The following is a 72,089-nucleotide window of genomic DNA, read 5'->3' as shown; positions in this document are numbered from 1 at the left end:
ACATAAGGCTCATTTGAACCCTGACATAGTTCTGAATCTATAAAATACCTATTACTTCATTAAAGGCTCAAATGTAATGTCTAGAGAAACAAATTGCCTTATAGTTTAAAACAACAGACCAGTGAAATTGCCTAGTTTCCTGGACCCTAATGATGCAGATGCTGAGTGTAGCTTTAGGCATTTTTCAACACCAAGCCTTCAGAATGAAAAAGTACATAGCTCATTGCCAAATAACGTTTGCCAAGTCCCAATTTGCAAGCACTATTCAGCTCATTTGCACTTCTATCTTGATCCTGAGTGTTGGTTATTAAGAAATAATAAAATCATGACATCGTTCCTTGGGTAGAGAGATCCCTGACCTTGGTAAATCTCATCCCCAGGAACAAAAATGTACAGAAATGTCTTTAAACTCTCATTTTCTATTAAATTGAAAACACTTTCCTATGGGGACCTCTTAGGTTCATCCCAAAAGGCAGGATTTCCTCATTGAGGTAAGTCGTGAATGCCAGAGTCTCCTTCTTTCTCAATTGTTTGGTCAAAAAAAAATTATAGCTATTAATAGTTAAAAGAAAACAGTTCTGAAAATAGAAGAAAATAGTTCAGCCCTAATTTCACCTTTCATTCTGAATAGGGGAGGATTTGCTAGTGCTCACTTCCCTGAGTGCTTGAATTAATCATCCCAAGTGTCTCTTATCAATGAAAACTAGAATAGACTTCTACAGGCCGAGAGTTAGGGTCTAAAATTAAGGATAAGTTATATGTTCAAGAAAATCTGGTATTAGTATAAAAGAATTATGAAACTCAAGAAAGGAGTTAACAGGAGCCATCATCAACAGATTGCTAAAGGAAGAGATGACAGTGAACTTCTGTTGTTTTTGTCTGCGTAGAATCCATTCCTTTCTTCTTGTGATATGATCCTGAGTCCCTTTGCAGAACCATCCCTCTTCCACTCTCAGTTCATGAGGTTCAGGTTGCACTATTCTGACCACCTGGCTCTAGGAGTGGGCACATGACTCAGATTGGGCCATTAGAGAATTCCATGCCTCAAGTTAAAGTAATAGATTCATAGATGAGATGGCCACTTGACCCACACCAAGCTAATGAGAATCCAGGAAGTTTCTGGCACTGCTGGAGAAAAAGTGCTATATCTTGTGTTGGTAGGACTTAATTCTGAAGCTCTGAATAGTCCTGTTTACAGAGACTGCCTACCAGAAAATAAAGCCAACATTGAGAAGAGCTAGGCCAAGGGAAGGCAACAGTATCCTGATGGCATTTTGTGAGACCTGAAGTTAGCATCATGCCTTGAACTTCTCAGTTACATGGATCTTTTTAATTTCCTTTGTAATTTGAATGAGTTTTTGGCCACTGACAACCAAAAGAATTTTGACTCATACACCAGTAATGCAGTGTATTTAGGTGTTAAGCAAGCCTTTCCAGAGGTTGCCCTTCTACTCTGCTTATCTAAGTCCTGTTTTTTTTGAAAGACCAATTAAAATATTGTGTTATCCTTGCAGCCTTTTAGAATCCCATCAGACCTTTGTGAATCCTTCCTCCTTTTAATTTCCCAAAGCATTTGTTTCCAATTGTCAATTATTATCCCTCCTTGTTTGTTTTAAATATATTCACACATCCTCTCTTTCATATTGATTATAGTAAAATCCCAAGGTTAGGAACCATATGTAGTAATGCATTCCTTTATCTTGGTGCTTTGAGTAGATTAGGGCTTCAGTAAATGTTTGCCGATATATTTTAAGGACTGTAGTATCTGTGATCCAGTTTTGTGTTCCATCTCAACTAACCCCAACACATGCCAACAGATACACTTACCGTCAACCAAACACATACACAGACCCCTAAACATACACATATTCTGAAGTCACTGATGCAGGGTGAGCTTTTCTTTATGTATTGCCATAAAGACCTATTTGGTGGAGCAAAGGGAGAGTGGGGAGAGGGAGAGCATTAGGAAGAAGAGCTAATGCATGCTGGGCTTAATACCTAGGTGATGGGATGATCTTTGCAGCTAACCACCATGGCACACGTTTACCTATGTAACAAACCTGCACATCCTGCACATGTACCCGAGAACTTAAAATAAAAGTTGAAGAAAAAATAAAAGATCCTATTTGGGAGAGGACAATTCTAGTAACTAAGTTCCTTAGGATTCAGAAATGGCTGAATGACAAGGATAGAAGTGTTTGGCTTCCTCACCCCCACCTCAACTGAAATGAAAAGGAATGATGTGGGGAAAAGCCATGTTGAGGAGTAAGGTGAGTCTGAGTGAGTAATCTCTAACCCAGGGGAAGGCCTGTGCCCTGTAGCCAGCTCTAGAGTAAAACCAGTAAAATGATTTTTTTGCTGCATCATAAGTACCTGTTAGAGCAAACACCCAGGCACAGGCCTTGAAATAAATTATACAGGACTTGTAAGGAGCAGGATCTGGGTGGATGAGAATTTTAATAGTAATGAAAATATGACTCAGGTCTTGGCTCTCCCCTAAGGCATTTCCAACTCTCTGACCTTGGTTTCATCATTGCTCTGCTGCGTGGAAAGAAGACAGTGAGCAGAGACCCATGGAGCGAAGTGTTTTTCCTTTCCCTTTCTTCCAGCTTCTCTGGGTGAGTGGGGTGAAAAGTTATATAAGGTGATGTCTACCAGAGTGGTGAAAGAGAAAATCTTCACCAAAAGAAAAAAATGAGGCCGGCTGTGCTCGCTTATACCTGTAATCCCAACACTTTGGGAGGCCGAGGCAGATGGATCACCTGAGGTCGGGCGTTTGAGACCACCCTGGCCAAAATGGTGAAACCCCCTCTTCACTAAAACAAAACAAAACAAAACAAAAATTAGCCCGGTGTGGTGGCAGATGCCTGTGGTCCCAGCTACTCAGGAGGCTGAGGCAGGAGAATCGCTTGAACCTGGGAGGTAGAGGCTGCAGTGAGCCGAGATTGTGCCACTGCACTCCAGCCTGGGTAACGAAGTGAGACTGTCTCAAAAAAAAAAAAAGAAAAAAAAAAGAAAGAAAGAAAGAAAGAAAGAAAGAAAGAAAGAAAGAAAGAAAGAAAGAAAGAAAGAAAGAAAGAAAGGAAAAGAAAAGAAAAGAAAAGAAAAGAAAAGAAAAGAAAAGAAAATTAGTTTTAAAAAAATTTAAAGAATAAACAGTCAAGAAGTGAGAATACTCAGGGTCTAGAAGTCACTGAGGGGAGGTGTTTCAGTAGCTGCTACTATTGCAATGAGTATCAAAGAGACTCTTCTTGCTAGAATTACATAAACAGTAATAGAATAGCTCACCTTTACTATAGATGTATGATGTGCTAGGCACTACATTAGCACTTTACATTTGTCTCCTCACCCAACCTCTCTTTACCTGTGTGTTAGGTAGTATCAACATTCTGACTTTTACAGATGGGGAAACTGAGGCTTATAGAGAGTAAGAAGCTCTTCTAATACTGCACAGCAAGTGAGCAACGGAAACTGTCTTAGAGTTCAAGATCCTCTTGTTCCATTCTTTTAACCTCTCCAAAATATGAAATAAGATGGTACTCAGAGAAATACCTTTGCTCTTTTCCTGGTAAAAAATCTTAGGGAAGGTACACCACAAAGAAACAAAAACAGAAGTTCCTCCTGGTGCCTAAAACCCCGAAGTGCTCAAAGTCTAAATAAAGTGTAAACAGTTTCTCCTTATCCACAGTTTTGCTTTCCGAGGTTTCAGTTACCTACAGTCAACTGTGGTCTGAAAATATTCCAGTATTTTGAGAGAAAGAGAGACATGACATTCACATAACCTTTTTCATTTTTGTTTTTTGAGACAGAGTTTTGCTCTTGTTGCCCAGGCTGGAGTGCAATGGTGCGATCTTGGCTCACCACAACCTCCGCCTTCCAGGTTCCAGCAATTCTCTTGCCTCAGCCTCTGGAGTAGCTGGGATTACAGGCATTCACCACCATGCCTGGCTAATTTTGTATTTTTAGTAGAGACAGGTGTCTCCATGTTAGTCAGGCTGGTCTAGAACTCCCGACCTCAGGTGATCCGCCCGCCTTGGCCTCCCAAAGTGTTGGGATTACAGGCATGAGCCACTGCGCCTGGCTTTTTTGCATGACTCACTGACACAACCTTGCCTCCAGGTTCAACAATTGTCATGTCTCAGCCAACCAAATACTGGATTACAGGCATGTCCACCAATTAGTGGAGATGGAGTTTTGCCATGTTGGCCAGGCTGGTCTCAAACTTCTGGCCTCAATTGATCAGTCTGCCTCAGCCTCCTAAAGTGCTGGGATTACAGGCATGAGCCACTGCACCTGGCCCACATAACTTGTATTTTACTATATTGTTACAATTGTTCTATTTTATTAGTTATTTTTGTTAATCTCTTACTGTGCCTAATTTATAAATTAAACTTTATCATGGGTATGTACGTATAGGTAAAAACACAGTATACATAGGGTTCAGTATTAGCTGCAGTCTCATCCACTGGGGATCTTGGCACACATTCCTTGCCGGTAAGGAGGAACTACTGTAAGTGGCTTCAAGTGACTTTTACAGATGAGTTGAAACCCTCAGCTCCTAGTATATATCCACCCTGGCTTCTTCCCTCTTTGCTTTGCTTGGAGCTTGCTCTGAGGAACTTGTTTTCAGTCATAACTTTTGTATTAGAACAGATGAGGGTGGCCAGGCCAGATGGCTCATGCCTGTATGCCTGCAATCCCAGCACTTTGTGAGGCCAAGGCGGGAGGATCACTTGAGCCCAGGAGTTTGAGACCAGCCTGAGCAACATGGTGAGACCACATCTCCACAAAAAATAAACAAAATCAGCCAGATGTGGTGGTGTGCGCCTGTGGTGCCAGCTACTCAGGGGGCTAACAAGAAGCGCTCTCTTGAGCCTAGGTGGTTGAATCTGCAGTGAGCAGTGCTCGTGCCACTGCTCTCCAGCCTGGGCAACAGAGCAAGACTCTGTCTCAAAAAACAAATGAACACACCCACAAAAAAACCACCACCACCACGACCAAAATAAACAGATGAGGGTGTGGGACACCCTTTAATTTTGTTTTTGCTAAACTATCTGTGCTTCGAGTTCTGGGAAATTGAATGATGTTTTCCAACTGCACTTAGGGATCTCGTGATCTAGTTCAGTCATAAGCCACGTACAAGCTTATGTGAGACAGAAACTCCAGCATGTTCATGAAGGCAGCTCATATAACCAAGATCACCTCCTTCCCTTTTCCTTTTCCCACATGCTGACTCCAAGTAAGTTTTTTCTTGTTGTTTTGTTTTCATTTTTTAGAGACAGGGTCTCACTCTCTCGGCTCACTACAGCCTGGACCTCCTGGGCTCAAGCAGTCCTCCTGCCTCAGCCTCCTGAGTAGGTGGGACCACAGACACATGCCACCACACCTGGCTAATTAAAAAAAATCATGTGGAGAAGGGGTCTCACTATGTTGCCCAGGCTGGTCTCCAACTCCTGGCCTCAGCAATCCTCCCGCCTCAGCCTCCCAAAGCGATGAAATTACAAACATGAGCCACTGTGCCAGGCTGCCAAGTGGTTTTTACTAGGAATCAGGACTTTTAAGACTAACAGTGACACAGAAATTGACACTTGCTTTACCCTGTTGGAACTCATCAGGGACAATGGCAGCCTGCCAAGCCTTTTGTTGCCATCTCCTAAATCCTGCAAGTCCTCCTCCTTAAACTAAAGGGCTGGGGATTTCAGAAAGGGTGAAGGAAACAGTGTTTTTGAATCAGAAACAAGAACAAGGCATACAGGAACTTTTTCCTGACCTTCAATTTAATCACGTGCCTACCAAGGAGGTAAAAGCATTCACATTTTAATTTTCAAGGAAATGTTTGGTCTCAGTTTTCAGGTTCTTCCTGCTTGACTGGGTGTCCTCATTTCGCTCAGAAAAAAAAACAGACAGTGATGACACAGATCTGCCCTCTAGTGGGCAACGAAAAGAATTTAAAGTATGACGAAAGACGAGCCTCCAGGGAATTAAGATGACTTTTTAACTTTGCTGCATTTCCCCTAACTGACCAGCAGATTGAGTTTTTGCCAACACTGCTCAAACCGAACCTGCAGACCATGTCTACAAGAGGTTGATCTTTTTCTTGATAAAAACAATGACTGGTGGGAGAAAAAAGAGGTGACATCAGAAAACGGGGAAATCACTGGGTTTGGAGTGAGCTGTGTATGGCACTGAAGAGTTATGTGACTTTAGATCTCACCAATAATCAGCTATCTCATATGTCAAATTGGGATAATAGTACCTATTATCATAGTAGTGCGGTGAGAATCGAGGAAATCTGGAACACATTATTTGTGCTAATTGTGCTTCATCAAGCCATGTGACTTTGGCTGGAGTGCAGTGGCGCTATCTCGGTTCACTGCAACCTCCACCTCCTGGGTTCAAGCAATTCTCCTGCCTCAGCCTCCAGAATAGCTGGGACTACAGATGTCCACCATCACCCATGGCTAATTTTTGTATTTTTAGTAGAGACAGGATTTCATCATATTGGCCAGGCTGGTCTCAAACTCCCGACCTCAAGTGATCCACCCGCCTTAGCCTCCCAAAGTGCTGAGATTGCAGGCGTGAGCCACCATGCCCGATCAAGCCTCGTGACTTTAAAGAGAAGATACCATTATAAAATGAAGGCAGAGGAAGGGTGAAAACAAATGCACCATCCTGACTAACATGGTGAAACCCCGTCTCTACTAAAAACACAAAAATTAGCCGGGGATGGTGGCAGGCGCCTGTAGTCCCAGCTACTGGGGAGGCTGAGGCAGGAGAATGGCAAGAACCTGGGAGGCAGAGCTTGCAGTGAGCTGAGATCGCACCACTGCACTCCAGCCTGGGCAACAGAGCTAGACTCTGTCTCAAAAAGAAAAAAAAAAAAAAAAGAAAGAAAGAAAAAAGAAAACAAAGGCACTGAGAAAGAAGCTCAAGTCCTCCCACAGAGAATCCTTAAGGACACAAATTCATATTTCTTGCTTAAAACTTAATTTAATCTGATTCCACAAATAGGTTTACTCTGATACAATTATCTGCAGCACAACAATTGAAATCTAAAGAAAGAAAAAGTGACTTACCTTCGGGTGTCTGCAATGTAAATGAAAATTAAAGCCTGGATATACGATTGTCTTTTCTGACTTAGTTTGCAATGAAATCAGCCCACCAAAATATAAACTTTTACCTAGCACTCTTTTAAAAAAATCTTTAACACATACATTTTTAAAAATTCTGTCACCTCCTACTTAACCTGAAATCTTGCTTAGAAAAAAAGCTAAACTTAGAGTGATAATGGCTTTTCTTTAGCTACAATTCCCAAGGTTAAAAGAAAAATCAAACAGAATTAAAAACGACTGATGTATGTTGTTTAAAAAAATAAAAAGCAGCCATCCTCCCGTCTGTCTGCAAACCCCATTGTAAAAAAAAAAATCAAATACTTTTCTAAACTCTGAAAGAAGATCTAAACTCCGACACTCCGGCCTCAGGACCCAATGTTAAAAAATAAATCTTAGAATTCAGTCTTCTGTGACTTTTTTTTTTTCTCAAGATTATCTAAATTTGGCTTATTATGAAGACAAGGACAACCATTCAATACTTATTTATTCCCCAATTAATTCACTTAGACATGCCAAATCTCTGTACACACGAAAACGTCTGACATTTCTTGCTTTCTGTGGTATAATAGGAAAATTGACATTTCAACAAAAAAGATAAAATGAGGACATACATCATAAGACTATTAAATTCTTCAGGAAGGCGATATTATTTTAAGATTATGCTTCAAACAATTATAAGCAAAATGAAGAGGCACCATTTCAAAAGCACTGATAGTGAATTAAACTTAAAGGAATAATTTTCAGAGCACTTATGACAATGTAACTCAAAAACAAATCTGTTCTCACAGAAATCTCCAGGATGTCTAAGATAATTTTAAGAGGTGCAGTGAGCAGTATTCTAATGATAGTAGATGCTGTTAATTGTACTAATTTTAACAGAGTAAGCAATTGATTTTGACTCACTCTCAGTTTTTCAAATACATGTAAATTTCTTGTTGCTTAAGCTATCAATATTTTACAACAGAAAAAATCTAAGTTGTAATAAATATAGCAAAAGCTAAAATTGTAACAAAACTATCATGCAAGATAAGTTCAGATATATAATAAAGGCAACTTGTATTCAATTGGTGAAAATTATTGCCTGAAATGTTAAGACCAGAACATCTGTCTGTAAACCTCATTATAAAAAATGAGATGAAGAGAACATGGGTGTTCGTGTTCATACACCTTCTTTTGGCTTTCCATAGATTTCAGAATTTTTTTTTTTTTTTTTTTTTGAGACAGAGTCTCGCTGTGTAGCCCAGGCTGGAGTGTGGTGGTGAGATCTCGGCTTACTGCAACCTCCACCTGAGGCAAGAGAATCAAGGTTCAAGCGATTCTCCTGCCTCATCCTCCCGAGTAGCTGGGATTACAGGCGGTGCCACCATGCCCGGCTAATTTTTGTATTTTTAGTAGAGACAGGGTTTCACCATGTTGGCCATGCTGGTCTTGAACTCCTGACCTCAGGCGATCTGCCCGCCTTGGCCTCCCAAAGTGTTGGGATTACAGGCGTGAGTCACTGTGCCCGGCCCTAGAATTATTTCAAATTATAATTGGGGGTGGTTGTTAAAGCCAGGAATATGAAAAGTATGTCTGCCTTCACCATTCTTTTCAGCATTATTCTGGAGGTCCTTAGTCAGTATAAGAAAATGTGAAAAGGGATTAGAAAGAAACAAACTGTTATTCACCAGTGATATTACTGGTTACATAAAAAACTAAAAACAATTTACAGAGAAATGTTAAGAAAAAGATAATATAGCAATATGGCTGGATATAAGATAGACTGCATTTTTGTACACCAATAACAGTTTAAAAGTGCAATTTAAATACATATAAGATTTAAAACAGCAAGAACAAATAAGATAATTATGAATAAATTTAATAAGAGATGCATAGGATATTTGTGAAGAACATTTACAAACTTATGGAAAGAAGCTTTAAAAGATCTATAATTTTAAAAATGCTGACTGGGCACAGTGCCTCATGCCTGTAATCCCAGCACTTTGGGAGGCTTAGGTGAGCTGATTGCTTGAGCCCAGGAATGTGAGACAAGCTTGGGCAACATGGCAAAACATTGTCTCTACTAAAAATACAAAATTAGCCAGGCATGGAAGTGCATACCTGGAGTCCCAAGTACTCGGGAGGCTGAGGTGCAAGGATTGCTTGAGCCCAGGAGGTTGAGGCTGCAGTGAGCTGAGATCATTCCACTGCACACCAGTCTGGGTGACAGAGGGAGACTCTGTCTCAAAAACAACAACAACAACAAAAACCAACTAAGCAAACAAAAAAACACATTAAGGGCTTCAAAGATCTAACATCATAAAAAAGTCAATTCTTCCCAATTTATCTGTAGATTCAATGCAATCTCAATAAAAAAAAATATTCAGAGCTTTTTAAGGAAATCAGCAAGATGACTCCAAAATTTATATGAAGAGAAAAGGGCCAAGAATAGCTAAGATGCTATCAAAGCAGAAAAGAGTGGGAGACAGGATGACTAGTCCTACTTGATATGAAAACGTATTAAAAAGTTATAGTAATTGGACTAGGCATGGTGGCTCATGCCTGTAATCCCAGCACTTTAGGAGGCCAAGGCAGGCAGGTCACTTGAGGCCAGGAGTTCAAGACCAGCATGGCCAACATGGTGAAACACTGTCTCTACTAAAAATACAAAAACTAACTGGGTGTAGTGGTTCATGCCTGTAATCCCAGCTACTTGGGAGGCTGAGGCAGGAGAATTGCTTGAGCCAGGGAAGTGGAGGTTGTAGTGAGCCGAGATTGCACCATTGCACTCCAGCCTGGGTGAGAGAGAGACTCTGTCTAAAAAAAAAAAAAAAAAAAAAAAAAGTTATAGTAATTAAGACAACCCAAGGATAGAGAGAAAAAGAAAACAGAATATAAAGTCAGAGGTAATATTCGAAGGTCGGAGGGAAGAATTTTATCCCCGTATTCTCCAAGAAAGGCTGCAATAACATTTCCCATCCTACATGCTCTTCCAAAATCTTGACCGTCTTTTGAACCTGCATGGGTCCTTGAGAATGTCACAACCAACAGAGGCAGTGACACTGTGGAACTTCCAAGGGAAAATGATAAAAATCAATATAGCTTCTGTCTAGAACACACACTCTATCTCTTGGGGTGCTCACCAGTGAAATCTAATTACCATGAGAAGCCGCTTGCAGAGAAAGTGAAGCCCCCAGCCCTTGGCCCTGGCTAAGCTCTCAGCTGACAGCCAGCACTAACACATTAGCCATATTAGTGAGGTGTCTTGGAAGCAAATCCTCTAACCTTCAGTTGATCTTACTCAGGTAAAGCCACGTGGAGCAGAGGTGAGATTTCCCCCACACAACCATGCTCAAAGTTCTGTATTATGAGCAAAATAAGTGATAAGGATAAAACACATGGCTGGGCGCAGTGGCTCACGCCTGTAATCCCAGCACTTTGGGAGGCCGAGGCGGGTGGATCACGAGGTCAGGAGATAGAAACCATCCTGGCTAACATGGTGAAACCCTGTCTCTACTAAAAATACAAAAAATTAGCCAGGTGTGGTGGTGGGTGCCTGTAGTCCCAGCTACTCTGGAGGCTGAGGCAGGAGAATGGCATGAACCCGGGAGGTGGAGCTTGCAGCAAGCCGAGATTGCGCCACTCAACTCCAGCCTGGGCAACAGAGTGAGACTCCATCTCAAAAAAAGAAAAAAAAAAAAAAGGCTAAAACACACTTAAGCAAACAAAAGTGTGAAAATGGTAAAAGGCCAGCCTGTGCAACATGGTGAAACTCTCTATCTACAAAAAAAATGCAAAAAATTAGCCAGGTGCAGCTATGTCCTATAGTCCCAGCTACTTGGGAGGCTGAGGTGGGAGGATCGCTTGAAACCTGGAGGTCAAGGTTGCAGTGAGCCGAGATCGAACCACTGCACCCCAGCCTGGGTGACAGAATGAGACCCTGTCTCAAAAAAAAAAAAAAAAAAAAAAAGGAAAAGAAAAGAAAAGAAAATGGCAAAAGGATAATCAGCACAAAGTAAAACATCAGTGAATACAAGATGAAAGGAATAAAATCAAATATGTAATTTATTACAATAAATGTACATAAACAGATTTCAATAAATATACATGAACAGATAAATGTACATGAACAGATAAACAGATTTATCAAGAGATATAACTTTTAGTTTTTGTTAAAAAACTAAATGCAGCAATTTTTAAGATAGAAAAAATATTGAAAACAAAGTGACAAGGAAAGATTAAAATTGAAGATAAAGATATTCTAGGCAAAAATAAAAGAAGTAAGAAGAAACCAAAAGTGACAATATCAATATCAGATAAAAGTGAATTCAACATCAGATGCATTAAACAAAGCAAGAAGCATATTTGTAAAAATAAAAAGTACAATCCGAGACAAAATCTAACAATTATAAGCCTTTATGCACTGAATAATATGGTTCCATTAGTTAGGATAACCTAGGTGATGCTGTAGAATAACAAATAATCATGAAAACTTCAGTGGACTAGCACAGTATGTTTATTATTCAAACAATGTCTGTTGCAAGTGTGGGAACTTTATAAGGCAGCTATCCCCCATGTGATACTTCTTTGTCAACACATGTTTTCATGATTACCATTAGGGAGAAAAGTACAGGAGCAATCAAACAATACAGAAACATATTGGTCATAACAAGGCACATTGCCATGCCAAACCTCAAGGTGGGAGGTAGCAAAATGTACTGCTTTCTCATGTGCTTGAAAGGAGGAGAATCAGAGATGTTGGTGTGAAGCACTAACATTTAGTGAAATACATTAAGGAAAGATCTCTGAAAATACAGGGCAAACTTAACTAAAACACAATAATTTTCGAAATTTTGAGAGCACATTTTTAAAGAATTTGGTCAATCAGGTAAACAGAAAATAGTGAAGGACAGAAGGAATTCAAATAATGTAAACAGCAAATTTGATTTAACATCCCTATATACAATTTGTAATCCAGAGAGACTGTTTATTCTTCTGTACATTTATGGATTAATTTTTTATGTACTTACACACCAATAAAATTTTATTTTAAAGAGTAACTATTTTCCCCGGGCACGGTGGCTCACACATGTAATCCCAGCACTTTGGGAGGCTGAGGCAGGACAATTGCTTGAACCCAGGAGCTTGAGACCATACTGGACAATATAGTGAGACCCTCATCTCTAAAAAATAAAAAAATTAGTTGGGTTGCACACCCGTATTCCCAGCTACTCAAGAGGCTGAGGTGGGAGAATCACCTGAGCCTATGAGATTGAGGCTGCAGTAAGCTATGATTGCACCACTGTGCTTCAACCTGAGTGACAGAATGAGACCCTGTCTCAAAAAGAAAAAAAGCAACTATTTTCAAACAACATTCTCTGATAATTCAATAAAATAAGAAATTAAAAATTCCTCCTGAAACTGACTTTAGAAATTAAGAAACATTCATATAAATTTATAGAATAGAACTTAAGAAGAAGATAAAATACTAAATTTTGACAATGAGTAAAAGATTTAACTAGATACTTCCCAAAGGAAAATATATAGAGAGGAGGTGGAGAAAGATGGTAGAATAGAAAGGTCCACCGACTGCCCCCCAAGCAAGGACACCAAGTTAACAACTATCTACACAGAAAAAACACTTCTATAAGAATGAAAATCAGGTGAGCACTCATAGTACCTGGTTTTAACTTCATATCACTGAAAAAGGCAATGAAGAAATAGAAAAAGCAGTCCGGAATCACCAATGCCACCCCTCCCCTACCTACCTCTGGCAGCTGCAGTGGGGTGTGAAGAGCACCTCTGGGCACTGGGGGAGGGAGAAAGGAGCAACTGTGAGGTATTGAAGTCAGTGCTGTCCTGTTAGAGCAGAAAGGAAAACCGGATCAAACTCAGCTGACATCCACCCACAGAGGGAGCATTTCAACCAGCCCTAGGCAGAGGGAATCGCAGATCTCGGAGGTGGGAGCTTGAGTTCCCACAAACCTCACCACGGAGGGCCAAAGTACTCTTGGCCTCTAAGTAAGCTTGAAAGGCTGTCTAGGTCCTAAGTACTGCAACTCTTAGGCAAGTTCTAGGGTGGAAGTAGGTCCAGAGACAGTGGACTGGGGGTGGAAGTCACGTGATGTACTGAGACACCAGCTGGGGCAACCAGGGAAGTGCTGGCATCATCCCTTCCCAGGGTGCACAGTTAGTGTCTCCAAAAGAAACCCCTTCCTTCTGCTTGAGGAGAGGAGAGGAAAGAGTGGGGAGGACTTCGTCTTCCATCTTGGATACCAGCTCAGCCATAGCAGCATAGGGAACCAGTCAGAGTCATGAGGCCCCTGTTCCAGGGCCTAGCTCCCAGATGACATTTATAGACACACCCTGGGTTAGAAGGGAACCTGCTACCTTGAAAGAAAGGATCCAGTCCTGGCATCATTCAGCTAACTAAAGAGCCCTACTTCAAGGGCCTTGGGTGAGCCTCTGAGACTTGCTGGCTTCAGGTGAGACTCAGCACATAACCAGCTGTGGTGGCTTCAGAGCAAAACTCCTTCTGCTTGAGAAAAGCAGAGGGAAAAGTAAAGAGGACCTTGTCTTGCACCATAGGTACCAACATTGCCACAGGAGAGTAGAGCACCAAGAGGGCTCTTGGGTACCCTAATTATAGGGATTGACTTATGGACAATATTTCTGGACCTGCCCTGGGCCAGAGAGGAGCCCATTGACCTAAGGGTGAGTCCCAGGCCACCGCAAGCTGACTTTAGAGACCTTGGGCCTTAACGGAACATTGATGGTAATCTGGCAGTACTTCTTGTAGCCAGGGTGGCAGTGGCTATTGAGTGAGGCTCCTTCGCCTTTGGAAGAGGGAGGGAAGAGTGGGAAGGACTGCATCTTGTGGTTTTGGTTCCAGCTCAGCCATAATACAGTAAAACATCAGGTAAAGGATGGAACTTCTGGACCCATCCAGGGTTTGGGGGACCTCTCCACCATGAGGGGAAGGACAGAGGCCTAGCTGGCTTTGGCACCTGTGGATGGTAGAGCCCCAGGACCTTGGTCAAACATAGGCAATAGCCAGGGAGTGGTTACAGCAGGCCTTCGGTGAGACCCAGTGCTACACTGGCTTTAGGTCTGGCCCAGCACAACCATAGTCGTGGTGGCCACAGGAGTGGTTGTGTCACTTCATTCCCAGCTTTAGGTGACTCACAACAGAAAGAGACTCTATGTTTGGGAGAAAGTAAGGGAAGAGAACAAGAGTCTCTGCCTGGTAATCCAGAGAATTCTCCCGGATCTTGTCCAAGACCATCAAGGTGTTGGTGATCCACAAGTCTGCAAGAAACACAGTGTTACTGGGCTTGGAGTACCCCTTAAAGCAGAAACAGCTTAGATCACAACACCCAAGTCCTTTCAAATATCTGGAAAGCCTTCCCCAGAATGACAGCTACAAGCAAGCCCAGACAATGAAGACTACAATAAATACCTCTCTTCAATGCTCAGAGACCGAAGAACATCTACTAGTATCAACACCATCCAGGAAAACATGACCTCACTAAATGAACTAAATAAGGAAACAGGGACCAATCCTGGAGAAACAAAGATATGTAACCTTTTAGACAGAGAATTCTAAATAGCTGCATTGAGGAAACTCAAAGAAATTCAAGATAATACAGAGAAGGAATTCAGAATTCTATCAGATAAATTTAACAAAGAGATTGTAATAATTAAAAAGAATAAAGCAGAAATTATGGAGCTGAAAAATGCAATTGGAATACTGAAGAATGCATTGGAGTCCTTTAATAGCAGAATAAATTAAGCAGAAGAAAGAATTAGTGAGCTTGAAGGGAGGCTATTTGAAAACACACAACCAGAGGAGACAAAAGAAAAAAGAGTAAAAAACAATGAAGCATGCCTACAGGATCTAGAAAACATCCTCAGAAAGGCAAATCTAAGAGTTATTGGCTTTAAAGTGGAGGTAGAGGAAGAGGTAGGCATAGAAAGTTTATTCTAAGGGATAATAACAGATAACTTCCCAAACCTAGAGAAAGATATCAGTATCCAAGTACAAGAAAGTTATAGAACACCAAGCAGATTTAATCCAAAGAAGACTACGTCAAGGCATTTAATAATCAAACTCCCAAAAGTCAAGGATAAAGAAAGTATCCTGGAAGTAGCAAGAGAAAAGAAACAAATAACATACCATGGAGCTCCAATATGTGTGACAACAGACTTTTCAGTGGAAACCTCACAAGCCAGAAGAGAGTGGCATGACATATTTAAAATGCTGAAGGAAAAAAATTTTTACCCTAGAATTATTTATCTGGTGAAAATATTATTCAAACATGAAGGAGAAATAAAGACTTCCCCAGACAAACAAAATCTGGGGGATTTCATCAATACCAGAACTGTCCTACAAGAAATGCTAAAGGGAGTACTTCATTCAGAAAGAATTAAGTATTAATGAGCAATAAACAATCACCTGAAGGTACAAAACTAACTAGTAATAGTAAGTACATGGAAAAACACAGAATATTATAACACTGTAACTGCAGTGTGTAAACTACTCTTATTCTAAGTAGAAAAACTAAATGACCAAACCAATCAAAAATAACAAAAACAACATTTCAAGACATAGTATAATAAGGTATAAATAGAAACAAAAAAAAGTTAAAAAAAGTGGGGTAACAAAGTTAAGGTGATTTTTTATTAGTTTTCTATTTGCTAGTTTGTTTGTTTTTGCAAATAGTGTTGTTATCAGGTTAAAATAATGGGTTATAAGATAGTATTTGCAAGCCTCATGGTAATCTCAAACCAAAAGACATACAATGGATGCACAAAAAATAAAAAGCAAGAAATTAATCATATCACCTGAGAAAATTATCTTCACTGGAGGAAGACAGGACTGTAAGAAAGAAGGAAGAAAAGACTACGGAACAAGCAGAAAACAAGTAATAAAATGGCAGGAGTAAGTTCTAACATCAATAATAACATTGAATGTAAATGGACTAAACTCTCCAATCAAAAGACATAGACTGGCTGAATGGATTGAAAAAACAAGACCCATTGATCTGTTGCCTACAAGAAACACACATCACCTATAAAGACACACACAGACTGAAAACAAAGGAATGGAAAAAGATATTCCATGCCAACAGAAACCAAAAAAGAGTAGGAATCACTACATCAGACAAAATAGATTTCAAGAGGAAACATGTAAGAAGAGACAAGGTCACTATAGAGTGATAAAGGGGACAATTCAGCAAGTGGATATAACAATTTTAAATATATATGCACCCAACACAGGAGCACCCAGATATATAAATGAAATATTACTACAGCTAAAGAGAGAGATGGGCTTCAATAAAATAATAGCTGGAGAATTCAACACCCTACTTTCATCATTGGACAGATCTTCCAGACAGGAAATCAATGAAGAAATATCAGGCTTAATGTGCACTGTAGACCAAATGGATCTAATAGATATTTACAGAACATTTCATCCAAGAGCTGCAGAATACACATTCTCTTCTTTAGCACCTGGATTATTCTCAAGGATAGACCATATGTTAGGTTGTAAAACAGGACTTAAAACATGTAAAAAATTGAAATAATATCAAGCATCTTCTCTGACCACAATGCAATAAAACTAGAAATTAATAATAAGAGGAATTTAGGAAACCATGCAAATACATCGAAATTAAATAACATGCTCATGAATGACCAGCGGGTCAATGGAGAAATTAAGAAGAAAATTTCTGGAAACAAATGATAATGGAAACACAACCTATCAAAACTTATGGGATATAGCAAAAACAGTACTAAGAGGGAAGTTTATAGCTGTAAGCGCCTACATCAAAAAAGAGGAAAAACTTCAAATAATTTAATCTAAAGCAAACCCCAAATCAGTAGAAGAAAAGAAATAACAAAGATCAGAGCAGAAATAAATGAAATTGAAATTTTAAAAATACAAAGGGTCAATGAAACAAAAAGCTGATTTTTTGAAAAGTTAAACAAAATTGACAAATTGGCCTTTAGTCAAACTAAGAAAAAAAGAGAGAAGATTTAAATAAATAAAACCAGAAATGAAAAAGGAGACATTACAATTGATACTGCAGAAATTCAAAGGGTCATTAGTAGTTTTATGAGCAACTGTATGCCAATAAATTGGAAAATTTAGAAGAAATGGATACGTTCCTAGATACATACAACCTGCAAAAATTGAATCAGAAAGAAATCCAAAACCTGAACAGACCAATAACAAGTAATGAGATCAAAGCTGTCATAAAAAGTCTCCTACTAAGGAAAAGCCCAGGACCTGATGGCTTCACTGCTGAATTCTACCAAACATTTAAATAACTAATATCAATCCTACTGAAACTATTCTGAAAAATAGAGAGGAAGGGAACACTCCCAAACGCATTATAGAAGGCCAGTATTACCATGATACCAAAACCAGATAAAGACACGTAATAAAAAAAAACCCCAAAACAAGCAAAAAAACCCCACAGCCCAATATCTTTGATGAATATTGATGCAAACATCCTCAACAGAATACTAGCAAACTGAATTCAAGAATATATTAGAAAGATCTTCTTTATGTCCTAGGATTTATCCCTGGGATGCAAAGATGGTTCAACTTACTCAAATCAATCAATGTGATACATCATATTAACAAAATGAAGGATAAAAGACATATAACCATTTTAATTGATGCTGAAAAAGCATTTGATAAAATTCAACATCCCTTCATGATGCAAACCTTAAAAAATCCAGGGATAGAGGGAACATACCTTAAGATAATAAAAGCATATATGACAGATGCACAGCTAGTATCATACTAAATGGGGAAAACCTGAAAGCCTTTCCTCTAAGATCTGCAACATGGCAAGGTCAAACAATGTCACCAGTGTTAGTCAACATAGTATTGGAAGTCCTAGCTAGAACAATCAGACAAGAGAAAGATATAAAGAGCATCCAAGTTGGAAAGAAACAAGTCAAAGTATCCTTGTTTGCAGATGATATGATCTTATATTTGGAAAAACCGAAAGACTCCACAAGAAATCTATTAGCACGGATCAACAAATTCAGTAAAGTTGCTGGATATGAAATCAACATACAAAACCAGTAGCATTTCTATATGCCAACAGCAAACAATATGAAAAAGAAATTAAAAAGTAATCCCATTTACGATAGCCACACATAAAATTAAATACCTAGAAATTAATCTAACTAAAAGACTGAAAGATCTCTATAATGAAAACTATAAAACACTGATGAAAGAAATGGAAGAGGGCCCCCCAAAATTAAAAAATATTCCATGTTTTTGTATTGAAAGAATCAATATTGTTAAAATGTCCATACTACTCAAAGCAATCTACAAATTTAATGCAATCCCTATCAAAATGCCAATAATATTCTTCATAGAAATAGAAAAAACAATTCTAAAATTTATATGGAACCACAAAAGATCCAGAATTGCCAAAGCTATCCTAAGCCAAAAGAACAAAACTAGAGGAATCACATTACCTGACTTCAAATTATACTGCTACTGGCATAAAAAACAGCCACATATACTAATGGAACAGAATAGAGAACCCAGAAATAAATCCACACACCTACAGTGAACTCATTTGCAACAAAGGTTCAAGAACATACACTGGGGAAAAGACAGTCTCTACAATAAATGGTGCTGGAACAGTGGATATCCATATGCAGAAGAATGAAATTATACCCTTATCTCTTGCAATACACAAAAATCAAATCAAGGTCAGGTGTGGTGGCTCACTCCTGTAATCCTAGCACTTTCGGGGGCCAAGAGGGGTGGATCACCTGAGGTCAGGAGTTTGAGACCAGCCTGGACAACATGGTGAAACCCTGTCTCCACTAAAAATACAACAATTAGCTGGGTGTGGTGGTCCACACCTGTAATCCCAGCTACTCAGGAGGCTGCAACAGGGAATCGCTTGAAGCCAGAAGGTGGAGGTTGCAGTGAGCCAGAGATCATGCCACTGCACTCCAGCCTGGGTGACAGAGCAAGACTCTGTCACACACACACACAAAAAATCAAATCAAATCAAAATGGATTAAAGACTTAAATGTCAGACCTCAAGCCATGAAACTACTACAAGAAAACACAAGGAAAAATCTCTAGGACATAGATCTGGGCAAAAAGTTTTTCAGCAGCAGCCCACAAGCACGGGCAACCTAAGCAAAAATGAACAAATGAGATCACATCAAGTTAAAAAGCTTCTATAAAGCAAATTATACAATCAATAAAGTGAAGAGACAACCCACAGAATGGGAGAAAATATTTGCAAGCTACCTGTCTGACAAGGGATTAACAACCAGAATATATAAAGAGCTCAAACAACTGTATAGAAAAAAATCTAATAATCTGATCAAAAGATGGGCAAAAGATTTGAATAGACAGTTCTCAAAAGAAGACACACAAATGGCAAACAGGCTTATAAAAAGGTACTCAATGGTCAGGTGCGGTGCCTCACACCTGTAATTTCAGCACTTTGGGAGGCCTAGGCAGGCGGATCACCGGACGTCAAGAGTTTGAGACCAGCCTGGCCAACATGGTGAAACCCCATCCCTACTAAAAATTCATAAATTAGTAGGGCATGGTGGTGCACATCTGCAATGCCAGCTACTCAGGAGGCTGAAGCAGGAGAATCGCTTGAACCTGGGAGGCGGAGGTTCCAGTGAGCAGAAATCATGCCACTGCACTCCAGCCTGGGTGACAGAGAAGGACTTCGTCCAAAAAAAAAAAAAGTGCTCAACATTATTGATCATCAGAGAAATGCAAATCAAAGCTACAATAAGAATAAGAATATAATCTCACCCCAGTTAAAATGGCTTATATCCAAAGGCAGGCAATAACAAATGCTGGCAAGGATGTGGAGAAAAGGGGACCCTTGTATACTGTTGGTGGGAATGTAAATTAGTGCAACCACTATGGAGAACAGTTTGGAGGTTCCTCAAAAAACTCAAAATTGAACTACCATATGATCCAGCAATCCCAGTATATTTCCCAAAGAAAGAAAATCAGTATATTGAAGAGATATCTGGACTCCTATGTTTGTTGCAGCAGTGCTTACAAAAGCTAAGATTTGGAAGCAGCCTAAGTGTTCATCACCAGATGAATGGATAAAGAAAATGTGGTAGATACACAATGGAGTACTATTCAGCCATAAAAAAGAATGAGATTCAGTCATTTGCACCAACATGGATGGGACTAGAGATGATTGTGTTAAATGCAATAAGCCAGGCACAGAAAGACAAACGTTGCATGTTGTTAATTATTTGTGGGATCTAAAAATCAAAACAAACTCATGGACACAGAGAGTAGAAGGATGGTTACCAGTGGCTGGGAAGGGTAGTGGGGTGACAGTGGGGAGGTGGGGATTGTTAATGGGTACAAAAAATTAGAAAGAATGAATAAGACCTACTATTTGATACCACAACAGGGTAACTATAGTAATTTATAACTTAAATGTACATTTTTAAATAACTTAAAGAGTATAATTGAATTATTTACAACTCAGTGGATAAATGCTTAAGAGGACGGATATACCATTCTTCATGATGTGCTTATTTCACATTGCATGCCTGTATCAAAACTTCTCACGTACCCCATAAATATATACACCAACTATATACCCACAAAAATTAAAAGGAAAATATGTAAATAGCTGATAAGTACATGAAAAGATACTTAACATCATTTGTTATCAGAGAAATACAAAATAAGCTACAATGTTATACCACTACACATGCACCCAAATGACTAGAATTAAAAAGACTGACCACACCAAGTGTTAGTGAGGATATGAGGCAAGTGGAACTCTCATTCATTATTGGTGAGAATGTAAAAAGTTACAATCACTTTGCAAAACATCTTCACAGTTTCTTGTAAAGTTAAATATACATTTACCACATGACCCAGCAATTCCACTCCTTAGTACTTACCAAAGAGAAATGAGAACATACGGACTTGCATAAGAATATTAATAGCAGCTTTACTTGTAATAGCCCCAAAATGGAAACAACCAAAATATCCAGACGAGTGAATGAATATACAAATTTGATATATCCATTCAATGGAATATTACTCAGCAATAAAAGAAAACAAATTATTGATAGATAGAAAAACATGGATGAATCTGAAAAACATTAACCAGAGCAAAAGATGTCAGATTAAGAGAAAAAAAAAAGCAGCTAGATAGAAAAAGGCACACGTTTTATATAATTCATTTATATAAAATTTTAGAGAAAATTAATATAATTTAAGGTGATAAAATGCAAATCAGTGGTGGCCAGAGGCAGTATGTGGAGATTGGGATTTGTCATGAGGAAATCTTTTGCACTGCAACTGAATTAGTTGACCTGCCTATTGGGAAGTTTAAGTGGAGCCATATCTTCTCACTGCTCTAATACTGACAAGCATGGGCAAGAGACCTATGTTCAGCCAGTTGGACGGCTCTTTCTTCACTTTAAATCTTGAAAAAAACTATTACACAGATAGAAGAAAATATTCAATAGTTCCCTGTCCTAATGCTAGGCCTGGTTCTTCAGACTTTGTCAATATCCTTCCAATAAATTCCCTCTTGTGGCTTAAGAAGACGTTGTTTTAGAAATCCTAGCTACAGCAGAAAGAATAGAAAAGAAATTAAGTGTTAATATAGTAGAAATAAAGACACAAGATGACTTTTATTTGTTTTTGGCATGATTGACTATTTAAAAATCATAAGAAATTTGTAAAAAAGATTAATTTGAAACAAATTAATATAATTTAGATGACAACCCCTGCCCTTTTTTTCTTTTGAGGTGTAGTAAAAGAAAGTTATAAAATTATTTTAAAATCAAAACTTCTCTCAAATTTTGGCAAAAGATGATTTGGGGGTGGAGTAGGGAAGAAGGATATTAAAATACCATAAAGCTATAGAGGTCAAAACAGTAATTTCATAAATATAATAGGTGGAAACTGGAAGCTACAGATAAGTAAAGCTGGAAGCCACTAGATCAGTAAATTATGGTATGTTTACACAATGAGTGTGAATCATCTACAACTTTATGTGTGCTATAGTCTGAATGTTCCTCAAAATGTATGTGTTGAAATTTAATCCCCATTGTGGTGGCATTAAGAGCCGAGGCCTTGGTGGAGCCAAGATGGCCGAATAGGAACAGCTCCGGTCTATAGCTCCCAGCCTGAGTGACACAGAAGATGGGTGATTTCTGCATTTCCATTTGAGGTACCAGGTTCATCTCACTAGGGAGTGCCAAACAGTGGGTGCAGGACAGTCGGTGCAGCGCACTGTGTGCGAGCCGAAGCAGGGCTAGGCATTGCCTCACTCGGGTAGTGCAAGGGGTCAGGGAGTTCCCTTTCCTAGTCAAAGAAAGGGGTAACAGATGGCACCTGGAAAATCAGGTCAGTCCCACCCTAATACTGTGCTTTTCTAATGGGCCTGGAAAACGGCACACCAGGAGATTGTGTCCCACCCCTGGCTCGGAAGGTCCTATGCCCACGGAGTCTCGCTGATTGCTAGCACAGCAGTCTGAGATCAAACTGCAAGATGGCAGCGAGGCTGGGGGAGGGGCGCCCGCCATTGCCCAGGCTTGCTTCAGTAAACAAAGCAGCCAGGAAGCTCGAACTGGGTGGAGCCCACCACAGCTCAAGGGGGCCTGCCTGCCTCTGTAGGCTCCACCTCTGGGGACAGGGCACAGACAAACAAAAAGTCAGCAGGAACCTCTGCAGACTTAAATGTCCCTATCTGACTGAGAGCTTCGAAGAGAGAAGAGGTTCTCCCAGCTCACAGCTGGAGATCTGAGAACAGACACACTGCCTCCTAAAGTGGGTCCCTGACCCGGGAGCAGCCTAACTGGGAGGCACTCCCCAGTAGGGACAGACCGACACCTCACGTGGCCAAGTACTCCTCTGAGACAAAACTTCAGAGGAACTATCAGACAGCTAAATTTGTGGTCTCACGAAAATCCACTGTTCTGCAGCCACCGCTGCTGACACCCAGCCAAACAGGGTCTGGAGTGGACCTCTAGCAAACTCCAACAGACCTGCAGCTGAGAGTCCTGTCTGGTAGAAGGAAAACTAACAAATAGAAAGGACATCCACACCAAAAACCCATCTGTACATCACCATCATCAAAGACCAAAAGTAGATAAAACCACAAAGATGGGTAAAAAACAGAGCAGAAAAACTGGAAACTCTAAAAAGCAGAGCACCTGTCCTCCTCCAAAGGAACGCAGTTCCTCACCAGCAATGGAACAAAGCTGGATGGAGAATGACTTTGATGAGTTGAGAGAAGAAGGCTTCAGACGATCAAACTACTCCAAGCTATGGGAGGAAATTCAAATCAATAGCAAAGAAGTTAAAAACTTTGAAAAAAAAAAATAGATGAATGGATAACTAGCATAACCAATGGAGAGAAGGGCTTAAAGGAGCTGATGGAGCTGAAAGCCAAGTATAGAGAACTACGCAAAGATTGCAGAAGCCTCGGTAGCTGAAACGATCAAATGGAAGAAAGGGTATCAGTGATGGAAGATGAAATGAATGAAATGAAGCGAGAAGGGAAGTTTAGAGAAAAAAGAATAAAAAGAAATGAATAAAGCCTCCAAGAAATTTGGGATTATGTGAAAAGAACAAACCTACGTCTGATTGGTGTACCTGAAAATGACGGGGAGAATGGAACCAAGCTGGAAAACACTCTGCAAGATATTATCCAGGAGAACTTCCCCAATCTAGCAAGGCAGACCAAGATTCAGATTCAGGAAATACAGAGAATGCCACAAAGATACTCCTCGAGAAGAGCAACTCCAAGACACATAATTGTCAGATTCACCAAAGTTGAAATGAAGGAAAAAATGTTAAGGGCAGCCAGAGAGAAAGGTCGGGTTACCCACAAAGGGAAGCCCATCAGACTAACAGCGGATCTCTCAGCAGAAACTCTACAAGCCAGAGGAGAGTGGGGGCCGATATTCAACATTCTTAAAGAAAAGAATTTTCAGCCCAGAATTTCATATCCAGCCAAACTAAGCTTCATAAGTGAAGGAGAAAAAAAAATACTTTACAGACAAGCAAATGCTGAGTGATTTTGTCACCACCAGGCCTGCCCTAAAAGAGCTCCTGAAGGAAGCACTAAACATGCAAAGGAATAACTGGTACCAGCCACTGCAAAAACATGCCAAATTGTAAAGCCCATCAAGGCTAGGAAGAAACTGCATCAACTAACGAGCAAAATAACCAGCTAACATCATAATGACAGGATCAAATTCGCACATAACAATATTAACTTTAAATGTAAATGGACTAAATGCTCCAATTAAAAGACACAGACTGGCAAACTGGATAAGGAGTAAAGACCCATCAGTGTGCTGTATTCAGGAAACCAATCTCATGTGCAGAGACACACATAGACTCAAAATAAAGGGATGGAGGAAGATCTATCAAGAAAATGGAAAACAAAAAAAGGCGGGGGTTGCAATCCTAGTCTCTGATAAAATAGACTTTAAACCAACCAAGACCAAAGTGACAAAAAGGCCATTACATAATGGTAAATGGATCAATTCAAAAAGAAGAGTTAACTATCCTAAATATATATGCACCCAACACAGGAGCACCCAGATTCATAAAGCAAGTCCTGAGTGACCTACAAAGGGACTTAAACTCCCACACAATAATAATGGGAGATTTTAACACCCCACTGTCAACATTAGACAGATCAACGAGACAGAAAGTTAACAAGGATACCCAGGAATTCAACTCAGCTCTACACAAAGTGGACCTAATAGACATCTACAGAACTCTCCACCCCAAATCAACAGAATATACATTTTTTTCAGCACCACACCACACCTATTCCAAAATTGACCACAGAGTTGCAAGTAAAGCTCTCCTCAGCAAATGTAAAAGAACAGAAATTATAACAAACTGTCTCTCAGACCACAGTGCAATCAAACTAGAACTCAGGATTAAGAAACTCACTCAAAACCGCTCAACTACATGGAAACTGAACAACCTGCTCCTGAATGACTATTGGGTACATAATGAAATGAAGGCAGAAATAAAGATGTTCTTTGAAACCAACGAGAACAAAGACACAACATACCAGAATCTCTGGGACGCATTCAAAGCAGTGTGTAGAGGGAAATTTGTAGCACTAAATGCCCACAAGAGAAAGCAGGAAAGATCCAAAATTGACACCCTAACATCACAATTAAAAGAACTAGAAAAGCAAGAGCAAACACATTCAAAAGCTAGCAGAAGGCAAGAAATAACTAAAATCAGAGCAGAACTGAAGGAAATAGAGACACAAAAAACCCTTCAAAAAATTAATGAATCCAGGAGGTGGTTTTTTGAAAAGATCAACAAAATTAATAGACCACTAGCAAGACTAATAAAGAAGAAAAGAGAGAAGAATCAAATATCTGCAATAAAAAATGAAAAAGGGGATATCACTACCAATCCCACAGAAATACAATCTACCATCAGAGAATACTACAAACACCTCTATGCAAATAAACTAGAAAATCTAGAAGAAATGGATAAATTCCTTGACAAATACACCCTCCCAAGACTAAACCAGGAAGAAGTTGAATCTCTGAATAGACCAATAACAGGCTCTGAAATTGTGGCAATAATCAATAGCTTACCAAACAAAAAGAGTCCAGGACCTGATGGATTCACAGCCGAATTCTACCAGAGGTACAAGGAGGAGCTGGTACCATTCCTTCTGAAACTATTCTAATTCATAGAAAAAGAGGGAATCCTCCCTAACACATTTTATGAGGCCAGCATCATCCTGATACCAAAGCCTGGCAGAGACATAACCAAAAATAGAATGTCAGACCAATATCCTTGATGAACATTGATGCAAAAATCCTCAATAAAATACTGGCAAACCGAATCCAGCAGCACATCAAAAAGCTTATCCACCATGATCAAGTGGGCTTCATCCCTGGGATGCAAGGCTGGTTCAACATATGCAAACCAATAAATGTAATCCAGCATACAAACAGAACCAAAGACAAAAACCACCTGATTATCTCAATAGATGCAGAAAAGGCCTTTGACAAAATTCAACAACGCTTCATGCTAAAAACTCTCAATAAATTAGGTATTGATGGGACATATCTCAAAATAATAAGAGCTATCTATGACAAACCCAGAGCCAATATTATACTGAATGGGCAAAAACTGGAAGCATTCCCTTTGAAAACAGGCACAAGACAGGGATGCCCTCTCTCACCACTCCTATTCCACATAGTGCTGGAAGTTCTGGCCAGGGCAATCAGGCAGGAGAAGGAAATAAAGGGTATTCAAGTAGGAAAAGAGCAAGTCAAATTGTCCCTGTTTGCAGATGACATGATTGTATATTTAGAAAACCCCATTGTCTCAGCCCAAAATCTCCTTAAGCTGATTAGCAACTTCAGCAAAGTCTCAGGATACAAAATCAATGTACAAAAATCACAAGCATTCTTGTACACCAATCACAGACAAACAGAGAGCCAAATCATGTGTGAACTCCCATTCACAATTGCTTCAAAGAGAATAAAATACCTAGGAATCCAACTTACAAGGGATGTGAAGGACCTCTTCAAGGAGAACTACAAACCACTGCTCAATGAAATAAAAGAGGATAAAAACAAATGGAAGAACATTCCATGCTCATGGGTTGGAAGAATCAATATCATGAAAATGGCCATACTGCCCAAGGTAATTTATAGATTCAATGCCATCCCCATCAAGCTACCAATGACTTTCTTCACAGAATTGGAAAAAACTACTTTAAAGTTCATATGGAACCAAAAAAGAGCCCGCATCACCAAGTCAATCCTAAGCCAAAAGAACAAAGCTGGAGGCATCACGCTACCTGACTTCAAACAATACTAGAAGGCTACAGTAACCAAAACAGCATGGTACTGGTACCACAACAGAGACATAGATCAATGGAACAGAACAGAGCCCTCAGAAATAATGCCGCATATCTACAACTATCTGATCTTTGACAAACCTGACAAAAACAAGAAATGGGGAAAGGATTGCCTATTTAATAAATGGTGCTGGGAAAACTGGCTAGCCATATGTAGAAAGCTGCAACTGGATCCCTTCCTTACACCTTATACAAAAATTAATTCAAGATGGATTAAAGACTTACATGTTAGACCTAAAACCATAAAAACCCTAGTAGAAAGCCTAGGCAATACCATTCAGGACATAGCCATGGGCAAGGACTTCATGTCTAAAACACCAAAAGCAATGGCAACAAAAGCCAAAATTGACAAATGGGATCTAATTAAACTAAAGAGCTTCTGCACAGCAAAAGAAACTACCATCAGAATGAACAGGCAACCTACAGAATGGGAGAAAATTTTTGCAACCTACTCATCTGACAAAGGGCTAATATCCAGAATCTACAATGAACTCAAACAAATTTACAAAAAAAAAACAAACCACCCCATCAAAAAGTGGGCAAAGGACATGAACAGACACTTCTCAAAAGAAGACATTTATGCAGCCAGAAAACACATGAAAAAATGCTCATCATCACTGGCCATCAGAGAAATGCAAATCAAAACCACAATGAGATACCATCTCACACCAGTTAGAATGGTCATCATTAAAAAGTCAGGAAACAACAGGTGCTGGAGAGGATGTGGAGAAATAGGAACACTTTTACACTGTTGGTGGGACTGTAAACTTGTTCAACCATTGTGGAAGTCAGTGTGGCGATTCCTCAGGGATCTAGAACTAGAAATACCATTTGACCCAGCCATCTCATTACTGGGTATATACCCAAAGGATTATAAATCATGCTGCTATAAAGACACATGCACACGTATATTTGTTGCGGCACTATTCACAATAGCAAAGAGTTGGAACCAACCCAAATGTCCAACAACGATAGACTGGATTAAGAAAATGTGGCACATATACACCATGGAATACTATGCAGCCACAAAAAATGATGAGTTCATGTCCTTTGTAGGGACATGGATGAAACTGGAAAACATCATTCTCAGTAAACTATCGCAAGGACAAAAAACCAAACACCACATGTTCTCACTCATAGGTGGGAATTGAATAATGAGAACTCATGGACACAGGAAGGGGAACATCACACTCTGGGGACTGTTGTGGGGTGGGGGGAGAGGGGAGGGACATCATTAGGAGATATACCTAATGCTAAATGACGAGTTAATGGGTGCAGGAAAACAACATGGCACATGGATACATATGTAACAAACCTGCACATTGTGCACATGTACCCTAAAACCTAAAGTATAATAATAAAAAAAAATGTAAATAAATAAATAAATAAATAAATATAAAAAAATAAAAATAAATAAAAAAAAAGAGCTGAGGCCTTTTAGGGAGTGACTAAGTCATGAGGGCATGAATTAGTGTCTTATAAAAGGCTGGAGGGAACCAGCTTAGGCCCTTTATCATGCTCTTCTTCTCTTCTGCCCTATGAGTCCACAGCATTCACCCCTTTTGTGCTTCTGCCTTTCTGCCATGTAAGCACACCCAGACAGTACCATCTATGTGGAATGAAACCTCATCAGAGACCGAACCTACAAGTAGAATGGTCTTGGACTTCCCAGTCTCCAGAACTGCGAGAAATAAATTTCTGTCCTTTATACATTACTCAGTCTCCAGGTATTCTGTTATGGCAAATATATATATTTGTGTTGTCATTATATATATATTATATATATTATATAATATATACAATACATATATAATATATGTAATATATATACCATTGAATAAACAAAAATATATATTGAATGAAAAAGGCCAGATACAAAAGAGAACACATTATTTCAATTATATAAACTACAATTGTATAAAGTACAATTATATAAAGTACAAGCACAGATGATACAAATCAGTGCCATTAGAAATCAGGATGGTGGTTACCCTTGGCACGGGAAGTAACTAAAAGAGAACATGAGGATAAGTCCAGGGTACTGGTAATCTTCTTTTTATTAAATATATTACACGAGAGTGTTGTTTGTCAAAATTTAGTAAGCTATAAATTTATATGTACACTTTTCTGCATATATAATTGGTAACTTATATAGGAAGTTTTTTTATGCTAGAAGAAAATGCTTGTAATATATATTAAATGGCTCCTAAGCATTACATATAAAGAATTATTACAAATCAATAATAAAAATAAAATCACATAGGAGAAAATAGGCTAAGACTACAAACACATTTTATAAGGAGGAATGCTAATGACTAATACACATACGAAGAGATGTTCACCTAAAATTATGAGTTTTGGGTGTTAGAAAGACAGCATTTAAAACCTGTCCGTATGACCTGCTAAAAATTACTTGATCTATCTAAAGTTTAGTTTCCTCCTCTAAAATGGAAAAAATGATGGTGCTTAACTTTGTAGGGTTACAAGAGTTAATCAATAGAAGACAAAGTTTTGAAAACTATTTCTGCTACATAGTTAGTGCTCAGTAAAGGACAATAGCATTTGGAGTGGCAGTAGATGTAGAAGAAGCACCACCAGTATGAAAGAAACAAAAATAAATCTAAAAGGCAGCTCCATTTTTTAACCCATTAGATTAGCAAAAATTTAAAAGACTGATACCATTCAGAGTGTGGGGAAATAACCATGTCTTCGGTAGATATGAGAATGGCTACCTCATTTTAGAGAGTAACTATATGTTTTTAGATAGTAACTATACATATATCTAATCATTATATATTTTAATATTAATTATACGTTTTAACCTATATATGTATAATGATTAAAATAAATAATTTTAAGTTTTTGACCTAATAATTCCATAATGGAAATATACCCTACAGAAATAAATTAATAATAATTGCTCTGATGTGTTCGTGTGGTAAATTCTCATTTTTGAAAGATTAAAGCACACCAATATTGAAATGTTATTGCAGTGAAACTTGGGGATGGGGGAGGAATGAATGGGCAGAGCACAGAGGACTTTTATAGCAGTGAAAATACTCTGTATGATACCATAATGATAGATACGTGTTATTCTGCATTTGTCCAAACCCACAGAATGTACAACACAAAGTCTGAACCCTAAACTATGGACTTCAGGTGATTTTGATGTGTCAATGTGGGTTCATCAATTGTAACAAATGTACCACTGTGGTGGGGGATGTTGACAGTGGTGGGAGTAATGCATGTGGGATAGCAGGGGATGTAAGTTAAGTCTCTACCTTCCTCACAACTCTGCTTTGAATCTAAAACTTCTTTTAAAAAAATAAAATCTTAAAAAAAAATCTTAGAAAATGTGGCTAGAAATGTTAAAATGAAAGAAAGAAAGGAAAATTTCCTTATGCCTTCCCACTACATTTAGGGTTGAGTATAAACTGCATAAGAACCCAAAAGGACCTGCTTACTTCTCCAATCTCATCCCTTGTCTCTTCATTCCACATTGTAGATAACTAACCATATTGGGTTTCTTTCACTTCCTCAGTGGCACCCTGTGATCTTACATATGTGGGTCTTGCATGTGCTTTTTCTTTTCATGAAAACATCCCTTACAAGCACCTCTACTGTCTTTTGCCTGATTCTTTGTCTGGGTCTCAATTTAGATGTCTCTCATCCAGAAAGACTTTTGTGATATCCTTTCTATATCATTTCCATTTCATCCCACCGCTCACACTACTCCTGTGCTTCCATAATACCTTAATCTTCCTGTATCATAATACTAACCTTACTATGTTATAATTTTCTAGTACTTGATTGATTAGTAGGGTATCACCTCAAAAGTTTTCTCATGCTCCTTTAAAATTTTTTCTCCATAACTCTCTGTCAAACCCCAAGCAACCAGTGATCTGTTTTCTGTCACCAAGGAGCAGTTAGTATTTTCTATAAATGGAATCATTTATTACATAGTCTTATTTGTCTGTTTTCTTTTACTTAGCTTAATTATTTTGAGATTCATCCAAGTTGTTTCTTGTATCATAGTTCATTTATTTTTATTACCAAGTGGTATTTCATTCCATTGATATACCTCAATTTGTCTATCCAGTCACAGGTTTATGGACACTTGGGTCTTCTCAGTTTGAAGTTATTACAAATAAAACTGTTATGAATATATTTGTAGCAGTGTTTTTACTTGTTGTCACTTGTTTGTTTTGAGATGGAGTCTCACTCTGTCACCTAGGCTGGAGTGCAATGGCACGATCTTGGCTCACTGCAACCTCTGCCTCCCGCATTCAAGCGATTCTTTCGTCTCAGCCTCCCATAGCTGTGATTACAGGCACCTGCCATCATGCCTGGCTAATTTTTGTATTTTTGTAGAGATGGGTTTCACCATGTTGGCCAGGCTGTTCTTGAACTCCTGACCTCAGGTGATCCACCCACCTCAGCCTCCCAAAGTTTTGGGATTACAGGCCTGAGTCACTGTGCCTGGCCAGAAGTGTTTTTATAGACATATATTTTTGTTATTTTGGGTAAATACCTAAGAGTAGAATATGTGGGTCATAGTCAGTATTTATTTATCATTTTAAGGAATTGCCAAACTGTTTTCCAAAGAGGTTATACTATTTTATATACCCTCCGGCAGTGTATGACAGTTCCAGTTCCTCCATATCCTTGCTAACACTTGGTATTGCCAGTCTTTAAAAATTGTAGACATTCTAATATTAGGTATGTAGTAGGGTCCCTTGTAACATTCAGTAGTTTCATTTTTTTTTTTTTGTTTTTTGTTTTTTGAGATGGAGTCTCACTCTGTCTCCCAGGCTAGAGCGCAGTGGCACAATCTTGGCTCACTGCAAGCTCCATCTCCCGGGTTCACGCCATTCTCCTGCCTCAGCCTCCCGAGTAGCTGGGACTACAGGCGCCCACCACCACGCCTAGCTAATTTTTTGTTTTTGTGTTTTTAGTAGAGAGGGAGTTTCACCGTGTTAGCCAGGGTGGTCTTGATCTCCTGACCTCGTGATCCACCTGCCTCGTCCTCCCAAAGTGCTGGGATTACAGGCCTGAGCCACCATGCCCAGCCATCATTCAGTAGTTTTAATTTGGATTTTCCTGATTATCAGTGATGCTGAACATCTTTTCTTGTGCTTGTCATCCTCCATATGTCTTCTTTAGAAGATGTCTTTTTAAATCTTTTGCTCATTTGTTATTGAGTTGTTTGTTTTGAGTTTTAGTTCTCTTTATATATTCTAGATTCAAGTCTGTTATCAGATATGTGATTTGCAAATATTTTCTCACATTCTGTGACTCATCTTTTTAATCTCTTACCAATGTCTTTTAAGAAACATAAGCTCTTACTGTTGATAAAGTCCCATTTATCAATATTTTCTCTTTATGGATAGTACGTATGGTGTTAGACCTTAAAGAGTTGTTTCTGGAAATGGAAAGAACCTAGAATAGCCAAAAAAGTGAAAGAAAAAAAATAAAGAAGAACGTTGGGGGACTTACATTGTCTTCTCTAATCTCTCTAAGCAGTGTTTTGTAGTTTTCAGGGCGTAGGTCTTGCACATAATTTGTCAGGTCTATACCTAAGCATTTCTTATTTTTGATGCTATTAAGTAATATTTTTATTTTAATTTCTGACTGTTTGTTGCTAGTATATAAAAAAGTTGACTTTTGTATATTGATCTTGAATTCTACAACTCTACTAAAATTTATTATAATGGCCTTTTTATTAGATTTTCTCCATAGATGATCATGTTATATTCAAATGAAGTCCATTCATTTTACTTCAATCTTCCCAATCTAAGAGCCTTTTACTTCTCTCTCTTGCCATATTGGCCAAGCTAGAACCTCCAGTATAATTGTAAGTAGAAATAGAGTCATCTCATCCCTGATGTTAGGGGGAAAGCATTCTATCTTTTGCCATTAAATATGATGTTAATTCTAGGTTTTTCAAAAATGTGTTTTACCAGGTTGAGGGAATTTCCTGCAATTTCAAGTTTGGTTAGAGTTTTTGCCAGGCACGAATGTTGGATTTTGTCTAAAGCTTTTCTTTTTTTGTTTACACAAACAAAATCTATTTTGTTTAAAAATATAATTTACATATATATACACCCACACAGGGGAAATAACAAAATGTTAATACTAGCTAATTTCTAGAGTTGGCATATTAAGTCAGAGGGGTGTTGATGAATAGATGAAGTTTATTAAATTTTTTCCTGCATTTCCTAAATTTTCTATAAGTAACTTGTAGATTTTTTTTTTTTTTTTTTTTTTTGAGAAAAAGTCTGGCTCTGTTGCCCAGGCTGGAGTACAATGGCCTGATCTCAGCTCACTGCAACCTCTGCCTCTTGGATTTAAGCTATTCTCCTGCCTCAGCTTCCTGAGTAGGTGGGATTACAGGTGCCTGCCACCGTGCCCGGGCAATCTTTGTATTATTAGTAGAGATGGCGTTTCACCATGTTGGCCAGGCTGGTCTCGAACTCCTGACCTCAAGTGATCTGCCCACCTCAGCCTTCCAAAGTGCTGGGATTACAGGTGTGAACTGCTGCCTCCGGCCTGTAGTATCTTTATAATAGGGAAAAAAATGTTACTTTAAAAAACATCACATATGCTTTCAAAGTAGACTAAATTCAAAATATTTACACTTACTCATTTTCATCTTCACTGTCAAAAGAAAGGAGGCTACTGTTTTTTATTTGTTTTTGTGAGTTCTTTTTGACTGCGTCCTGATTTATTGCATCTTAATTTGTCTTCTTCTTTTTGGGCTTGCTGTTAAACCTGAATATTTTTCATCTGAGGGGCGCTTGACTGGTGCTTCACTGGTTTTTGATACATGATTCTTCCCTCAGCTCGAGCTAGTTCTTTATCTGCTTTGGCAGCCTTTACTTCTGCTTTAATTTTCATGACTTCTTCAACTGACAGGTCTCCCTTTTTAAAAACCATCACTTGAAGCTCTTCATCTTTGTCACTGTGATCCCCATTTTCATCTGGGACATGAGGCTGGATTCTCTTGGTCTCTATGGTGGGCTCCTCCCTATAACCAACCCATTCCAGTGGCTCCTCCCTATAGCCAGCATTCCTGGCTCGGCTGGCCGCAAGTCTTGTCCAATATTTTTTCTGCATCTATGTAGACAATAACAGTTATTCACTTTTAGTTTATTAACATGGTGAATTGCATTGATTAAGTTTTGAATGTTACATCAAATAATAATCTCTATTGTTTGTTGCTAGTAACTTAGGATTATTATTATCTTTTGATAAATTTATCCCATTATCATTATTAAATGACCCATTTTATTTTTAAAAATCTACTTTGATAGTAACAGAGCCATTCTAGCTTTCTTTTAATTAGTTTTAGCATGTTATATCTTTTTCGCCTTTTAAATTTTAACCTGTGTGTGTCCGTTTGTTTATTTATTTATTTTGAGACAGAGTCTCATTTTGTTGCCCAGGCTGAAATGCAGCAGTGCGATCTCAGCTCACTGCAACCTCTGCCTTTCAGGTTCAAGGGATTCTTGTGCCTCAGCCTTCTGAGTAGTAGCTGGGACTATAAGTGTGTTCCACCACACCTGGCTAATTTTTGTGTTTTTAGTAGAGACGGGGTTTCACCATCTTGGCCAGGCTAGTGTTGAACTCCTGGCCTCAAGAGATCTGTCTGCCTTGGCCCCCCAGAGTGCTGGGATTATAGGCGTGAGCCACCATGCCAGGTCTGTGTCTTTATATTTAAAGTGGATTTCTGAAGTGGGAGGATTGCTTGAGGCCAGGAGTTCAAGACCAGCCTGGGCAACATAGTGAAACCCTGTCTCTACAAAAAAATAAAAAAATTGTCTGGGTGCAGTGGCTCCTGCCTGTAATCCCAGCACTTTGGGAGGCTGAGGCAGGTGGATCACCTGAGGTCAAGAGTTCAAACCAGCCTGGCCCACATGGTGAAACCCCCATCTCTACTAAAAATACAAAAATTAGCCAGGTGTAGTGGGAGGTGCCTGTAATCCCAGCTATGAGAGGTTGAGACAGGAAAATCGTTTGAACCTGGGAGAAGGAGGTTGCAGAGAGCCGAGGTCACGCCATTGCACTTCAGCCTAGGCGACAAGAGCAAAACTCTGTCTCAAAAAAAAAAAAAAGTAGCTGGGCATGGTGGTACTTTTTTGGTTTATTAGCTATAATTCTTTGTTGTGTTATTTTAGTGGTTGCTTTAGGGTTTGTAGTAAACATCTTTCTCCCATGCTGGAAGCTTCCTGCCCTCAAACATCTGACTCCAAGTTCTTCAGCTTTTTGACTCTTGGACTTACACCAGTGGTTTTCCAGGGGCTCTCGGGCCTTCAGCCACAGACTGAAGGCTGCACTGTTGGCTTCCCTACTTTTGACGTTTTGGGACTCGGACTGGCTTCATTGCTCCTCAGCTTGCAGATGGCCTATTGTGGGACTTCACTTTGTGATCATGTGAGTCAATACTCCTTAATAAACTCCCTTTCATACATACATCTATCCTATTAGTTCTGTTTCTAGAGAACACTGACTAGTACAGTTGGGTTTAAATCTACCACAGTATTATTTGTTTTCTGTTTCTTATTCATTTCCTTTTTCTTCTTTTTGTGCCTACTTTAGATTAATTGAATATGTTTTATGATTCTTTAACTTATCACAGTTTGCCTTCAAGTGATATTATATTATACCACTTGATGCATAGGGTAATAACTCAATTAATATGCTTCTGTTTTTCCCTTCCCAGCATTTGTGCTACAGTTATTGTTAGGCAACAGGGGTACCTTAATGGCGCCAGTTCCAGGTTCTTCTCCCCTCCTTGACCCGGCACTGTCTGAACCCGCCAAAGGAGGGCCAATCAGAAAGAAGCATCTTCCGTCTTCCCTTGGGCCCGCCCCACATAGGCCCAAGGGATATAAAACCCAGCACACCAGCAGCTCTCTCTCTCTCTTCTCTTCTCTTCCTTCTCCACTCGTTACCTCCAATAAAGATCTCTTGACCGCGACCGGTGTAGTCTGATCCTTGCCCGGCCTCTTTCATTGGTGCCGTGACTCGGATCCAGAACACCCCACCCTTCCATGGGATCCTGATCCCTCTTCGGGCTCGGTCCAGACCCCGGCCGGTCTTCACCCATTTTCCTGTTTGCCAACCTCTCCACCCAACACTGGCCTCATCTCGGTAAGTCTCCCCTCCTGGTGTCCAACACTAGCCGACCAACTCCAGTCTCAGCCTCCCGCTCTCGGCCGCCGTAAATCTTACTCTAGACTCGGCCTGCAGGGAACGGAGTTTTCTCCCTCTCCTCCTCGCGTCTCTGGCCTGGGCCTCTCTCCTTCTCTCGTTAGAATCCTGGTACCAGGTGACCCATGGCCTCCCGCCTCTCAGAGGCTCCTCAGTCCTTCCGTTTCAGTGACGATCGATCCGGAGGCTCTGACTCACTCCGTGGCAAGCGGCTAGCAGGGGACGCCCTGCCTAGCTCATCACCATCTATTCGTTCCTCTCATTATGGGAGGCTCCGCATCCCTGCCGGCTGACTCTCCCCTACGATGCCTCCTAAACAATTTGTCAGCCCTAGGCTTAGCGGCCAACCTTAAACCAAAACGTCTAATTAAATACTGCACACAAGACTGGCCCACTTACCCCTTAGATAACCAAAACAAGTGGCCCCCTTATGGGTCCCTCGATCCTGGTATCCTCCAGGATCTCTATAACTATTGTGAGTGAAGAGGAAAATGGGCAGAGGTCCTGTACCTCCACGGGTTTTTCCTCCTAAAGGCCCTCAAACTGTCACCCTCCCCAACCCCCCTCATTCCTTCCGCTCCTGACTTTGATGCCGCCGATGAGCCCCCGCCATATCACCATCCACAGCCCTTCCCCCGGCTTCCGCCCAGCCCGCAAGGGCCCTGCCCCTGGCAGCAGCCTCACCTCCTTCCGCCAACCCCGGCCTTCCTTCCCCGTCCTCTCCAACCTCTCCTACTTCCTTTCCTCCACCTTTCAGCCCTCCTACTACTCGCTCCAGATCTCACCTCCCTGTCCTTGCTCCTCTGCGAGAAGCAGCAGGGGCAGAAGGCATCGTTCACGTCCATGTCCCCTTTTCTATGGCTGATCTTTCACAAATCGAAAAACGCTTAGGCTCCTATACCTCCAACCCCGCTTCCAAGCTTACAGCCTCACCTTTCACGATATTTACATGATCCTCTCTAACACCCTTCTCCCTGAGGAGCGCCAGCGAGTCTGGGAGCAAGCCCGCACTTATGCAGACCAGGTCCACCAAACAACCCCAGCCCTGCCCATAGGGGCACAAGCAGTCCCCAAGCAAGAGCCTAACTGGAATTACAACACCCAAATTGGCGTCGCTGCCCGGGACCACTTTGCCACCTGCTTAATAACCGGGCTGAGTAAAGCAGCCCAAAAGGCAGTCAATTTTGAAAAACTCCACCAAGTCGTACAAGAAAAACATGAAAACCCATCCACCTTTCTTGACCGCCTTACACAGGCACTCCAACAATATACCAACATAGACCCTGAGGCCCCCGATGGCAGGCAGCTTCTCATGTCCCATTTTTTCGCGCAAAGCTTCCCAGACATTAGAGCCAAATTTAAAAAGCTAGACAGAGGCCCCTTTACTCCCCAATCCAAGATACTAGCAATGGCGTTCAAGGTCTATCATAACCAGGACAAGAAGGCAAGAAAACAAAAATACCAATTATTAGCACAGGCCCTCCAGGCCCCTTCTCAGCCCATAATAAAATCACACAGCCACAAGGCGTCGTCTGGCCATCAGCCCATACACGAGCCCCCTGGGCCCTGCTTTAAATGTGGAAAGGAGGGACATTGGGCCTGGCAGTGCCCAAATCCCAGGCCCCCCAACAAGCCATGCCCCAAATGCCACCTGTCTGGCCACTAGGTCGTAGACTGCCCCGGTCCCCGAAGGGGAGACGGGCCAGCCTCCAGCTCTACACTTGACCTCCTAGGTCTGGCCATTGAAGATTGACGGGGCCTTGGGCCTCCTCTCCCGACACAGATCATCACCACTCAGGAGCCCAGGGTCTTGTTAACAGTAGACAGACGCTCTATCACATTTCTCCTTGACACCAGAGCTACCTTCTCGGTTTTAAGGGAATTCTGGGGCACCACTTCCCCTTTTGGATCTCCTATAGTCGGGGTTGGAGGCCAAACCATACGTCCAAGAGCCAACCCTCCCCTCTCCTGCACCTTCTCCGGTCACATGTTCTCTCATCGGTTCCTAGTCATGCCTCAATGCCCTCTCCCCCTATTAGGAAGTGATATCCTCTCAAAATTCAAAACCTATATCACCTTTAATCCAGCCACCCCCCCAAAATCTACCTCACTCATTGCCCTAGTTGCTGATTCCATATACCAGGCTCCTGCTCCTCCTCAGCCTTTGCTCTCAACAGGCGTCAATCCTGTAGTTTGGGATACTACCACCCCTTCGTTAGCACTATGCACCCCCATACAAATCTCCCTCAAAAATCCACATCACTTTCCCAGCCAATCCCAATATCCTCTCCCCACCTCTAGTCTGAGGGGATTACAACCAGTTATCTCCGATCTCCTCAGAAAGGGGTTCCTTAGACCAACCCACTCGCCATTCAACACCCCCATTCTTGCAGTAAAAAAATCCAATGGCACATTCCACCTCATTCAGGACCTCAGGCTCATTAATGAAGCTGTTAAACCCATTCACCCCCTAGTCCCTAACCCCTATACTCTCTTGTCCTCAATTCCTCCAAGTGCCACACACTTCTCAGTGGTCAATCTCAAGGATGCTTTCTTCACCATTCCTCTCTCCCACCAATCACAAGATCTCTCAGCTTTCACCTGGACTGACCCAGACACCAAACAATCACAACAACTGACATGGACCTTTCTTCCCCAAGGGTTCAGAGATAGCCCTCACATTTTTGGCCAAACCCTAGCTTCAGACCTAAAAACACTGAGACTTCCCCAATCCGTCCTCCTGCATTATGTAGATGATCTCCTTTTGTGCAGTCCTTCTCTAGCCGTCTCCCAGGCTGACACTACTTCCCTTCTCAATTTCCTCACAGACAAAGGATACTGGGTATCCCCCCTTAAGGTCCAACTTTCCTCCATGCAGGTGACCTATCTAGGAGTCCTCCTTTCCCACAACTCCAAGGCCATCACCCTAGACCGGAAGTGCTTCATCCGGAGTCTCCCGGTCCCCAAAACTAAGCAAGAACTTCTCTCATTTCTAGGGCTTGCAGGGTACTTCAGAACATGGATTCCCAACTACTCTTTCCTAGCAAAACCACTTTATGAGCTGTCCCATGGAGCTCCATCTGAGCCCCTAGATACTACTGTTACCCAACATTTTCAAGCCCTCCAACAGGCCCTTCTAAAGGCTCCAGCCTTACATCTCCCAAATCTCCAAAAACCCTTCACCCTATATGTACATGAACACAATGGCCTAGCCCTGAGAGTCCTAGGTCAAATGCAAGGACCCACATTTGCCGCCATTGCATACTTGTCAAAACAGCTAGACCCCACAGTGTGTGGGTGGGCCCCCTGCCTCCGGGCCCTAGCAGCTGCCTACCTCCTACTCTTAGAATCAAAAAAACTCACCTTTGGGGCAAGCATTGTTATTGCCTCTCCACACCAACTTAAAGATCTCCTCACATATAAGAGTCTACAAACCCTTCCTCCTTGTTGCATACTTTCACTTTTAGTCTCTTTCCTTCATGACCCAACTATTTCCTTCCAGCCATGTGCTCCCCTCAATCCTGCCACTCTCCTACCAATCAATCACCACCCTCCTCAACACGACTGCATTGAGATCCTAGAATCCCTCCTCCCTTGTCCAACTCATATAACTGAAGGACCCCTAGACAGTCCTGACCACACCTGGTTCACAGATAGCAGCTCTTTCACATTACAAGGGCAGCGCCTTGCAGGATATGCCATAGTCTCTCTAACCCAAACCACAGAGGCAAAGTCCTTACCACCAAATACCATTAATCAACAGGCAGAACTCATTGCAGTCACCTGCGCTTTCAAGTTAGCGGCAGACACCTCACTCACACTATATACAGACTCCAAATATGTTTTCCACATCCTTCTCCCTCATTCAGCAATTTGGAAAGAAAGGGGGCTCCTAACAACAAAAGGAACATCTATCACTAATGCCACCCTCATCACTCGTCTCCTTAAGCCTCCCTACTTCCCTCTAAAATAGGCATCACACACTGTAAGTCACACCAAATTGACTCGTCCCCAGTAACGCAAGGCAACAACAAGCAGATCAAGAAGCCAAGCAGGCAGCTTTGTCAACCTTAACCCCCTCTGTAATGTTAGCCCTACACCAACCATCAAACCCAACGCGACTCACACAATCATCACTAACAAAATCAAATCTCTCCAAACACGCCCTCTTCTCATACCTTCATTCTATCTTCCATACAAATCCTCTGACATTTAAAACCTTCCTCGACTCCTTCTTCACTCTGGACTCCTCTGACTTGCAATTCCTTATGCAGCTTACATCCACCTGCTTCATCTGTCAACGAACCAATCCACAAACTCCACTAAAGCCAAGACCCGTCCCAACCCATCAGGCCGGAGGACACATTCCAGGCGGTGATTGGCAGCTTGGCTTTAACCACATGCCCTCTGTAAAAAAATTTAAATACCTCTTAGTCCTAGTTGACACCTTCTCCGGATGGGTTGAAGCCTTCCTGACCACCAATAAAAAGGCAAGTACCATTGCCTCAACCCTTCTGTCAGAAATCATTCCAAGATTCGGGGTCCCCACATCCCTCCAGACTGATAATGGCCCTGAATTCACATCCCAGATCTCCCAAAACGTTGCAGCCACCCTCAATATCCCATGGCATTTCCACATTCCCTATCACCCACAATCTTCCGGAAAGGTCGAGCGGACCAACTGCACACTCAAAGAGACCCTCACCAAGCTATCCTTAGAACTGCATCTAGAATGGGTGAAATTACTCCCCACAGCCTTATTCAGGCTTCGAGTTCATGTATGGTCGTCCAGCACTTCCTCCTGGCATTAATCCCACCTCCCCACTGATCCCATCACACATTAATTATCCCCTCTTGTCCTTCATCCATTATGAGCTTTGGAAAAGTCAGGAAGGCCTCCAACCAGACACTAATAACATACAGACTACCTTCCCCCTCACGCCCAGTGGCTGGGTATTTTATTCACCACCCGGACACACCAATTCAATAACTCTGGTCCCAAAATGGACAGGACCCCTCCAAATCGTACTATGCACTCCCACTGCCGCTAGACTCCAGGAATCTCCAGGACAACTAACCCCCTGGCTTCATATTTCCAGGTTAAAGCTGGCCACCAACCTGGATCAGACAAGAAGCCCACCGGGTCCACACCATCCTACAATATATACTTGCACACCTGTGCCAAACAGCCCACTCAAAATCCGCATCTCTAAAACACCTTCTCTTCCCCCCATTCCAGAAACATAGACTCTCCCCACAATCCTACTCCCTGTTCACCGTGAAAGAAACCTACACTACCAACAGGAGAACACAGAAACCCCCTTCATATGCTACACCACCAAAAACAATGCCTCGTCCCGGGCCATTCACATCTCCAACCCATCCAGTTCCATTTGGGGCCAGTCAGCCACAGGAGGTTTATACCCAAGCAATGCCTGGTCCTACCCAGCACAAACCCTAACCATCACCCGCACACTCAACACCATCTCCATACACTACTTCTCCTCTCAACTTCCACTTCTATGTGCAAACCTTAACAGACCTCCTCTTACCGCCTCTCACATCTTTTCACCTTCCTCCACCAGCGAACCCCCTTCACAGCCCTATTACCTTTTCACAGTCAAAGCCCCCTCTTGCTGCCGTCCCCTTATCCGAGTCAATGCCTGCCAATAACTCCTCTGCCCCCACTACTAACTTCACCGTTTCCATCTCTAACCAAACCTTTAACCAGCTTCTCCTCAGAAATTACCAACTTTTAGCAACCTGTGAAGATGCAGAGGACTCCAGAGACGGCCTCACACCCTTCTAATACATCAACGACCAATACGCCAGTCAGCTGACACCAGTGAGATAAGATCTACCATAACAACCCCTCATCCAACATCCCTCATCCAGTCATTTCCAGGGTCGAGTCTGCCAAACACCCTAAATAACTATCATTCTCTTTCTCTTCTGGGCTAAACCTAGGTCCAACGCCCAATGTCTCAGTTTCACCAGTTCCTAGATGACATCCGAACGGACAGCTGGTTCATTGCAGACCCCTCCCTGCCCCTTGGCTGGCTCACGGCTTTGGATGACCTATACCTACAAGGAACATCCGTAGACTTCACACCCGAGGAGGTGTTCATATATAGCGCCCTACTACTTGGCCTTATACTCCTACTGTGCCCTGTCCACAACCCTCACAGTCCTCCCATACCCCTCCCCCACAACGCCCCTGTTCAGCAGGAAGTAGCCAGACGAACTACAACACCCATTTCCCCACTTCTTAAAAAACAAAAAAGGGAGGAATGTTAGGCAACAGGGGTACCTTAATGGCGCGGGTTCCAGGTTCTTCTCCCCTCCTTGACAGGGCACTGTCTGAACCCGCCAAAGGAGGGCCAATCAGAAAGAAGCATCTTCCGCCTTCCCTTGGGCCCGCCCCACGTAGGCCCAAGGGATATAAAACCCAGCACACCAGCAGCTCTCTCTCTCTCTTCTCTTCTCTTCCTTCTCCGCTCGATACCTCCAATAAAGATCTCTTGACCGCGACCGGTGTAGTCTGATCCTTGCCTGGCCTCTTTCAGTTATCATATATTTTACTTCCATGTATGTTATAAACACCACATAATTGGATGAGGGCTGCTAGAAAAAAACAAATAAAAACAAAAGTAACGAAAGGTTTTTTAAAAGAAAAAAACCTAGAATATCTTATTATTTTTGCTTTAAACAGATATCTGTGGTGGCTCATGCCTATTATCTCAGTGCTTTGGGAGGCTGAAGTGGGAGGATTTTGAGCCCTGAATTGCAAGATCAGCCTGGGCAACATAGTGAGAATCCATCTCTACAAAAAAACTGTTTTTAATTAGCCAGGCATAGTGGTGTGCAACTGTAGTTCTAGCTACTCAAGAGGCTCTGGTAGAAGGATTGCTTGAACCTAGGATTTTGAGGCTGCAGTGAGCTATGATTGTGCCTGGGTGATAAAGTGAAACCCTGTCTCAAAAAAAAAAAGAAGAGGAAGAAGAAAAAGAAGAAAAATTAATCATGGATACTTTGGGATTTCAAATATTGTTTATCCTCTGAAAAACATAAACAATAATAAAAACTATGCTTTCAAATTTAATGTTTTCGTGACTAAACATCTTTCCCAAGCCTCTGAAATATTGTATGTCCAAAGTATAGGGTCTAACCCATGATACACTGACAAACTAATAAGTTCCTCAAGGGGCTTGGCAAACCATAAAACCATAGTGAGACTTGGTTCTTGCCTCTCTATAGTGGGGTTTATAGAACTAGAGCAGTCTCTAAGGTGCCTCCCAGCTCTCCAATTCAGTGACTCAAGGAATGATGGCTGATTTAGGAAGAAGTGCTAGTCAACAGAAGGCTATATACTTATAGCAAATGCTATATACTTATATGCTAATGCATCTAAGTTTACGATCATATATGTTATAAAATTAGTAATTAGTGATACCTACTAATATTCGGAACTACTCAACAGTTTATAAAGCAGTTAAATTTATAATCTCATTTCTTCCTTCTCGGTACTGCTTGCAGGGATAGGTGCTGTTGGAATCCCTACTTCACAGATGAGGAAATGAAGTTCAGTGAAGCTAAAGACAATGTCGCTGTAAGGGGTGGCGGACTAGAACTTAAGTCACAGAACTCCAAATTCCAGGCTCCTTCCCCTACACTAAAAAACTTTTAAAGAAGCGTAGGAGTGTGGGGCTCAGTGGCTCACGCCTGTAATCCCAGCACTTTGGGAAGCCGAGACTGGTGGATCACCTGAGGTCAGGAGTTGGAGACCAGCCTGGCCAACATGGTGAAACCCAGCCTCTACTAAAAATACAAAAATCAGCCAGATGTGGTGGCGCACGCCTGTAGTCCCAGCTACCCGGGAGGCTGAGGTAGGAGAATCACTTGAACCTGGGAGGCGGAGGTTGCAGTGAGATCGGGTAATTGGGTTCCTTTTTTTTTTTCTGACAGAACCGTTCAGGACCTGACAAAGCAGCAGCTTTTAAGAGTGGAGGAACCCTCTTCGGCTGGGGAGATCCTTACTCTCCATGGCCACCAGATGGCGAAGGCTGCCCGCGGCCCAGAAGAGAGAGGAGCCTGCAGACCCGCGCGGAAACTCTGCTGCGGGACCTGCAGGCCAAGGTCGAGGCGTGGGGTCCTCCTCCACTCCAACTGTGTGGGGAAACCTGGGTAGAACTTAAAGTTACAAAAGTCACTGTGCAAGCCCTGCTGTCCCCACAAGGGCTTATAGGAAGGGGTTCGGAGCTTTTCAAGGAGGCAGGGGAAAGTTAAACTCGTGTCTGTATGTGTATTTGGTGGGAGGGGAATGCTGCCTGAAATAATGCATTGCTTCGGCGGCGGTCAGAGATCCATGTGACACGGGGGCACTTTAGGGACCATTGCTGAGGGCCTGGTTAGCATTTGGGCAGCTGAATCCTTCCCTTGGCGAACTCCATACGTGCCCTCGGCGACACACAGAGGGCTCCCAGGGTTGAAGAAGGGGGTGGATGTGTGTGTGCGCACTTGCCCACGCCTCGTGTTTTCTTTTTCATTTAAGCCGTAATAAGGAGAAATTCGATGACCAGCAAGGCCAGAGTCCCATCGTCTTGTTGGGGGCGAGGGGGGAGGAAAAAAAGGCGCCTGTAACTTCAGACTGTCCAAGAATCGCTTAGCTCCTGCGCCCGGAAGAAAATCCAGCGCAGGTCGATTTCGGGCGCGCGGGAAGCCCCGCGAACCCCAAATGTGTGCGCTGAGCCGGGGCCTCTAAGCGGTAGGAGGGAATCTGACCTCCGACATTCTTTTCAAGACACGCACCGGTGGACCGGGTCCTGGGATTGGCTTACTGCCGGGCTGGACCTTCGGGGTTCTCATGTTTGAAAGCGTAAACTTGAGGAATGACGGCGGGGTGATGGGTATTTTATAGAGTGGGACTCAATCGTGCTCAGCAACAGATTTTTCCAAATTCTCTTTTAAAAAGAGCCTCCCAGAGCTTTCGAAATCTCCGCGGGGTGAAAGCTAAACTTTTGGAGTCGCTGTGTAGCCGGGTAGAGGACACCGCGGCGCGAGCAGGAAAGAGAAGCGACACAGTGTCCAGGCGAATGGGAAAGGAAAGATTTTAATTTTTGTTCCCACTGGTAGCTGAATGTCGATAAAAATCAAAGGGAATGCGGGCAAGTTTTTATTCCAGAGCGTTTCCATGACACCCGCAGAGATTTAAAAAATTACGTTCCTCCCCCTACGCAGGTTTAATTCGGAAAGAAGAGACTGCAGAGGAGAGGCAAGACCGTGAGTCTGCTTTCACCTAGGTTTAAAGCGAATCAAAGACGGCTGTAAAAAGGGAAACCGGGACCAAAAACAGATTTGGAGCCTCGAAACTCTCCATTGAGGGTTTGGAAGATACGTTGCTGCAGACTTGAAACCGGCTCCAAATCCGGGCCCAAACATGGGCTGAAAATATGGCGCGCTAATCTGCCGCTTCCCCTCCTCCCCAAGTTCTTTCTGACTCTTCCCGCCTTTCCCAGTTTCCCTTCCAGACGTCTGCGGCTCCCCACTCCACCCCTAGGATAGCTACTCTACATCCCAACAATTCCCAGCTTCTATACCCAGGAGGAGGAATTCTGGAACCACCCAGAGCGAACTCGTGCCGGGGCGGGGTGGGGACCAGAGGAAGGTCCTGCTCCGAATTCTCCCCAGAGCAGAAAAGAATTCTAGAGGCTCCATGTGGGCTGCTTTCCCCAGTTCTTCCTTTTTTCCCTCGCAAACCAACAACCAAAAAGTGGCGATGGAAAGAACACCAGTGGAAAATGACAAATAACAGTATTTCCAACTCCTATTCAGGTCCTCTTTGCACTGCTTTTTCCTGTTTCATTGCAATTTATTGATTTCATTGTGGTTTTTTGTTTGTTTGGGGCAAGAACGGAGATGTGAACCAGGACGAGCCAGCAGACCCCCGAGCCAGTATCTCCTCCCAGCGCAGGGAACACCGCCTGCACCGGTGCATACGAAGGGACCCTGGCGGAGAATGTAAACAAACCGGGCGCCGAGCCCTTGATCTTTATTTAAATAGAGCCTTGTTTATCGGTGTCATCCTAGGAGGATTAATTAGATACATCTCTTCACAATTTGGTGTCTGACACTCCATCTTAGGAATGCCTTATCACAAGGTGTTAATTGGGGCCACTCAGCCACTTACGTTTCTATTAAACACTGTGAGGGACTTTTCACAAGCACCAGGTTCTTTTTACTGTACGATGCAAAAATATACAGGACCCGAAATAGACTAGGGCCAGAATCTGCTTTATCCCGGCAGTGATTAGCACTTTGGGGCTTTCTAGAGGGCAGAAATAGGAGAGCACTGTTTTCGAAATTCCATCGCATCTCCCAATATTCGGTGGTCGGATGCAGATGTAAGGGGGCTGTTGGGGGTGTGGGGAAGGCGCTGACCAGGATAGACGGGCTATGAGTCTCCCTTCAGGAATCTAAATCAGTCATCCACAATACATATATATTAAAAAGCACATCTTCAACGCTTTTGTCCCTGGCTCCCCGGTAAAATTCGGGGCACCTTTGCCAAAGTGTTTTGAGCAGGCCGTTCGGAAACGCGGAGCAGGAGTTCGAGCCCCCAAGGTGACGGGTGGCGCGGGAAGAACTCGGGCCCTAGAGGGATGGAGGGGAAGGGAGACAGGACAGTCGAGGTACAAGGTCCTGGCGGCCTTAATTGGGCACAGAAGGGGAGGAGGTCCCGGCTGATTGCTCGCCTCCCAGCAGCTAATCCTCTTAGCAGCTGCATTTCCGCGCTACACAGTTAGCAGAATGACCCTCCCAGCCAGACCTTTACCCCGGGAGAGTCCAGGAGGGGGCTGGAAAGGTTTGCAATCTGGGCCTGAAGACGTCTGCAGATAAGCCTGGCGGGACGTCTGGCTGGGGGGACAAAGGGGACCCTCCACCCCACTCTTTGGACCGCCCAGGGTTCAGCCAGGGGATGGGCTGTCCTTCGCCTTTCCGTGGAGCGTGGGCCAAATAAACGGAACTAAGCGCAAGGTGAACTGCTCCAAGGTCACTGTTTGCAGAGCGGCAGTGCACGGAACGACTGGAATCCTCCTTTGTAAGTGCCACGCCCGTCGCCAGCCTGCGCCTCAGACCGAGTCCGGGCGGAGTTTGACTGCAGCTACCGAGGCCCGCAGCCGCCGGCGGCGGGTGCGCAGTGTCTCGGTTCAGAAGAAAGCCGCAGGTGGGCGCAGAAGCTGAGCTGTGTGCAGCCCCCCGCGCCGCCGCGCCCCAGGGACCCGGAACTGGTGGGCTCTCAAAGGGCCACGGGGGTTCCCAGGGAGCCTACGTGGGCCTAAGGATGGGTGGCCCCAAGTAAGCCTAGAAAAAAGCCTAGAGAACTTAGTGGCCAGGTGCCCTGACAGAGCCTGGTCTCCAAGAACCAGAAGCGGAGGTTTTCGAGGCTTGGTTAAGTCTGATGTGGGCAATCGGCAGCAATACTCCCTCCCTCGCCCCCCCGTCCCCCTCCCCCGCCCCGCCAACACCCATTGTCCAGACTTCCCAGTGGGGTAAGGAAATAGCCCCATTCCCTTTCAAGGAAAAAAGAAGATAAACAAAACATCCCCACCCCCTACATGACTACAGTATCCAGTTAGAGATTCTAGAGCCTTCCGTGGAGGCAGGGGATGGGTGAGGCACTGTTAAAGCTGAAAACGATGGAGGAGGAAGCAAAATGAGATCTTTAAGCAAAGATGAAAACCCCAACAGCACAGAAGACAGAGCTATGCCTGTTCCCTTATTGAACCACATTTATTAAAAATGACTAAGACTGTACATAAAAATCCAAGATTTCTAAAAAGCCTATAGGAGCTGTGGTATCAGGTTTTAGTTTCTGCACATTACCAAGTTAGGGAGAGGGGATGGCGCAAGAAGAGGATGAAATAGAAGTTTTCCTTAAACACGATTCAAGTTAGTACAGAGTAGCTGAATACATTCTTAACTATCTAAGAAGTAAACAGAATATTCCCAAATATCGCGGGGACGATGAAACTCTCCCCTTGCCCCTGCAGCTGTTAAGTGATTTGCAAATTCTTTACAAAGCCAAAGCACCAGTTTTACATTATCCCAGACACCTATGTAGACTATTTATACAATATATACCACATTATTCTACAGTGTATCTAAACACACAACTGTACACTTTTAAATTCTCTTTTTTTTTTTTTTGGTGACTCCTTCCCTTGCTCTCTCCTGAGTCCTACTGACCACCCCAGCACACAGCAGAGGCCTGGCAAGTCTCAAGTGAGGCAATCCTGGACTAGGGCAAACATGGCTTGTTCCAAAAGCCGGGGGTTAAGGAATCAAAGTCAGGTGAAACTATCACTTTCACAAAAGCTTTTCTTGACTCCTGGGCCTAATATCTTTTGCCCCTGGCAGAATGTAACAGCAAAACGTCTCCTGCTGAAACTGAAGGCCCAGTCCTCTTTCAGAAGCAAAACACCTTAACACTCGGCTTCTATTTGCTTAAGAATTTACAAATAGAAATGAGAATCAAAGGTTTTAACGCATTTGATAGCACTGGGCACTCAATGTTCACAGCCTGCTTCTTTGAATGGTTAGTGTCTCTCCAATAAATAAATACAGAACCTTGGATACCCTTCGAATTTTAAAATACCTTAAAGTCTTCCATTAATCTTATTTTTAAAAAATGCTAGGTCTGTTTCAGTTACCTGCAGCAATCAAAAAGCTTTGGCACCTTCTTTTAGAGAATTGCACAAAACAGGATGCATTAAGGTGGAAGGCAAACATCTTTTTGGCAACCTAGGCAAAGAAGACAACAAAAAACACCACCAAGTCCATCTGCAAAAAGTTAGCTAATCTTTGAGGTTAAAATAAATCTTTAGGGAGTTGTGTAAAAAGCATAATACCCTCCCATGCCTTTTGAGGTGTCTTTACTATACTCTTCAGCATTAATGTCCTCACACTTTATGGAGGGTGAATTTTCATTACTGGAGTTGCTAGGAGACAGCCGCCTTCGCTTACAAGCACTGGTGTATACTCCTGAATCATTGGAATCTAGAGATTTGATGGAAGGGGGTGTCTCTATCCAAGAAGAGCCAATTTCCTCTTTCACTTTCTCCTTGGAGAGCTGATCTTCAGAGAACACAGTGGGGCTTGTTCTGGAGGTCCATGGTAGTCCAGCTGCCATCTTCCTCTGGTAAGAACCTCGACCTCCCCACCCTGCCATTGCAGGAAAGGTTGGGTCGGGGTAATACCCCAGGGCATGGGATGTCTGAAGGGGCAAGGATTTAATGCCATATGGGAGCAATGTGCTAGAAGTATACTCAGATTCATAGGAACCGATGTCTAGTTTGTTGGTCCCAGGTTGCTGGACAGGCGTGACAAGCCACCGCTGGGGAGGATTGGCCACCTCTTCGCTCTGTTGGGGTGAAAGGAGGCCGTTGGTCTGTGGCACGGTTCTCTCGCCATTATAATAGCGGGCTTGAGGTAAAGTGTTGACAAAGGGCTCCGGGAAGAAGGATTGAACGCCGTACCGACCTCCAGGGACAATCTGATGGGATCTAGGAGAATCCGTGGGAGATGGAGTTAACCTGTCATTTTCTGAAGCGGTGTACATGCTACAATATAAAGAGAAACACTTAAAAAAAAAAAACCCTAATGTTGTCCCCAAACAAACCACCTCCCAGAAATGAGAAAGGCTTTTGTTGGTTATCTGTACCGAAAGTGCTGGTCCGTTGGGCTGAAAGAACCGAGGCAGGAGATGCACTGGCCCATTTTAGCTGGACTCTTGGCTTATTGGGAAAAATTTCCCACCATGTAAGAAAAAGTTTCCTCCTAGGCGTCACGTATTTAAACTATAGAAAATCTACCTTTACTAGTCCTAGAACATGAAAAACTCAGATCAAACCTCTTTTGTCAATGTGATGGAAAAAACACTGGCTGTGGCGGTAGAAACCTCAGATTTTAAAAAGAGCAGGGTCTTGCTGTTTCGTGTTGTGAAATTACATCCTCTTAGTTTCAGTTTTTTCTTATGTTAAAAAAAAGTGGGGGTGGGGGAGAGTAATAATATCTGCTCTTGGTAGGATAAAAAAATGAAATATATATAAATGCTGATTCTTAAAATTTCAAGTCTTCACACAAATGCTAAAAAAACTCTTCATTTTTAAGTCCTTAACATTTCTTCAGAAATTAACACAACCCTTCTGAGAAAATTCTAAAGCAAGATTAGTAAAGGAAAAATTTTGAAAAAATAAAAATATGTAAAAATCCCAAAGGTAAAAGCTCTTCCTAAAATACATTATCAGCAAAGTGCCTGTTGATGTATGTCCTGTTCAGAGATGATCATGCAAGTGTGGATAAAAGCTGCACTTACGAATCATAGTTGTCTCTGAAGCCTTTTGCAAAGGGGTTATGATCAATCTTTAGTTGAGTTATCTAGATAGGGGAGAAAAACAGTCATTGAGTGCTTTATCATGCTGGACCTTAGCTTTAGAGACTCTTGAGATGTCTGGGGCACTCACATCGGTGTTTTGGTAGGCAGTCACTGCAATGAATTGCGTTTCTGAGAAGGTAAAGGTCTGGGTCTTTGAGGGTTCATTCAAGTCCTCTACACCATCCTCTGTAACTTCAACAATATGCAGTCGGGGCTGGTATTTGTGTAAGGATTGTAAGACTATCATCTGGAAAGAGTACAGAAAAAAAGTTGCTAAATCTAAAAAGTCTCTTAGTGGTTCAACAAAATTAGATTTTGACAAACTATGTATTTTGGTATGGGACTTCTAAATGCTCCTAACAGCTTTGTTTATTGCAATTTTAAAGGTCTCATTATTGCGCCCTCCCCTTTTTTTGAAATTTAAAACATAGCTGGGCATGTGGTTTTGATAGATATGCTTTCCTCTTGGTTTCCTAAATTCCCAAAATACTTCGGTATTTCTGTTCTTAATAGTCAACTCACAGTTATTGAAATCCAATAAGAAAGTGAAGATGGGAAAGGTCAAAAGAACAAAAAAGGTTAGAAACAGGCGAGCAAACAGGTCACAAATGCAAATATTATAAATACAGTGAAAAGAGTAGGGACTCTTATTAGAAAAAAGACTTATAGTCACAACCAGAAGATACCCCCTCCTGCTCTGTCACTCTACCTGGGTGTTGTTGTTATTTGCGCCTTTGTTATTGGTGAGTTTTAATTTCCCGAATGAAATCTCCTGTCTCATCCAGTGGGAACCAGTATTAGGAGACTCTGGGTGAACATACATTTTGTTGCCTAAGAGAAAATGAAACAAAACACAAAACCCAAGCATATAGGGCTGTTTACAAATGGGGAAAGCAGAGGGATGTTTCTTAGTTATGGGCAAGATATAAGAGCTAGACTTACAGCTGGTCTCCCAGCAAAAGTTGCTTAAACAGGCCAGTGGAGACCAGCAGGACTACATCGATATCCCTCCCAGGCCCCTGTGCTTCCAACCTTTCTTGCACTAGGGACTCCCCTGAATGGCATTTCAGAATTTAGAAACGGAGCTAACAGGAGATGACTCTTGAAGGTCAATATGGGGCCTTCTAAAGCTGTAAGGGCAACATCCGATGGACGACAGTTGGACATTTATGGGTGAACTGAACTTTGGCTAGGCTTTCTCAAGTGAACATTAGAATCCCAGGAGCCCTTCCCACCTGGAGAGCTTATGACTACTAATTTCTTAAACGTAGGGATTAGGGGGAGGGGTGATGTCTTAGTTAAAGGTTCTAAATATCTATATATTGGCAGACAAGAAATCTGACTTAGCAAATTCTCCTCTCCGTCAAACAAGTACTCAAAGAAACTCATACTAACACCTCTAGGCCTCAGAATGGAAGGAAAAAAAAAAGTGCTACATTTAAATGTGAGTTGTCTGAGTCGAGGGTTCCGATTTCTTCCCGCCTGTTCCTCCCCGGCCCAAGCCTCTTCTCTGCTCACCCTGCATGTTATTGTCGGCTTTGCCGCAGGTCACCCATTTGCCCCCTTGGAAGCGCCAGTGGTTGGGGTCCGCCAGCACCACCTCTACGAACACATTGTAGTGGGCAGTGGGATTGAGTCCGTTAATGTTGAAGCTCAAGAAAGGAAACATGCGCCTGTGCAAGGGAATAGAACCAGAAAAATCGACTTAAATTGAGATGTCCTAGAACGCGCCCAGGCCCCGGCGGGTTCCCCAGACACCTGGGATAGGGTCGGAGCACATTTAGAAGTTTGCAATGAACAGAATGCTGGTAGATCAAGTGGTCTGAAACTATGTAAAATATTTTTGAGTTGGCAACTCTTGGAACGTGTCTTTTAAAAAAAAAAAAAAAAGAACTTGCCCCAACATCGGTATATCCCAAATTCGCATGCTTCCGAAGGCTCATATTCTCGGCCCTTTCAGACGCTCATTAAAATTTTTCTCCTAGAATGTTAAAAACTACTAATTTTTAAATGCACCATTTTGAAAAGTACCAGAGAACAATATTAGGTTATTCTTGTTAAACACATATTAAAACTTTAGGCTAAAAGTCCCCTTTGAGTGCCCCTCTCAGCACCCACCCCTCCCTTTCCGCAGAAGTAGCCAGTGTTAGCAGTTGGATGTATATCAGAACTTTCTCGCGCACCGAACCCGAGCCAAGTCTGGCTCCAGGGCAGATCTAACCACCTACTCGGACCAAGCTTCCGAGGCCGGCGCTCTAGCCTTCACGCCCACCTCCCGGAGACGCCCCGTGGAGACCCTGGCGCCTAAAACTGCGGGAGCCCATCTACTGCGCTCAGGTGGCCACCTCTTGAGCCTTCCCTACCGGTGGCTCCTTGCCGGCATGCAGGCATGCACCAGCATACCGCCGAGCAGGAGGATCTAACGAATCCAGCTTGTGGACATGCCCTAATTTCCATTTCCGCCTCCTCCAGGTCTGTTCAGGTGAGGATGATGGGAGGGAAAAGCGGTGTACAGCAGTAACATTGGCACCCTGCAAGAGCCGCCGGGGCACTGACACAGAGGGACACCGCATTGGAGATGCGGTGTCTACGGAGATTTATGGCGCGCGGTCAAACACTCTAAGCACCGCGCGGAACGACTGGGTTCAGCTCCCTCATCCCGGACCTTCCCCAGGACCACACGTTCACCCTTTATCCCCCAACCCACAGGCCCCTCCACGCTGCGCTCACCTGCCCTGTTTCGTAATGATCATCTCAGTTTGGTGGCGATGGAATTTGAGCCACAGAGGCCGGTTGCACAGGTAGACGTGGGCACGGAAGCCAGAACCTGGAACCCCCAGGCCCCCTAGTCCTCCGCAAGATCCCGCCGCTGCGGCTCCAGGGTACGGCCCGTAGAGCGGAGCCCCCTGGCTGTACTGATAGGTGCCCGGGCCGCCGCCCCCGCCGCTGCTACCGCCCGCGCCACTGCCCGCACCGGCTCCTGGGCCGAACTGCGCCCTCCCGGGTGGGCACACAGCCGCGGGGAAGCCGCCGGGGGGCAGCATGGAGCCGTAGGGGTAGCGCGCCCCGTTAGGAGCCGGGTACACAGGTCCGTGGTGCGCCCCAGCCGCCGCCTGGTACGGGAAGAGTGAGCAGGGCGCAGCCAGCTCCGACCCCTGAGGCCCGGGGGACTGGAGGTAGTACCGCTCGGAGCTCAGGCTGTCCATGGAGTAGCGCGCAGTGGCCGCAGCCGCGGCGGCGGCGGCGACGGCTGCAGCGGCGGAGGGCAGCTCCTCCTCCCCGCAGGGGGAGCCCTTGCGGCCGTCCGGGGGCCCCGGCTTGGCCACTGCCGCAGCGCTGGCAAATGCGTCCCCGGCGTCGGTGTCACTAAGCATGGCCGCGGGGGCCCCTGCGCTGGCGGCTGCGGGCTCCCCGCTCACGGCCTCGCAGGAGAGACTGCCGGAAAACTTCTTGGACGCTTTGTCTAAGTCCAACTTCTGAGGAGAGAGGGCTGCGCCGGGGAGGTGGCCAGCGCTCCCGCCGCTGCCGCCTCGCGCACTCTCCAGCGGGTAGAAGTGCGCGCCAGGCAGGTTCACTGAGCTCACCAAGAGCTGCTCCCCTAACTGCATGCTTTGCAAAGCGCAGACGGCAGCTGGCTGCTTCCTCTCCTCCCGTGGCCTTATTATAAAGGCAGGATGGGGGAGCCAGCGCCCTCTTCCGAGGGGAAGGTAACTTCCCCTTCCTCCCTCGCCGGGGCTACCCACCTGCCGACTCGCGGGCCGCTACTGCGCGTACCGGCGCGCCCTGAATCCAGCGTCCTTTCCGGAAGGAAAGCGCCGTGAGTTGGAAAGCAGGAGGTGGAAACTAAACCAGAAGCCCTCTCCTTTTCCTTCCTCGCACCTCTTGCTCCTCAGGACCCCCACCCTCCTCCCAGGCTCACACGCTGGAAGAAGGGGACTTAGATCTTTGTCCCCATCCACCCACTAGCCCGCGCCTTTTTGCCCTTTTGCAATTGCCAAAGCATCGGTCAAGTTGACCACTTGGAAACTTACGGGCTGTCACTAGCTGCTTTATATATTTGCGGCCAGGGAGGGGCTTCCCGGCCTCACAGCCCGGAGACCCTCCTATTGGCTGGTGGAGGTGACACTAATTCAATTAGGCATTTACTAATTGGATCAAGTCGCCTGCGACTTTCTTTTCCTTTAGCCTGATTTTTTTTTTTTTTTTTGAGACTGCGTCCTGCTGTGATAATCAATCCTGGTGTCTGTAATTTCGCCTAAATTTAGGGGGATAAAGTTTGGGGTCTCCGTAGCAGTGTCCACCCTTGGCACATTAGTCATCTCAGCCCTCCGCTGGAGGAATGAGATGGCTGCAGCACATTTTAGAGGCCAGAGAGAGAAAGATTCTTCAAGCTGATAGCTTGCAGGGAAGCGTCAGTCCCGGAGGCTGGGGAAACTGGGGCGAGTTGGAGACAGGCCCACGGAAGTCTCTTTCCTCGTCAGAAGCTGTAACTTCAAAGCACACCTTCCTCTTGTCGAAGGCAAACTCCCTGGCCTTCAACGCACAGGAACCACTTTTTGTTTGTTCCCATCCTTTTACCCAGTGGGAAAGGTTTGTAGAGAGGAAACTCGCGCTAAGCTTTTGGGATTCTGGGTACGGCCAGAGAACATTGCCATCCTCGAGGACCTAAGCTCTCAGCTTCTAAATCAGAAGCTTGGAGAGGGGAGGGTACTGGGGACAGGACAAGAGTGAAACTAAGCGAGCTAACACCCACTTCATACTCACGCCAACACACCTGCTTTCGGGGAGACAATCACTTTTATTCCCCACAACTTAAAATCCACTGTGCTCAGTTTTCCTGATCCCGGATTCCGTCCCTTCACCACCATCTTCAGTTAGGCCTGACACCAAGAAACAAAGGTTCCCTAGCAGCCCCGCAGTTAGGATTCCCTGCGCCTCTGCTCTGCGGCTAATACAGAAGGTAGAATAATTAGTGAAATAATCAGTTTGATATTGAATTAAACTCCAGCTGCTTGTTTCTTCGCTGCGTTTCCTCAGATAGATTCAAGAGCGGGGCCGTCATATTTTATTGTTTCATTATTACAGAAGCGGGGGGCACGTTTCGTTGCGGATAAGGAGAAGCCTGAATATTCGCTGTTAATAAGCAATTACAGACGCCGCCAGTAATCGCTCCGGGAGCGCATTTTCCGGCTGAGATGTCGGGACTCTGCTTCCCCAACCGAACGCGATCACACGGGAAACTCTTCGCCCAGAACAGATGAGGTGGCCAAAGGATTGCTGAGCGCGCACACGCAGGTGTAGAACAGTGCGAAGCTTTCCAACCCAGTTTTCCAACCACAGCAGCACCAACATCGGCATGTCTAGGGTCTCCGAGAACGAGGTCCTTAATTCACTTGGACTCTCCAGGGCATTTGTCACGGTTCTTTTTTTTTTTTTTTTGATGTGTGTGTTCGCGCGCTCGCGCGGTCGCGTGTGTGTGGTGGTGAAACCCAGGAGTGCGCGAAGATTTTCAGGGTCAAGGCACAGCCACAGGGGAGGGGGCAAGTTGAGACTAGTGGGCTGGGGCGGTGGCCTTGTAGGTCCTGGGCCAGAGTGGCCAGGAGCAGATAGCCAGAAAGCTGGTACTGAGCGCGTTCTGCTCTGCGCTTCCTGCGTTTCGTGTCATCAGTGTAGTTAGTGTTTGGCACGGCTGTTTTGATCACTACACTGTCCATGCCTTCCTCCCCTGCTTTAGTGTTATTTTGACCCAAGGAAGTCTCGAACATTGATTGTTCAAGTAGTATAGCTCTGTGAAGACTTCATAATTGTCAACGTGGAGATCCCGTGAGGGGTACGCGAGCTCAAGGAAAGAAAGGGGCCGCGCCGCTTGGGCGGCTTTGACGACGTATCTATCCCTGGGCTAGCGGGTTCTGATTACTATTCGTGGGATCCTCCACATTATCCTTGACCTGAGTTGCAAGATGTCTAAGGGAAAGGTAGGGATGAGAAATCTCCTTAATGTGAGACCTAATCTCACGTTATTTGGAGCTAGGGTGGCCAAAGGTACATGACAGTTTTGCGCTTTAACAAAGCAAGAAGCGGGCCTCGGTGTCCCTTCAAAATACTTTTGACTCAGCCAGGGAAGCGCTTCGCGTGGCAAAGTGCCATCGCAGGCAACAGGCATCGTTCCGACCCACTCTGGCGCGAATAACGCGGGCCAGCTGTCCCCCGAGCCACATCAGAAAGTGTTGATTTTATTCCAGCCCCAGAGCAAGCTTTTGAAAGCGCATGAGTTCAGTATGAGCACCACCTAATTATTAAATGTATACAAGATGTGTATAATTAGAATTTGTATTGATTCTTGGGGACAGGAAATTTTGGTTCATATCTACCCACTTCCCCAATAAATATATTATTTTTCCCAAACTTCAAGATATTTTACATATGGAGAAGCAAAGACAAATTCAAAGAGAATAAAAATTCATTTTCTATAAAGCTACTCTAGGACCCAGGATTTTTGGAACATGGAAAATCTGTACATAATATTATATTACATATTGTATTACATCACATTTGTAAGTATATGTTACAAATTCTCTTTAAAATAATGAAAAGCACAGTTTCAGCTACAGATCTTTTTTTTCTGGCTGAAGATAAAAAAATCTCATTTAATAGTTCCTCTGTGTTAATTAGCTAATCACATTATTATTATTATTATTATTACATTTAGAATATACTAGTCTAGAATGCCTGGAGAGTTATAGATGAGCAAGTCTGTGATTTCCTGCTTGAAATGGGCTTTCCTTTTGCTAGCTCAATGTTATAGCCAGGGGAAGAGACATAAAAAATATTTTCACGTGTCCCAGCCACACTTTAAAATCCAGGCACTCCTTTCCAGAAATAGGAATAGAAAAGAAAGCCAAAGCAGAGGCTTAAGTGAACATGTCAGGCAGCACCCTCCTTAGATTGGGTGGGCAAATAACAGAGCCTTCCAGCCTGTTTGCTGTTTGATTTCAATTACACCCCAAGCTTCATGAAATCCAAATGAGACATTTATTGAAAGGTGCCTGGTTTTATGTGGCTCAACTGACAGTGTATTGGAATACATTGAACAAAAACATCAACACTGAAGAGGAAACATGGAAACCCCTTGAAATCCCAGACCCAAATACCTGCTGGATTAACTCAAATCTTGCACCTTTCGGCCTGAGATGGAGCAAGCAGGAATCTTTAAAGGCTACCAGGAAGCCAAGGCCAAGTCTGTGTGTGAATATATTAAAGATCTCACTCTCTATTGTTCTGAGGAATAATACCAACTTCATACCACTGTCTTGGTCGAAGTTATTGCCAGCTTGACCAGATGACCTCTTTATCTCTTTCTCCCCCTTAAAGGTAACCACTATCCATGCATTGATCTTCTAAAAGCAAAACTGAGAAGCATTTGGTTGGAACAGGACTATTATACATGAAATACATTTACATACATATGGATATGTTACAGAGGTAAGTTATAGATGAGTGCAATGATATATGGTTTACCTTTCCCCATGTGCCACCGACCCCCACACCCAAGGGGTCCCATATAAATGTCCCAATAAATACTATTATTTTCACCCCCACTAAAAACATGTTATCAAAACACTGTCCATGTTATTCAAACACTTTGTAAATTCTGAGCAGACTTGCTGCCGGTTCTCCTTTTAACCCTAGGAAAACATTCCAACATTAACCGGTCACCAGCGCTTTGCCTGGACTCTGGGAAAGCGTCAATGGGTTTTTTGTGGTGAGTTGGTCCTTTTACTATTTATCTATGGCCCTTTCTTTGTTGATGTTACATTTTATTTCACCATCTCAGGTTTACTCTTTGGCCCTTTGTTCTCTGATGGCCAGATCTGCCACCTCTGCTGTGCTTTCCAATGAGGGAGGGAGCTTTAATCACCGTTAGGTTGTTCATGTTTCATTTTTTTTTTTAAAGAAAATGTCCCGTAAGATAAAACATCTTGTTAAAGACAAGCAGTGTTGATTCTGCTGACAAGAGCAAGACACTCTCACCAAAAGTTTCACTTTTATAAGAATTTTTAGAATTTATATTTCACCATGACACTGAAATACACTGACCACTTGCTTTACAAAAAAACAAAAACAAAACGAAACAAAAAAACCCCAAACCAGAGCTACAAATGTGTGACGTGAAATGTTATATTAAACCCATGGTATTTTTTTCAACAAAAATGACCAGTTTAAACTATTATCTTTGCTGTAAGTCTATATATCTATGTTGCTAATGCACTTTGTGGTTCACTGTTAAAATATGAGGAGGTGAAGGAATCCTGAAATGGAAGTTAATAAATGAACACACTAATAGTTGCTTCTTACAAAGATAAATTATCTTTTCCTAAAGATTGAATCGAGTCATTGACAATAACACAAAATCATGACTTACCTTTTTTATGAAAGTATTTTTTAAACTGCTAATGAATTTCTGTATTTAGCTGCTGTTTTATCGTCATCATCATCATCTTTTTCTTCTTCCTCATCATGTATATGGGAATATATAATAACAAGAAAAGCCACATTAGGCAAAGAAAGTAAAACACTCTCAAGAAAGTGTATTTTGGGAACGTTTGGCTAATCGTTGCTATGCTATATATGAAAGTTATACGGGGCTCCATCTATCTTGCTCATTTTTCTACCCTGAAAAGCCTGGAGCACAGTAGGTGCCCATCAATTAAATGAAAAAATTTACTAAACCTGTGTGCTAGAACAGCTAACAGAGGTCAGGGACAGTGTCAGGTCTTAGGCTTTATAACCACAAGGACTAAAGTAAATTTTTTTTTCTAAGAGAAAAAGAAAACAAAGATCTTTCTAAATTAATAGACATAATATTTTCATCTTTTTCAGTCTTTAAAATACATCATTTTAAAGACCTTTTCTATCTCAAAGTTCTTACACTGTTGCATGGCCTTTGTCTGTATTTCCATGCTAAGCTTCTTCCATAGCAAAATAGAAAAAAAGAAGTTAGTGCTGGAATTGTAGTACAGCTGTTAAGGGAAGCAAACACCATGTCACCAAGGAGAAATGTTAACCTGAATGTAAATCAATTGTACATTACTAACAGAGTTGACAGAGTCTATGAAAATTAATGTTTCAACAGAAGGCACACCTATGATACAGGTGCAGCAAGATGTCTACACAACAGGTGGGCAGAACCCAAATCCTGTTGACCAAGGCTTCAATATGACAGGGATAGCTGGTATTCCCCCATCCAGACCCTATGTGAGAAAATAGGGAGAGGAAGTTTGGGTTGGGGGCAAAAATAAGTAAGCCCATAACATAACCAAGTGAGAAACAGTGAGAGGGAAGGAGAAAGGAAGGACAGACAACAGGATAGAAAACCGTCGCCGTCATTCCTTAAAGGTCTCCCTTTTCAGACTTCTAAGAGAAAACAGAACCTTGCATTCAGAATTGTATGTATTTGTGGCTGTAACCTTTACTATCTTTGTGAGTCTGGGAAAGCTCTTTAACTTCTGTGTGCCTCAATTTCCCCACCTGTATAACAGCATAATTAATATGAAGCAATTAGAACAGTACCTGGCACCTACATAGGAAGTCTTTCCTACTACTCGCCATTACACTTAGACTGAGCTTACTTTTTACTGTTCTTACTAAGATACTGGAGCTAAATTAGGATGAATAAACCTTAGTCTTTTTCCTCCCGGGGATTCCCAGTCCGATGGGGGAGGCCAGGAGCAAACAGGTCAAAAGCAACGTGAACCAGGGGTAGGAAGAAGGAGTGAGTCAATCAGAACCAGAGAGAGTCCCCAGTTACTCTAGCAGCTATTTTTTATTTCCCCGAAAGGGGAAATCAAGTGCCCTCCCGGTGAGCTGAGCTGGAGAGGTGCACTTCAAAGCGAGGCGGTTGGGGCGCCCTAACCAGGCTGTGCCTTCCGCCCCCTCCAGGCGGCCATTAGCATTCTGTTTTTCCCAAGGCCTCCAGTATCTCCCGCCACCCGCTGGGATTTTGCCGTTCCGGCCGATTACTTGTCAAAGAAAGAAAATAGGGTATTTAGCTCAGCTTTTGTTCTCCACCTACTTGGTTAAACGCCTGACCACGAAGGAGTTAAGTGAGTAGTCGGAAGCCTCCCGCAGGGTTCTCGCTGCAGGAGAAGGCACCCTTAACTGGATGTCCAGAAAAAGAGGCCATCTGGATCCACTCGCTGTGGGTCCCTGCGGGCCTAAGTGGCGGCATCTGCAAATTAAGGGGACAGAGCAAGTGCAGAGCAAGATCTACCGCAGAGAGTGGCTGTCGAGGGAAGTCCGGAGGAGGCCCCGAAGGCCAGGCCGGCCTGGGCTGCTTAATCACTCAGCAGGGGCCGGGACGGTCCCTGGAACTCCCTCCCCCCACAGATTATGAAGGAGCCATAGTAAAGGCGTATCCAAGGGGCAACAAAGAGCAGCTAGGATCATTTTTCCACCACTTAGGGCTGACTTTTCAAGAACAGAGGTTATCTGCAAATCCACAAAAAAGGAGAATAAGAAAAGCAGCAGCTGACTTTGCTCTGCTTTACTTGTATTATCTTTTAAAAGAAATAGCACCCTAAACTGTTATAATCCCATTTTACGGAAGAGTAAAGTGATGCTTAGAGAGACGAAGACCCTGGCTCAAAGCACCCAGCTCAAAATGGTAGCCTGGGGGTGTGAATTCGAGCGATCTGGGCTGCGGGGCTCCTAGTGGGGGGATTAAGTACGTGTGAATGGGGGCAGGGGTGGGTCGTTGTTTTCTTTGGGGGGGCAGATGTAGGCTATGGAACGGGGACCCTGTGAGTCTTCGGAGCAAGCCAGTGAACGGCATTCAGCGTCCATCTACAGCCGGTGGACCTTCAGAATGAGTCTCTGGAGGAAACCGGGCTCCATTACTCGGTTGTAAATCCCAGCTTTGGGGTAGAATCGGTCATCCTTGCTTGGCATAATTATGACATGGGTTGTCCACTCTCTAAGTGCTGGGGCTGGGCCAAGCCCTTGGCATATATCATCCCATTTAGGCTCTCACTCCTACCTCTTGAAGGTAGGTGCTTTCAGCATCTTCTCTTTACAGTTAAGAAAACCCAGGCTCAGAGAGATAAACTAACTTGCCTGAGGTTACACAACTTGTGAACCTTAAGTCCAGGAGGACCTAGAAAATGGAAAAGGCGGTACCTTCTGCCTGGAACTCTGAAACCTTTAACAGAAAACTGATCCCTCGGCCCCGAGCTTTTACTGAGGGACGATCCGAAGAGAAAGCCGCGGAGAAGCAACAGCCAGTTATCTCCCTCATCCCCTTCCAGATAAATTTCCTTTTCTCCTACTCCTCGCTGGGGTTCGCGGTGCCCCTGCCTCCTGCATGAAAGCGCGCTCTAAAGTTAGGGTTTTTGGACTTCATGAGCGCTTCTCGCCTCCCCCTAGACGTTTGAAGCCTTCGAATTGAGCAAGGGCTGGGAAGCGAGAAGGCTCCTCTAGTCTCTCCCTCCTCTGAGCGCGGAACCTCGGCGGACGCCCTAATCCCGAAACACTGCTCTCTGGGACTGCGCACTTGCCAGCACTACAGCCAACTCCGCCTCAGAGGAGTCTTTTAGGGCTCCGAGCGCGTGGCGAATGCTCCCCCAGTGATGCACTATCGCTCCCACACACGCCCTGGTCCGCGCAGCCCGGGAAAAAGAAAAAAAAAAAGTCCACGTACGGGCTCAAACCCATGCGTCGGGCGCTGCAGTCAGGGAAGGCTCCCTTAGGAGCTGGGTTCCTGAAGCTTACTACGCGGAGAAGGATAAGGGCGATGGTTTCGCAATCCCACCCCTTCCTTTGTCCTCCTCCCCACCCCCCAGCCTTTGGCGGCTTAGATCTCCAAATGCAGTCGGGATGGCACTCAGGTATTCGAGCGCTTCAGTTTATTTTATCACCGCCCCCTACAAATACACATCCATTCCAGATTGGCTTCTGGGAAAAGATACGGGGGTAGGGGATCCCACATATTTCCTCTCACCCTCCCTCTTTGTTCCTTGACGCCGAGATTCTTCTCTGTTTCTCTGTACCCTTAGGTCATCGTCCAGGGCAGAGGTTAATTTAGACATCTTGACTCCAACAACTGATAATACTTACATACATATATGAATATATCAACAATACATTATATGTAGTATATATTATATAATATAAAATCAATATATACTTAACGTACTTGCACGAGTTAAAAAAAAAAATACCCAGCAACCCAAAAGCCACCAGACTGGCAACTCTTGCGCCTCCCAATTCCTCGAAGTGAAGGCAATCACTATTAGTTTCTCCTGTGTATTTCTGGGGCTATAATGTTACGTTTGCACCACTAAGTACGTAAGCGCCCCTGAATTTCTCTTTATCTGTCCCCCACCCATTTGCACGCTTTTATACACTCTATTCACCACCTTGCTTTTTTCACTTATAATATATCTTTAAGTTAGTTCCATGGAGACGTCGGAGTTTTTGCTAGCTTGGCACATCCCGGGCTCACAACTGGCGGGAAATAGCTTAAAAATTATATTGATGCTTTGAGGCCCTTCCTTGCAGCTGCTTGCGCCCACAAGCTGCAGTCCTTTCCCGGCCAGCAGCCGGCTGTCCCGCCCCCCGCCCCCCAACCCCCCGGCAGAGCGCAGAGGGTCGAAAGATTTGCGCCGCAGAAGACGCAGCGCCCCCTTGCTCTGCGTGTGCGGAACCCCGCTGTGAGAGTTTCCCTTTCACTGAGACTCCTTCATTGTTTGTCCTCTGAGACCCCAAAAGCAGGTAAACAAGCACTCATACGCTGCCCTGTGATCAGAAGCTCTTGGGCCAGGGAGCGATCTGCTAGATGGTCCCAGTGCTGCCTTAGGTCAGATCAAAGCGGAGGACCTAGAGGGAACCGTCAGCCCCATTAACATCCCGCGCTGCTTGCCAGCTGGGGCCCGAATAGGGTTGGGCAGGTGTGGGCCAGGAATTGCTTGTTACCTAAGGTACAGGGAGCGACCCCATCTGAAACACTTCCTGAATTCTCCTCGGCCCCAGTGGCAACTCTTGAAGATGCTGAAGCTCCTTACACTTCTCAGAAGTCGCACTGTACGATTCAGTTGATTCCACAATATTATAAAACACTTGTTGACCTAGTATGTGTGTCAGACATTGCACGAGGTGCCGGGGTACAAAAGTGGATGATGATGTTGGATCCGGACAACATCAAGTCAGCAAATAAGAGAGTATCAGAATATCGAGGTATCAGTCAAACGGAGTAATGCGGTGGTTCCCAATCTTGGCTGCATATTAGAATAATCTGGAGAGTTCTTAAAAATCCTGATGCCCAGGTTGCACCACGGAACAATTAAATCAGAATTTCTGGCGGTGAGACAAGGCATCAGGAGTACTTAAAGATCCCCAGATGGTTCCAATATGCAGCAAACTTGTGGGTTGGTGGAGGCTCTTTATGGAGAGTTGACGTTTGAGCTGAGACAGCAATAGGGAGGTGGCAGTCAGGAGAAGGCGTGTGGGAACACCCCGCGACCAGCCCTGAGTCTGCTGATGCTCTGGGATTGGCAGTGGGGGAGGGAAAAAGAGGACATTCGACACGTAGAAGGAAATATGTGATGCAGAGCATCTAGTCACATTTCACTGCATCCCTGGGAAGACTCTCAATTGCCCAATTCCATAGGAAAGCTTTAAACAACACTAAAAAATATCTAGCTTAAAATGATGGATTTTTACACACAATTTTAAAATTAAATAATGCATAAAAATATATGAAAATAGAATAATGCTAGAAAGCTTTTAACAGCAACTTCATGAGGTATTACGTGAGGACATTTCAACAAATCTAAGATGCCGTCCATTGATATGCGTCACTGATGTGTTCACCACAAAGAAAACAAGAGCTGTGTCCTAGAATTTTAATTTTGTGCTTATTGAAATAATTTTTTTTTTTGAGATTGAGTCTCATTCTGTTGCCCAAGCTGGTGTGCAAGATCTTGACTCACTGCAATCTCCATCTCTCAGGTTCAAGTGATTCTCCTGCCTCAGCCTCCCGAGTAGCTGAGATTACAGGCGCGTGCCGCCATGCCCTGGTAAATTTTTTTTTTTTTTTTTTTAGTAGAGACGGAGTTTCACCATGTTGGCCAGGCTGGTCTCGAACTCCTGACCTCAGGTTATCCACCCGCTTCAGCCTCCTAAAGTGCTGGGATTACAGGTGTGAGCCACCGTGCCCGGCCAATAATTGCTTATTTAGAGAAAGTATTATTTTCGTATTTCACTCATGCACACATAAAATGGAAAATAAAAGCTGTATTCACAAGCAGTGACAGCTATGTCAGAACTGCCACCTGATCAACAGTGGTGGTAAGACACTATTGCTTGTAGAATGTATCTGATTTCTAAGAAGTTAAAAGATGTGTCATAGAATTAATGCAAGTCAGTGTTGTCCAATGAGCTCACTACTCTCAGTGCTTTACACCTTTTAGTTCATTTAGTCCTTACAATGATATGATATGAGGTAGGAAAAATTATTTATTAACAACATTTATAGGTGAGAAAATTGAGACATTGAAAGCTAAGTTACTTTAAGTCAGACCATTACCAAGTTGCAGAGATAGGGCATAAACCCACTGAGGGCTTAATTACAATAGGAGCCTGAGAAAATTGTCCACATGAGCCAACTGAGACTCAGAAGTGTTGAAAGGAGGGGTACAGGATGAGAAGTGAGAAAAAGGGTTTGAGAACTCAATTAAGTGGCAGGCTGGGATCTGCTTCCCTGCTTGATCTGTTTTGTAATATTTTAGGAGTAGAAGGAATCATGTGGTAAGACAATATTATATAGCCAAGAGTATTCTTATCCATTAAAATAAGAAAGAGATAATAAAATATACAGTTATCATCTTATTTTTTAAAAATAAGAAAGAGATGATAGCTGTATATTTTCAGGCCATAATTTTCAAGTAAACTTTAAAAAATAAACCTAAAGTACAATACATACAAAAAAGTACAAGTATTCTAAATTCATGACTTGATATGTTTTACCAAATTGAACACACTTGTATAATGAGCATCCGTGTTAAGAAATCCATTATGGCCCAAATTCCAGATGCTTCGCATTCTTCCTTCTGCTCACTGCTTCCCATGATGTAACCATCATTTTGACTTTTGTAACCATTGATTAGTTTTCCCTGTTTTTGAGTTTTATATAAATGGAATCTTATACTGTGTTCTTTGTGCGTGGCTTCATTTACTCAACATGTGTTTGGGACTCGCTCATGTTGTACTGCATACGTGCATTTGTTCCATCTACTTGCTGTGTCATATTTCATTGTGTAAATACATAATTTTTCCATTCTGCTGTTGAAGACATTTGTGTTGTTTCTAGTTTTTGGGTTATTATATATAGGGCTGATATGAACATTCTTGTACATGTCCTTTGGTGAGTATCTGTATCATCTTTCTGTCAGGCCTGTACTCACAGGAGTGGGATTGCTGGGACACAGAGGTCAGACTATATTTTTAAGAAAGTTAGTAACATTTAAAAATTTTTGGCTATTTGAAGATGGTACCTACCTTATACTCTTGAAATTTAATTGTAATAATGTTATGGAGTATTAAGGGAAGGGATATCAAGATAAAGAAAGCAGCAAAAATGAAAAGGAGATAGAAAGATAGAAGCTATGCTGTAGCATACATTTACTTTTCTGTATTCTTCTGTTCAACAGTAAATACTTATAAATACACTTCCTCTACAAATTGTTGAGCACCCACAGAGAAGCACGTTGGTAAAGCAGACAGGGATTAGGGAATATTGAGAATGCAGAGGAAGCCCCTTGCTTACATTTCATCTTCTAAATTTATGACTTCAAAGCAATTGTCTAGGTTGAACATTTATACTATGTGAAGGTAGAGTTACTGATATCAGCACATTTTCAAGTCTAGATTTTCCACTGATTTTTAAAATAAAAATGTATTATATGTAAATATATACTAAAATATATAGAAATAAATATATTATTATATATAAAAATAATATATTATTATAAATATAATATATTATTTCTATACAAAAAATATAACCCGGGAAAACCTTTCCCACCTGATGTTATAATATTATATGATCTTTGTAAAAAAAAAAAAAAGCAATTGAGAACCAGTAAAAAACAAGGACAACAAAACACAATCTATAATCCAATCCGTTAGTGATAACCACTCTGAACAATGGTGGTTATAGGGCACCAGTGGCTGCCTACCTAGTGTCTCCTTCATTCCATTTGTTTTTCCTAAATTAATTCCTGTTTTGTTTACGCATCCATCGCTCTCATAAGACTCTGGGAAAAGTGATCCCAGCTGCATTAAGGAGAGGTTGACAATCAGTATGTGTCATTTCCTTGCAGATGTTCCTGGCCCAGATGGAAGGGAAAGACTTAGAGTCAATGCTTGGGAGAGAGTTTTTCTCCTTCACATTCCTACTTAAGTAGAAAAAGCAAGCAAGTAGTGTGATTGCCTCTGGCACCATCTTGGGACCATGAGGGAAATCTTTTTAGGGGAACTCAATGGTCAAACAACAAATCAAAGACAGGGAAAGAATCTGGATTGTTGAGGATTTATTTGAGCTGCTGGTGGTTGGGCCTGCCCTACATTTTGAGGCAATAATTACCTTAATATCTAAAATGATGTGAATCAACATCCTAACTATGGAGTTATATATCTTTCCAGATATGATTGAGCATGGAGTTACATAAATATCCATTTGCATAATGTACTACATTTACATATAAGCTATATACATATGTAATATGTAAATATACAAATATTAGTTCAGTTTTTTTCATTTATAAGCGACACCACACAATGAACATTCTTGCACAAACATCTTTACATACTTGCCTTACTATTTCATTAGAATAAATCCTTAGAATTCATGGCTCTAGACTGAAATACATTTGTGTTTCAAATTTTGATACACAGTAATAGATACTCTTCCACAAATATTATACCAATTTACACTCCCAATAAAAATGTTTCCATCCTCACCAAAACCAGCTATTATTATTAATCCTCTAGTCTTTGTCAGTCTGGCCAGGGAAAATATGTCAATACTGCTTTGCATTTTTAAAATTGTTGATGAATTTCTGTGTCATATTTAAGTTTAATAAGAGCTTTTTGGATATCATATATATATATATATCTACTATGTTGAGTGTTTCAGATATTTTCTCCTCTGTTATCATTTGTCTTTTGATTTAATGAGATTTTATTCTGTACAGAAAGTTAAGTATCTTTCCTGCTGCATGTTGGGGTTTATGTGAAGCCATAGAAAAAATCCTGCTCTCCTTCAGAGTTTTTCCGGTGCTTTCAAACCACATCATAAATGTTTGACACATTTGAAATTAATTTTGAGGGAAAGAACAGTTAGAAATTCATCTTTATGTTTTAGCAATTATCTAACCAGTTGTCTAAATACCATTTACTGATTATCCTTAATTTGAACACTTTTAAAATATGTACATTTCCCTGCATACTTTGGTTTAATTTTGTACTCCATTAGCTGCCATTGAACTATTTGTCCTTATCACTACTAGCAACATGCTATTTTAATTATCTTAGCTTTATAATATAGTTTTCCCCCTAAAGGACAAAATACTTGCCACTTAAAAAAAAATCTTGGCACCTCTCTTTCTGTCTCTCAACAAGGTCTTGCTCTGTTGCCCAGGCTGGAATGCAGCAGTGCAATCTTGGCTCACTGCAGCTTTGACCTCTTGGGCTCAAACCATCTTCCCACTTTAGTTTCTGGAGTAACTGGGACTACCGGCTCGTGGCCTCCAAGGCCAGCTAATTTTTGTGTTTTTTGCAGATTCGGAGTCTCATTATGTTGCCTAAGCTGGTCTTGAACTCCTGGGCTTAAGTGATACTCATACCTTGGCCTCTCAAAGTGTTAGGATTACAGGCCTGAACCACCTCGCCCAGACTTAAATGGTATATTGTTTGTTATAGTAAAGCTATCGATGAAAAAAAAAAAATCTTGTGGCTGGGCGCAGCGGCTCACGCCTGTAATCCCAGCACTTTGGGAGGCCGAGGCAGATGGAGATCAGCCGGGACAACATAGCAAAACCCCATCTCTACTAAAAATACAAAAATTAGCCAGACATGGTGGTGTGCACTTGTGGTCCCAGCTACTCCAGAGGCTGAGGTGGGAGGATCACTTGAACCCGGAAGGGGAGGAGGAGCTTGTAGTGAGCAAAGGGAGCAAAGGTTGCGCCACTGTACTCCAGCTTGGGCGACAGAGTGAGATCACGGCTGGAAAAAAAAAAGTTAATGACTACCTATCTGAGTTTTCTTTTGACTTTGAGTAGCTTTGCACTTGATTATTCTTTTATAACATCACCTGCTTGGATATGAACATTTTCCTAAGATACGATCCATAGGGTATGATAATTTTCTTAGTTTTTTCACTTAATTCTTGAATATTGAACCATCACTCAAAATCAATGTGAAATCACAGTGCTTATGTTAGTCTGTTTGGTCTGCTATAATAAAATACCATAAATTGGGTAGCCTATAGACAATGGAAATGTATTGCTCACAGTTCTGAAGGCTAGGAAGTCCAAGGTCAAGGGATCAGCAGACTCAGTATCTCCTGAGGGTCTGATATCTGGTTCATGAATGGTGCCTTCTAAGGTAGGCTCCATTTGTCCTCACATGGTAGAAAGAAACAAGACAGCTCTCTGGGGCCTCTTCTGTAAACACTAATCCCCTTCATCTGGGCTCCACCCTCATGAACTAATTACCTCCCAAATGTTCCACCCCTAATATCACCATTATGTTGTGGACTAGGTTTTAACATATATAAATTTAGGGAGCATGCAAATATTTATACTATAGCACTGCTGCTGCTAATATCCTCCTCTTGTACCTGACTTTAGTGGGAATGCTTCTAGTGTTAAATCATCTAGCCTGGTGCTAAATTTTGAATATGTGCACACACACACACACACACACACACACACACACACACATCTATAAAATATAGGTAATTGGGCCAGGTGCAGTGGCTCATGCCTGTAATCCCAGCACTTTGGGAGGCTGAGGCAGGCAGATCATGAGGTCAGAAGTTCAAGACCAGCCTGACCAATATGGTAAAACCCCGTCTCTACTAAAAATACAATAATCACCTTGTTGTGGTGGCACATGCCTGTAATCCCAGCTACTCAAGAGGCTGAGGCAGGAGAATCACTTGAACCCAGGAGGTGGAGGTTGCAGTGAGCCCAGATCACGACACTGCACTCCAGCCTGGGTGACAAAGTAAGACTCTGTCTCAAAAAAAAAAAAAAAATATATATATATATATATATATACACACATATATATATGTATTTAAAATACATATGAATTCCTTTGAAAATATATATGTAGTGTATGTATTTCGTGGACATATACGAAATTAAAGAATTCACAATTTATTCTTATTTTATCTGAGATAATGTTTTTTTTTTTTTTTTGAGACGGAATCTAGCTCTGTCGCCCAGGCTAGAGGGCAGTGGTGTGATTTCAGCTCACTGCAATTTCCGCCTCCTGGGGTTCAAGTGATTCTCCTGCCTCAGCCTCTTGAGTAGCTGGGATTACAGGCACGTGTCACCACACCCGGCTAATTATTGTATTTTTAGTAGAGACGGGGTTTCACCATGTTGGTCAGGCTGTTATTGAACTCCTGACCTCAATTGATCCACCCACCTCAGCCTCCCAAAGTGGATAATGTTGCATTTTTAAAAATATAAAATCTATTTGTTCAAATGAATTATTATTATTATTATTATTGTGACTGAGTTTCACTCTGCTGGAGTACAGTGGCACTATCTCCGCTCACTGCAACTTCTGCCTCCAGAGTTCAAACGATTTTCCTGCCTTAGTCTCCCGAGTAGCTGGGATCACAGGCATGCATCACCATGCCTGGCTAATTTTCTGTATTTTTAGTAGAGACACGGTTTCACTATGTTGGCCAGACTGGTCTCAAATTCCTGACCTCAGATAGTCCTCCTGCCTCGGCCTCCCAAAGTGCTGGGAATACAGGTGTCAGCCACCACACCCAGCCTACATCACTATTTATAAGGTCTATTTTCTCTTAGTTAGGTTTTGATAGCAATTGTGTGCTAATTTTGTAAAAATAATTTGGGAAATTTGTTTTATTTTCTATGAAATGACTTAAATATAAGTATCACTTCCATAAGACTTTGTGTGCGAAATGAATAGGGCCTAGAAATACTCTCAGCATATTAAAAATTTTTTTCTTCCATTTATATTGGTCTATTTAATTATCAGATTGTCAACTGTTTTAGCAGAGAGTTATGCCAAAGTTGTGTATGATAGTAATCTATTTTACATAGTAATATAGTCAGTCATGTTTTATGTTCAGTCTTAATCCTGCCATCTTATTTTATGTTTTTACTTCTTTCTTGTTGCCTTTTTTGTTATATAGTCTATATTTTTTGTTTCCCTTTCTCTCTTTCTGTACTTTATTTGTATTTCTGAAAATATAGCTCTTTCTTTTTTTTTTTTTTTTTTTGAGACAGAGTCTCACTCTTTCGCCCAGGCTGGAGTGCAGTGGTGATATCTTGGCTCGCTGCAAGCTCTGCCTCCCGGGTTCACGCCATTCTCCTGCCTCAGCCTCCCAAGTAGCTGGGACTATAGGCACCCGCCACGGCGCCCGGCTAATTTTTTCTATTTTTCGTAGAGACGGGGTTTCACCATGTTAGCCAGGATGGTCTCGATCTCCTGACTTCATGATCCGCCTGCCTTCGCCTCCCAAAGTGCTGGGATTACAGGCGTGAGCCACCGCGCCTGGCCAGCTCTTTCATTAATAATTATTTTTTAATGGATTTAAACAATATAATGAGCCTAAAGAAATTTCCAGCCTAAGAAACAAAACAGCATGTATAGATCTCTACTGTGAAGACATGAACCAGCTAGAATGTAAGCATCATGACAGAATCAATATTGTCTGTATCATTTACTGCTGTATCCTCAATGTTGGGCACAGAACCTCAGACATAGCAGATATTTGATAAATATAAATTGATTGGGTAAATAAATTCATGCGCTTCACTGACTTTCACTTTTGAATTTTTGACAGTAGTCTTTGAGATTTAGGTACAAGTCCATTACATCAATGTTATATTCTTATGCTTTTCATTATGTCGTTTTCCCTTAAAAAAAAAGAATATTTAAGACTCATTTCATAACTCCAATTGCTATCATGATTTGCCATTATTTATAATTACATGAATTCTGATCTCAATGCCAGTCTTTCTGTGTACTGTCCTCTGCGCTTCCAACCTCTTTTGCATGCCGACATTATGGTATTATACGAATTTTTCCAGAAAAGTTTTACAGGTGATATTTTTCTTTTATCTTCTGTAGTACTCAGGGTTTTCCACAGAAAGAGAACCA

At 42.6% G+C, this 72,089-nt stretch overlaps 1 protein-coding gene and 1 pseudogene across 2 annotated transcripts; both read right to left on the bottom strand.

The window, feature by feature from the left end:
* Positions 1-33,654: 33,654 nt before the first annotated feature.
* LOC116472473 (uncharacterized protein KIAA1143-like) lies at positions 33,655-36,125 on the bottom strand (annotated as a pseudogene).
* Positions 36,126-48,417: 12,292 nt separating this feature from the next.
* Positions 48,418-54,307, bottom strand: EOMES (eomesodermin). 2 transcript variants are annotated; one of them, XM_032162256.2, is made up of 6 exons: positions 53,394-54,307; positions 52,182-52,336; positions 51,373-51,494; positions 50,752-50,910; positions 50,604-50,665; positions 48,418-49,848 (listed from the first exon to the last, which is right to left on the bottom strand). In XM_032162256.2, the coding sequence occupies exons 1-6, from the start codon at positions 54,269-54,271 to the stop codon at positions 49,110-49,112; spliced, it is 2,115 nt and encodes a 704-aa protein (XP_032018147.1). In that variant the 5' UTR covers positions 54,272-54,307; the 3' UTR covers positions 48,418-49,109. The 2 variants fall into 2 exon arrangements, with proteins under 2 accessions (XP_032018147.1, XP_032018148.1); XM_032162257.2 differs by having other exon boundaries at positions 48,418-49,791.
* Between the last annotated feature and the right edge of the window lie 17,782 nt (positions 54,308-72,089).

The sequence above is a fragment of the Hylobates moloch genome, unplaced genomic scaffold (assembly GCF_009828535.3).
Source record: "Hylobates moloch isolate HMO894 unplaced genomic scaffold, HMol_V3 SCAFFOLD_8, whole genome shotgun sequence".
Classification (NCBI taxonomy): Eukaryota; Metazoa; Chordata; class Mammalia; order Primates; family Hylobatidae; genus Hylobates; species Hylobates moloch.
Note: the sequence above shows the minus strand (reverse complement) of the source record. Positions and strands in the feature narration are given on the sequence as shown.

Excerpts from the sequence above, each read along its gene's own strand:
- EOMES (XM_032162256.2), bottom strand. The coding sequence starts at position 54,271 with ATGCAGTTAGGGGAGCAGCTCTTGGTGAGCTCAGTGAACCTGCCTGGC. Across the intron at positions 50,666-50,751 it reads CTGCCTACCAAAACACCGAT|ATAACTCAACTAAAGATTGA; the intron begins GTGAGTGCCCCA and ends TCCCCTATCTAG. Across the intron at positions 49,849-50,603 it reads TTCAGAGACAACTATGATTC|CATGTACACCGCTTCAGAAA; the intron begins GTAAGTGCAGCT and ends TTTATATTGTAG.